Below are 59,907 nucleotides of genomic sequence, written 5' to 3'. Positions count from 1 at the left end.
AGGCAATTCATCGTCTTTCTAAATTTTAACGCGTCTTAGGGCCGTAGTGCGGTAGTGACACTTTTCCGGACATGGGTCCCTATACTCAAATGTTTTCTACTGTTGCACTGAATAACCCCTAGAAGTTTGATCCCATAGTTCTGAAACACCCTGTATTTATGCAGCATTGTTTTCAATCGCTTCGATTATTTCGTTTGCTTAATGTAAAAAGATACGGAACGATGCTAAATAGGGAAATGAGTCCAATCTTTCGACTTGGATTCCAAGCCTTCAACCAGGTAACAAAAGTCGCGGCAATCTTGTAATGAATAGAATGAAGAAGGAAACCTAAAAAAAGTATAATACTCACAAAGAAGAACCGGTTTGGAAGAAAAGGAACTAAATGTGTGGGTATATTGAAAAACATTTTCCCGAAAATGCGAAAAGACTCGAAATAATGGATATTTTGTATGATTCCTGACCAACGAGAGCTAAGGGATAGAGCGAGAGAGAGTGAGTTGTACGACGCGAAGGGACGACAGAAGAGGGGAGAGCGACAACGCGGAGAAACCGAAGAATGAAAGAGAGAGAGAGGGAGAAAGAGGGGAAGAGAAAGAGTGAGAAAGATTGAGAGTGGGGAAGGAGAAGAGAGGGTGGTTCGCATATGAGTGAGAGGGCGAAGAAGGAGAAATAGAGAGGGAGGAATACGGGTTAACTGGCGTGCGAGCGAGCGCCTTGCGAATAGTGAGCGCACCGAACTGCTTGTGGAATGGACGGGGGAGGGGGTGGTATGTGAGGTTTAAGGAGCGAGAGGGGCGGGAATCTCAGGAGGGGCGCTTAACGTCACACGGCGCATTCACTCACCGGCCGTTGCCGACGCCGCTCTGTTTTGCACACGCAAGGTACACCAACGATACACTGGTCAGTCCTCTCTCGACCACCCTCTGACGCGTTTCTACCTGTTCTTCCGGCGCGACAACGTTGCGTTTGCCGTTATCACCATCATACAATTTTCTTAGGTGTCGTACGAAAGCGACTTTGTGAAACTTGGTACAGCCCCAGTGTTTACCCGCGCGAAACTTCAGCCGGTGATATACACGCGACAAGAAGTTAGCGCCGGAATCTCGTTCGCAACAGTGTTCTCAACAGGTTTCTTGATTGTTTAGTGTAGTGTCCCGCGTTACTGTTACGTACGTGCCAAAACTGTATTGCTGGAAAAATAATACACGCACGGCCGCGTGTCAGCTGCCATTCCCGCCGGTCCGGCCGCGCTGCTTGTGCGTTTTGTGTTCGCTCGCGAATAAGTGACAGGAAACAGCTGATCGTTTAAAAGGCGCAACGCGCCTTTTTGAAACATCGTGTATTTTATTCTCTTTTATTTAAAAAAAAAAAAATCGCGCTGTCTCTACGGAGTTTTAAATTTGTAACGTCTCGCATCTGATTCTGACATTTGGCAATTTACGTTCTTTTTTGCTAATTAAGTTGCAACGTTCGGTTTTCGTTCGATTATCTTTTTCCTGTAGATTGCTAAATTTTTCAGCGAGGTGTGTGTGTGTCAAAGCGCGTGATAAAGTACTTTTTTTTTTTCAATCGTTTTTCTTGTTCAATTCTTGCAGGACAGTGTCCTCTCGTGTTTCGTTTTTTTCTTCACCTTTCACTTTTTTTTTCCCCAGTGTCCGAACGCGGTTAAGAATATTTCTCGTTCGCACGTCAACAACAGTTTTCCCGCGCAAAATTTTCGCGCGTCATTAGTCGGCGTTTCGGAGTGTGTGACACGTAACAACGTCGAGAAAAAACTCTTGATATTTCGCAAATACACAATCGTAAGGTGAAGAGAATTATGTTATTAGGACCGATCCTCTTCGTCGAGAGTGATTATCCGTGCTTCAGATTGTCACCACTGACGTGAGTGCGACGTATGTTGAAAAATGCGGTAAGAACTCTGTGCTCCCACGTGCTTTTCTATTTTAAAATTGCGATCGACAGCGGGATTTTTATTTGTGAGAGACGCTAACATTTCGCACACGAGATCAGTTACTCTCGACGAAAACGCTTCTCGCGAGATCGCTTATAAATTCGCGACATTATGACGAAAACGAGACGACACAGGCGGTCACTTTTGACATAGAAATCAGAGAATTTGAAATTGGAAACTTCGATTGCCGCAAAAATGAGAAGAATTCACGCTCCGTAGAACACAATAGAACTCGTAAGGTCTAATCGCAAGAATCTTTGTAAGAATTCAGGCTATTCAAGCGGGACCGGTGCTTTAACCTTCAAGTAGCAGCATCCATTGTTCTGAACTGTGCGGATGACCATGTCCGAACACACATCGGGTATTTATGACTAACAATTCACGACACTGCTTTCGAGATTTAACCTTAAATCTCTGTCATACACACACACACACACACACACACACACACACACACACGAGCATGTAAAGAAAACATTTAGTTTACGGTGACTGTGAAATTTCTGACGTCACGAAAAAAAAACAAAAACTGCATTTTGTTTTTCATATGAAAGACGTACGGAAATGTGTGACCATATGTCTTAGGACTATTTCTGAATGCGAGAGAAGACTTATACGAGAAAAACACATTTGTTATGCATAATAAATGTTTACATTACAATAGGCAAGTAGTTGCAACTTTTCGTAGTTTTTAGCGCCAAGCACGTGACGCACAGATCTGTTTCTCGGGTACTTCCCGGGAGATTTTTCGTACTCGAACATTAATTTTCTCCAAAAACGACATATACGTAATGAATAACAAAAATCTTATGATCGTAATAAATGTAACTAATTCGCCTGTTTATTTGTATCTCCTCTCGCCGAAGTTGCGAGAGAGTTAAAGGTCGTGGAGTTCGAGAACTCGACTCGCGATCGATCGATCAAAACAAGAAGACGTCCCGCATATGATCTCGAAATGAGAATTTTCAAATCTCAATTCGCGCGCCAAACATATCACAAGTTGCATGTAAAAACATTTGCGTTTTGTTAGAATTCGAGAGATCGATACGTTTCCCGACTTCCCGTCTTTCCACTTGTTACACAATAATAATTGTATTTGTAATAAGTTTGCGAGAGCGCAATCAAAATCCTCCCGTGCAAAGAGTCTCCTCGGAGACTCATCGAAATTATCGAGTTCGCGGATGTAGAAATGAAAAAGAAAAACACAAAGCGCGCAAACAGACAAAAAAAAAACCGAGGATTTTTGCCGATAAAAAGTACCGCTCGACGTAAATCCGCGCTTTTTCCGTACACGTGCGAGTTTGACAACAAACTTGTAGGAGAGTTATCGACGGCGCACAGTGGTGTATCCCGATCCGGCGGTTCCCCGGGAAATGAATCGGATCGGGACCGAGAGTCAAAGAGACACGAGTACGTTTTTTGTCACGTGACTTCTCGTGTCAAAGAACGACTGACGCGTGTGCGCGTTCGAAAAAGTCGCGGCTTTTAAACGTAAAGGATAGGCAAGTCGAGAGAAAAGCGAGTTTGCGATCGTTTGATTTTGTCGCGCGAACATATCAGAAATCACCGTTCTCGTTAGGTAGTTCGTTACTACACTTTGCACGTCGTGTTCGTGCGCCTATCGCGGTTCCTCACAAGAGGAATTGTTTACAAAGCTAGCTGTCAGCTAGCAATTAATTACATAATGCTGATGGATGCCGGTTTTATTAATTGTTTGTTCAGCGCCGAGATATAACGCGACGCTAAAGATTGTTATACAATTCGAGCGTGAGTAAAATCTCTTTACATTGCACACGCGATATCGATTCTATTTTCGAGGTTTTTGTTTTTAGAGAACTATGGTGTGTGTGTGTGTGTCGGAGAATATCACGTCAGAAAATTGGGTAAAACTTCTGTTCCCGCTTTTGCCGCTACAACTTTCGTTCTGCTTTTACAACAAGTGTTACGTGCGATTATTGATAATTGCGATTATTGATGTTCGCTCGCGAGGAACGTAATGTTCATCGATCGCGCGGTAGCTGATTTTTATTTTTTTTTTATTTTTTTTTCGCAATTTAGAACGATTAGACAGTTTTGCGAGTGACGTGATGTCGAAGAAGAACACGCCTCGTCCGAAGTCACTTGCGAATATATGCATTATATACGCACGTTGCTGTTCTCGTATTATACATAATTATATATTTTAATTAAAAATGAAAATAAACGCGCGCCCGGAGACGTGTGCGAATGCTGCATGTCATTCGTTTCGATGGAGAGATAACTCGTGTGTTGCACGCAGGACACGTAGAGCAACAACATACAGAATTTCGAGGGTCATTCGTTTTGCGATAGAAATTGCGTGTGAAACATGTCCATCTATCTGTTGTATGTTAAATGGCACATTTCATTGATACAAAGAGGAGGGAAATAAAAAAATAAAAGTCGAATTAATTAAACGTGTTGTATTCGCAACACTTTGTCAAGTGTACTTTATCGAGAGAGTAATGGACTACCGCAACCTATTTTCAAGTCGCCATATTTATATGAAAGAATTGCATACGTACACACACACGTACGTACGTACGTACGCGCGCGTACGCGCCGCACAAATAAAGAGAACAAACCGAAAACTTGTTCGTAGATGTAACGCGCTTGCTCGACAAGTTTACGAATCGCCGTAATTTAGAAGATGATTGATAGAGACGGGTCACTTTCGGATTGCCAGTAAGTTTTTACGGAGCTAGATGAGCGCAGTCAGGTTTGTAGCTATAAAAACCTGATGGGAGATATACAGTTTGAGTAATCACATTTGAGAACATCGCGCGAAGTTTATTCCTCGTCGTTTTTGTTTGTTTCGCCCGTGTATAACACGGGTGTCTCGAATCGATTGATATTAAAACTTTCGAATCTTGCCGTGTATCGATATCACAAAGCGTTAACGTGCGGTTTTACGCATCGGATTCGGCGGGGAGGGGAGGAAGGAGGAGGAAAATGTCTCTCACGACGCTGAATATTAGGCGAAGAAAGCGTGAAAATTGACCGTGACCATTAGCCGATTTCCTTTTTCCGTCTAGTTTTACCAGGCGCGAGAACTTGTTCACATCTCCACTCGATCGGCATCGAAACGTGAGTCGTGTCGACGCTCTCGTCTCGATGCTCTCGAGAGCGAATCGCCCCAAACTGCGAGATTCAATAGTTATTGCGGATTCAGTCCGGTGAATAATTAACGGCGTGAATCCTGAAATATCCCGCGTCCTCTCGCGTTTACACGACGATTATCGTCTGAGTGACGTCTCCGCAAAATTATTTTCAACCAATGCGGTGACTTTTGTTCGAAAGGGCCATTTGTGTTTTACAGTTCCCTTTCGCTACGAAACTTTGATGCGCTCGACAAAGTTTAAAGATTTTTTTTTTTGTATCCGAGCGTGAAACAAATATTTTAACTTACTTTTAAGTTGTGATATTTTTCATTATAAAATATATACGCGTGACAATTTGTCTTAAAGATATGTAAGACACCGCGACGAAAGAGGCGTTTGCTCATGTACTAGTAGTTAAACTCACAAACGCAGTAAAAACCTTCAGAATTCTAGTCTCGCTCGCGAGTCCTCCTCGCTGTGTGGAATCTGTCGGACGGATGAAGAAGTTTAATGCAAATAGAAAGTGTAGTCTAACGTGGAAATTGCCGTGGCAATCATAATATTCGCACGAAAACACGTGACTTTAATATTTACCGTATCTCGAACACCGGTATTGTAAAAACTTTCTAATAGCCCGGCTTGATATCGGGCGTACGCCGAGCGCGAACACCGAGTCGTACTATAACTCCACCTTCGAAACTCTTCGCGAAACGCTCCGAGAAAAGTCGAGGATCGTCACTTCGAAAGTATCCTTCGCTTTCCTACGACCTTCGAGAAACCGCGTCGTCGTCTTCGTCGCGTTTTCTCTCCGTCGCGCATCCCAATTTCTGTTCTGTTTCCGCGTATAAACCCGTTACGGGTGACGATCGCGCTATTTTAAAATCGATCACCGATCAATCTTCGAATTTCAGGAGAACACCACGGTGCAAAATAGCGACGCGAGACGGTAGAGAAGGAGATTAGAAAAGGTTTTGGTACCTTTTGACGTATACCGTGGGTCGCCACGTGTGCGTGGCCGCGTGTGTGCGTGTATGGAAAAGGAAGGACCACGCAGGACCACGGCAGGCACGAGGAGGCACGAGGAGGACCGGGACGGGACAAAGTGGCGGCTCTGCTAAGTCACCAGTTTTCGGCGCCAGCGGCGGAGAAGTAATGTCGAGCGTCGGGGACAGCCCCGACATAATGCAATCACACGAACACTACTCCCTACGTTGGAACAACCATCAGAATCACATACTGCAGACCTTCGAGGAGCTGCTAGAAGAGGAGAGCTATGTCGACGTGACCTTGATCTGCGCCGAGACTAGCTTGAAGGCGCACAAAGTCGTCCTCGGTGCTTGCAGGTGAATCTCAGAACTTCGGTCCAACCAAGTTCTATGTTTTGTTTATTTATTTTCAACGTCAATTTCTTTCACACCCAAATCCGATACAAAACCCAATTTATCTTAACGCCTTCGCAATTTAGCGAATATTTTGCATATCACGTTTTTGACAAAATTTTATTCGAATTGATTAGAAAGACCGGTGAAACACGCGCCTGAAATGCCTCTCCGATGTGTCCATTTTAAAAACATATTCGCTACTTAGTGACGGCGAAGATTTCAACTTGCGACTTTCTAACTTCGCTTTTGTCTGTTGTATTATATCTCTTGACAAAATAACTTGCCATAAATTATTTGCTCTTCTCAGCGGTTCCTCACTTCGATCGAGAAAAACGTCTCGATCAAGTTTTGCCGATCTCCGCGAACTAACGGAAGTGTAACGCGCGCGCGCGATACATATCGAAAAGAAATGTCACGTACTAAAAATTGAAAGGCGAATTTCTTTTTGTCGGCGAAAAATTTCTTTTATTGCACGTTGCCCGTCGTGGTTTACCAGACTCCGCGTTGCCACGTCACAAAGTTACCGCAACAACAACGCTCTTCTCACTTCGCGCGAGACGTGTGACGTAAAGTTGACAACAAGCGAAAGTCTTGTACCATCTGATTGATTCGCTGTCGCTCGATTGGAGAAGGAGCGCGCTAATCCTTGCGGTGGCTTTTTGCCCGCGGTTTCTGGCCACCATTCTGTCTTACCGAGCGAATACATGCAACGTTTTCCCACTAAAATGCATGTAACATTAGGGTACAAGTAACTCGATGCAGAAGTTTGTCACGCGATTGTACCATAACGTAATTAGCGTAAATCAATCTCTTGTGCGCAACGAAATCGTGCAGAAAACGTTTTCTCTTTGCGAGCGATTCTTTAAATTAACTGAATTTCTAAGTAGAAGAAGATTTTATTTATTATTCCGTACACGGGGCTCTCTCTCTCTCTCTCTCTCTCGCGCTTTTATACAAACGTGCATTCCTCGGATAAATTTTCAGCGTCCTCAATACGCAGGAATTCTGTGTTGCAGTCCTTTTTTTCGGAGGATATTCGCGGAACATCCGTGCAAACATCCTTTGATCGTGTTGAAGGACTTCACGGGAGCCGAGATCAATGCGCTGATCATTTTTATGTATCGCGGCGAGGTGAAGGTCGCCCAGGAAGAGCTACCGGGATTGATGAAAGCTGCGGAATGCCTGCAAGTACGCGGTCTGGCAGCATCGGAACCTAGACCGGTGTCAGCGGAGCCTAGGCAGTCGCCCTTGTGCACGATGCACGATCTGCTTTCCGAGTCGCTTACGCCGGAAGTCGCGCGACCGGTCACCCCCGAGGAGGATGAAAATGCGATAGAGACCTCGAGGGAAATGCCGCCCATGCTGTTTCAACCAACGAGGGACCAGGCCAAGGTGCCGCTCATCAGCAACATGAGTTTCGGCATTCGTGATAGCTGCGGCTCGCCGTTGCCGCGTCGGAAACAGGCGCGTCCGCGCCGTCGATCGGGAGAACTGCCGCAAGATCTGAGCAGACGGTCAAGTCCGTTAACCAGCTCGAGTCCGTGTCCGAACGTTCTTAATCTCAGCGGTAGTAATTCTCAATATCAGGTACAACAACATCAACAATCGCAGCATCAACAGCTGCACCAGCAACAACAACAGCATCATCAACAATCTCTCAATAACACACAAAGTCAGCAACAGCACCAGCAACAGCAGCACCAGCACCAGCAGGAGGATGTGGCAGAGAATCTCTCGGTGAAAAAACCCGCATCGCCAAGCGATTTGGATCAGCATCACGTGAAAACAGAGAGCAGCGAGGCTACGAGCAGTCCACGCGGCTCACCGCTCACGGGCACAAGTTTACTTCATTCCGACGGTCCTGTTCAAGATATTTCGAACGCAGCGGCGGCGGTAGCAGCGGCAGTCGCAACGGTGATACCGACGAAGATACCAACGATGTCGACATTGTCACTGCCGCAGTCACATCCTTCTGAGTACCTGAATCTCGGACTGGCTAGACAGTGGCCCGGACATCCGCAGAGTCAACTACCACCCCCGCCGCTCCAGGCTCATCATCCGCGAGAGGACAGTCCGCACGGACCCGGAAATCCGAGCTCCCATCCGTATCAGCAGCAACAACGAGACTCGCCGATGCACATGCGACGTAGTTCCCTCGCGGCGATGTTCAATCCAACTTCCTTGGACACCCTGAGCAGTGGGATCTTTTCACATGTCACGTACGACAGAGGAAACCTCATCACGGACACCTTGCTTCAAGAGAATTTCAAGTCCGAAACGATACAGAATCTCTTCAGTACCTCGAATTTCAATCCGACTAAGAAAACGAAAAAGCATCGAAACGACGCCGACGCACCGCGCAGATGGAACGATCACACCCGCTCGCTTGGCAACAGGCCTAAGGGGCAACACAGCGCGCCGCGGGGAGGACCGCCTAGATCGTGGACAAATAACGAGCTCACAATGGCTCTGCAACACGTTTGGGAAAAAAAACTAACCACGTCGCAGGCTAGTCGTATGTTCGGCATTCCGTACAACAGTCTTCTGATGTACGTGCGCGGGAAGTACGGAAAGAGTTTGAAGCTCGAGCAGCTGCGGAGGGATTGTATCGGTGCTAATAATCCCGAAATTATGAACAATAACAATGTCAAATCCATCCAGCAGTCCGCTCAGATGAGCCACGCGCTCACGACTGGCCTGCCGCTGCAACATCCCGGGGATAACGCAGGTTTCGGACCGCATTCCCTGCTTGGTGGCAACCTGCCGCAGCCGCAGGGTTTCTACCCCGCCGATTTTGCCACTGCGTCCTTTCCTATGCCAGTGAATATGGTGCATCTGTTACCTCCGAGCGAGCAGAAGAGCTTCGAACCTACTGTGAACTCGAGCGGGGACAGTGGCGGTAGTGGAGGTGTAGGTGGAAGTGCAGCCGGAGGCGGAGACGGGAACAGCGGTAATGGCGGCGACCTAACGAACTCGCAGACTAGCGAAACACCATCGCCCATCGTCGATCATCATCTTCATCATCACGAATCGTCGATGCAGCCACAACCGCCGCAGTCGATGCCCGCCTTGCTGCAGCAGAATGGATCTGACTAGGATTGGCTCGACGTTTTTGTACGTTAATATTAAAACAATGATTCATTTGTTATCTTCCTCGTTCGCGAGGACAAGCGATTCGTATACTTTTGGCTGCGAATATACAAAGTGTTACATTTCGCGTCAAATCGCACATATATCGGAGTTTCACAATCGCTGAATCATAAATTGCGCGTATTAACAAATAATTTGCATAAAGATAACGTCGAGTGAAGAAAGATCTGATATATTTTATACGTTTAACGATGAAGAGAAAGTCAATTTAGTTTCGGTGAGTGTGCGTTTCGCGTTTTGCTCGCGTTACAAGTAGTAGTAGTGTCATAAAAAAAAAAAAATAATCTAGGAATATGCAATATATATTTAACTTTTATAATTTACTCAAAATTTTATTACTTTAGATAAAAGATCGATTTATAGAAATTATGACAAATTGTTAATTGGCAAGATCTCTAATTATGTTGTTCTCTAAATTTTTTTGTTTTTGTTTTAAAGTTTACAACGATGTTAAGATTTTCCTACGTTCACTTATATATGTACTTGTAACAATAATAATTTCAAGCGCGACGCACACTCAAATCACACGATAAAAACTGATTTTCTCTTCATTCATTTTTATTATTTTTATTAGTACAAAAGTAATAAAAAATAAAAAACAACCGATCATTATCTTTCTTATATGTTCACTTTGACGCAATATTAATTGCGCTAAATTAAAAAAATAAAGTGAAAAATATTTATTTTGCTTTCATGTTGATGCAAATACGATTGTTTTTGTCTGCAAAAATTGTTTACGTCGCGTTGTGTAAAACTTACCGATATATCGACTTAACGCGGATGCGTGACAAACTAGTTAGACATTTTCACCCGTGCAAACATTTCGAAAAAAAAAAAGAGAGTTTTACGTTCTGCAGCCAAAGAATAATTAATTATACAATAATAATTAATTAAGCTAATTCTCTTCGCTGATCCTCATCGCAGGCTCGCGCGCGATTCTCCACGAGATATAAAGCGGCGCTCGTACTAGCAAATCGAATCTCGAACCCGTCTCCCGATCCAGACTTTGTAATGATTAGCTATCAACAAAGTACGACTTGAGATTCAGTTCGCTAATGTGGGATCTGCTTTATCCTTCATAAGACTGAACTTTTACCAACTGACTCGCACCTCTCCCAAGGTACACTCATGATGAACATTCGAGCTTTGCTCAATCCCCACTTAAGCACCATTGACTGTTCTCTGCTCGTTTCCATGCTTGCTACATGAATTTCATTCGTTGGTCTTCCGTCGATAGTTGAGCTGGATGTATAACGCGTGAGATCTCTATCGTTCGTTAAAACGGTTCCTGATTCCAAAAAAACAAAAACTCTTCGGCGGACGCATTAGCTTGAAAATACGGCTTTTGATAAATATCATTCGTTCATTTGTCACAATTAGGATTTTTTTTTTTTTTTTTGCATATTTTCAAATAGAACGTCTCGACTATCCCCCGATTATAAGAAGTGAACAATATCTCGTCAAGAGTTTCGCTCTCTTGTTAGGAAAATTTTTACTATGTTCTGTTGTTTACGAATAGATATGTAATATATTTTTGCCCCTCCTCTCATCTCCTCAATATGTTCACATAAACTCATTGGCGATATTGAAGACTGCGTCTTGTCTTTTGTTTTCTAATAACAAGCGCACTTCTCTCGCTTGATTTGCACACATTAAACATTTTATTTTATTTTTTTTTTATGTGTGGGGAGGATGATGTCAAGAATTATAAAACTATTTTTAATCAAATCTTTCTTTCGGATCTTTCCGTTTTGCAAGCATTCACAAACCAAACGAAAAAATATTGCCGTCACGATCGAGAAAAGTCTCGAACCACTCACTGTTACGAAATAGTTCCTGCTGCAAAAGCGATCGCATACACCAAATAATATTGCAAACAAACAGTTTAACAGAATGTGAAATGTACTAGATAAAAAAGAAAAACAAACAAACATTCGTTCGGAAACACTCGCAGAGCTCGATATCAGCGGCATCTCGAATAGAAAGTGGCGATTTGCATTATCACACGTGTTGAGATAACAAGAGACACAGGGATAGAATGACATAAAATGTAAATTTTTAAGTGGCGAATGAGAGAGAAAGATATGTAACGGTTTAATTAACGATTGATAGTCTCTCGATGTACGTCTTGATTGGGCAACTCTTTTTTTGGAAATTTGTAAGGAACAAAACATTGAAAAATATTAATTTAACGTAACGAGAACACTTTTGTCAGATGTGATTACGTAAAAAGTTACAAATGATCGACAAACAAATTTGACAACGTTATGGGAGTCCTGATTGATCCAAGGTGCGAATATATTTATAAATAGTGGGACATGCAAGAATTCAAATAATTGATAAATTATGAAATTTTATTAGTTAACGTATTATATATAAAGTGACCACAGTTTAGTATTGTGCGTATGTGTGTGTGATACGTTTGAGCTAAGATGTCCGATTGCGCTCGAGTAAAGTGACGAAAGAAGTGTTATTAGAAATCAGTGGCATCAGATAATCGAAAATCGGTCGTCACTTTAACGCGAGTCTATCTGCGATCTATTTTTTTTTTTTTTTTCGATAAAAACAAAAGATTTGCGAGACGGCCGTGAGTAAAAGCGCGCTTGCCAAGATTTCCTGTTTGCCAATCCCCGAGAACCTGACTTGCCGTCAGTACGGTTGCTCCAAAAGTGTCCATAAATTTTTCAATTACTATAAAACATCCGCGCGAGAGAGAGAAAAAAAAGAGACATGTCATCCGTCAATATTATATTTTAAATTGTCGATTGTTTTATTTATTCTGATCGCTGTCACTTATTTTATTTATTTATTTATTTTTTTTTTTTTTATCGCGTTGTACGCAGATTTTTTAAACAATCCGAACAGAATGAAGAATCGCGCGATCTGTCGAGATGCGAATGATTATCTGACGAAGAGCGAGACAAGAGCGCGCGCGCGTGATTGCCGATCTTGGCGAGTACACACACGAAATGCTTTTTAAAGGAAAAAAATTAAGAAGTAATTTCAGAGAGAGTTTAATTTTTTCAGTGACATGAATACCATGAAGAAAAGATACGTTCGCGCGTGTGTACGTGTCGTTGAAAAAACAAAAAACTGCTCGACAAAAAAATCATACTGATTTAAGTGTTTACAAACGAGAAAAATAAGAAGAAGAAGAAAAAAAATGAAACAAACGATGAACATTAAACTTTTAATGGTAGACCACAATTTCACAATATTCGACAACCAGACGGAAGCGCAGGGTAACTAACACATCAGGGATAGCCACAGACAAATCTACGATAGATAAAAAAAAAATACTACATATTAAACTGTGTAAAGGTAATTACATAAAGTTATAATAACGATACGATATTATTTCGTTAAAAGAAAAGAAAAGATTAGAAGAAAAAAAAGAGGGATACGAGTAAAAGAGTGACATGAAGTTGCGAGAAACGACCGATATGATAGAGTCCGTTATGTCACACCCTGTTACTTCTATAGGAGAATCACAGGAGATAAGATATATTATAAAAGTATAATAATAATAATTAAAATACTAATAATAGCAACTTAAGTAGAACATAAATAATGAAGAACGCATGGGTGCGATATGGGGTTTTGAAATAAATGTTAGAAAGAGAGAAATCACAGGCTTTCAGTCCCCATTCCCAAAACAGCCTGTACAATACAAACTGATATTATTATTGATTATTAATACTAACATATATTATATATACACACAGGGTGTTTCAAAAGAGTTTATAACTACCACCAACGGGCTGTACGGATCGGTATCCGTCGCATTTGAATTTATTCGTGTTTAAAAATCTTCGTACGCGTATTTATTAATTCCTTAAATTTACATCTTATATGGAAATTATTTTTATTATTATATTTGTATTTTGCCATTTTATTACATTAGAATTTATTATTATATTAGAATTGATTATTTTATTATATTAGAAATTTTATTCGAAATTTTATTATATTATATTAGAATTGATTATTTTATTAGTATATTAGAAATTATTACAAATTAACTTTTGTATATTTCTAATTAAATTATTTATAATTTGTGGAAATTATATCTGGGCCAACTTTAATATTATTTTTCTATATATTATTTTTAATTATTGAATCAATTTTTCTGTAGTATAATTTTATAATGTAGTTACACATATATTTACATGTGCGTATATATGTATATAACTAAACACACATAAAGGCTCAGTAATTAGAGAGAGGCCGATTCTTTTTAATGATTTTGTATTTATACATTCTCAAGTAGCAAAGTACATCACTTGACATAAAATAATGACGTAAAATAATGTTACGTTACTATCTAGATATCTTATTATTCGGGTTATCACATGTATTTCGATAACAATTACTAATACAGTAATTTAAAAAAGTAGAATACTTCAAAACTTTTAAGATTTTTATACACATAATTGTACTAATACTCTCATAATTTTGACTTGCTCTATTAATTACAGAAGAGTGCGTTTTTTAAAGTTAATTAAGATCTGTTGAAGTAATAACTGCTATCGAGATACTTGTGATGACATATAAGGTCAATTTTACGAAATAACAGATAACAAATATTATCAATTTTCTTCAAAACTAAACTTTGTACGAAAAACTTTTATTTTACGTTTCCGATTTATTTTTTTCCAAAGATTCAACTTCTGTCCAGTTGTTCTACGATCACTGGACCATTCTTATATACATTCAACAAAGCTAGTTTATTGATTTATTTATTTTTTTTATTTCTATTATTGCTATGCTTATTGCAAATATTGAGAAGAGATCGCGCGTTTGTTTTAATCGTGAATAAAAAAGAATGCGATACCTATCAAAACGGACGATGGTACAGCTTCGTTGGTTCGAAAAACTTTTTATTCACTCCGTTGATTAAATTAAATATCAACAGAGTCTTAACTGTATCGAATCGCGCAGACAATGACTGTTGAGTGTGCATGCGAAAGTGTGTGCATGTGTATGTCTGTCCTCTGTGTGTATGTTCAACACGTATGCCCGCGCGCGCGCGCGCGCGCGTATTTGTACGTTACAAGTCTGAGTGCATGTATATTTATGGTGCGTGCATTTGTGGTGGGCACGTGCGCACGTGCGAGAAGTACATATATGTACATTATATATAGACATATGTGATAGGCACCATGTGCAGACTTCAGTATTATGTTACAGCTAATGGGAAAAAGAAACGATCAGTTTCTTCGTTAGTTAGATACCTGAAATCTCGCGCCTGTTTCGTTGTTCGTAGACACCCCTTTAGAGAAGTAAAAGAAACAATGAAAGAGAATTTTCGCCCCCTCCGATCGCGATGTTTATCATCTCTCGCCTTTCTTGCGAGAGATTGACGCGCGAAGCTTTAAAGAAAGAGAAAAGATAAAGGAAAGGAGGAAAAGTCACCGTTTCATTGTGTGTGGGTTAGGTCACGAGTATCTTTTTACGTATGCGCGTGTGTATGTGTGTATGTACGCGCGTGACTGCGTGCATGTATGTGCGTGTGAAAAGATAGCGGGAAGAAAAAACGTCAGAGAAAAGAAGGAAAGAGGAGAAAAAAAATAAAATGCATTGGCATACAGAAAGGAAGAAACATTATTGCAGAGGGTGAATAAACACGTGACTGACTGGTTACTTTGAAGATACCACGAAAATGAGATTATTTTGTCGTGCAAAAGTGTAAAAAAACACGTTGAATTTAACTCATTAATGTTGTCGCGCAGAATTGTTACTGCAAATTGTTAACGCGCATGTTTTATTTTGCAAAATATATCCCCTAGTGAGAGAAATGTAGAATCGCGAAAAACGGGCATAAAACTTGATCTTATAAACGCGATATTTTTTATTGTGTGTTGTGTTTTTTCGTTAGGTCCGAACTTCCGAAAACCACTTGCACTTTCGACGCGTATACATTACAACATTTAATGAAAATACTCTTTACGTCTAAACTGACGTATAAACTGAATATCCTTGAGAGGATTTTTGTCGATGAAAAATATTTAACGGAGAAACAAAAAACGTTCGCGCAACGTTAACTATAGGATTTCGATGTTTTCATATTTCGTTTGACGTTACACGTTAGTTTTGCAACGTAGTTTTGCAAAAATCGTATTTTGAGTACTTTCATAAAATTTTTTCCAACACAATCCGGCGCGGATGGTTTTCGGAAGTTTATCCTTTGTTAGTTTTTTAAAATAAAATATTGTCGTTATTATTATATAATTATATAATACTACTATTATTATTATTATTGTGTTGCTACACACACTCGACAGCGTTAATCCTCTTTGCCTCACATTCGTGCGTCGATCATCGGGTTCATTTTCACGTGTCGATAACACTCGAACTAATTTTCGAAACTTTCTGCTGTTTGTACAGATTTCCAGCTCTCTGTGACTTGTGTACATCGGCAATAATCTTATCGCAGTCTTACATACGTACGTCGTATTGTGTTACGCTATATTACGTTGCGAATTTTATTCGCATATATCAGATACCGCATACCCGACTATCACATAGGCAGCACAATACAACTGACAAATATGGCGAAATATATATATTTCATTTTTCTGGGATGCTCTAATTAATCATGTTAATCAGAGTCACCAATTTTAAGTTCCTATTATACGAAGACGACTGTAATACAGTTTTTAATGATTAACTGAAAAAAAAAAACGGAGGTATATAGGATTAATTTTACTTGTTGCCTATAAAAGAAAGTGGTAGAAAAAAGAGAGAGAAAGCAAAAGAGAGAGAGAGAGAGAGAGAGAGAGAGAGAGAGAGAGTAAGAATAATGGAATGAAAAGAATAGAGAGAATGAGAGAAGTAAAGAAGAGAGAGAGAGAAAGAAAGATAATGAAAAAACATAAGGAGTTGCGCCCCTCCGCGAGATATTTTTAATTTTGTGTAATCTACAATTGTAAATAAGATCAGAGATAAACGCGCTGTCGATTATTTATGCGTAATATATATATAGATATATATATACATACTTATATATATTATACATATACGTATATTTATCGATAATTGTGCGTCGCGCGAGGATTGTTCTTTGGACTCTAACCTCTGATCTGAGTAAGCATAAGAAAAGGCGAGAATAAAAAAAAAAAAAAAAAACGTCAAACGAGACGAAGTAGGCGAAATATGTCAGAACGTGCGATTTCTGTATGTCGCGATTGCGATTATATATGTATACGTTGTCTTATCATCAACATCCGACGCTAAAGCTGAAATCGAGTTTAGTCAGAAATTGTGCATTATATGCGACTTTTGACTGAACTCGGATTCAATTCTGATGATCGCGCGGAGATGTTCCCGCCGAATGTAACTTGAACGAGAATTCCAGCGTTTATGGTGCGCGCAGTTGTCGAAAGATGGCGGTGAAACGTATAGTCCCGGGGAATCCCTTGGATTCTTTATCAACCGACGGTACTTGTTACCGATAGCTCGTACGAGAATTTGATTGCGGCCTTTAGCGCGTACTTTTGGTGATTTTACTGGCTAGCGGGCACTTGGAAAGTTTCACACACGCGAAGTTTAATCTCTTTTCGATACGGACAAGTAAACGTTTACATTTTTAAGTGAAATTCAAATCAGAATTCGATTGATTTTTGATCATTATTGGTTTATGTGACTCTATGCCATTTTTTGCGCCAAAAATCGCCAACATTTTCAAATCGGCACTGTGCTCAGCACCGCGCGGTTTCAATCATCCGACGGGAACTGGCGTTTTGATGCAGCGAGATCGCGTCGACGCCTTCCGCAGTTACCGAAGAGGAAATGAGATGAGATTTTTTTCCTCTCGCGTTAATTATGCTTTTTTATTATGCGTTGGATATATCATTACTGATGTCGTCGCCGACGCAGAAATCGACGTTCCAACTTTCATCAAGAATTTTCATTATATTGTAATATAAAAAAAAAAACAAACAAAAACCGAAAACGAAACAGATGAAATAGTTACTTGCATCGGTTGTGCTGTCACGTAGTTCCTAAATCGCCCTAGCCTCGCCTCGAGCGCATGATAAAATACCGTACGAACAAGTGAGAATGAATGAACGTACGATGAGAGAGAAAGAGAGAAAAAGAGAGAGATAGAGAGAGAGAGAGAGGGAGGGAGAAAGAAGTTGTGTTATTTCGGGATACGGTAAAGTACACCATCAGTGTTCTCTTACACTCGCGCAATTGTTTATCGACGTTCTGATTATTCTCGTCCTGACTTTTCCATCAGTTGCGTGGTTAACAAGTTCTCTGAAATCGATTATAACAAGTTTAAGTTCAATTTTCTTCTGTATACATATATATTTTTAAACTGGATTTAATTAGTATGTTTATAGAGAAAGAATTTTGTGTGAACACTTTTCTTGCAGTTTTTATTTATTGCAATCATTTCTATACCGATCTGTTTTTGCGCGTAATTTCAGAATTTGTCGAGCGTTCGTCACGCATCTTTTACGTGCGAATTCGTAAGAAATTCGTTTTTTCATTAATAAACGCGTTGCGATTGTGTGATATAATTTTGATAATTCCACAATTTCCGAGACGCGTTTGAGACGAGGGAGAACGGATAAGAAAGAACAAAGAACGTATTCTTATCTCGCTTTTAAAGCTTTTGCTTAAGTAAAAGCGTCTGTCATACGCGAATTAACGCGTCGAGAGCACGCTTTTAGCTAAAGCCGTCTCCCGAAAAGCGTGGTATAACCGACGTAAAGAGCGACGCACTTGTACTCACAACTATACTCGTGTATATATATATATATATATATATATATATATATATATATATATATATGTATGTATGTATATATATATATATATGTATATCGTTTTACATATATATATATCTCGTAAGAAGTGGAATATGTAGATACCGATGGACGTATTTTACCGTACGACGAAGTAGAAGTAAGCGAAAAAAAGACTGAGAGACTGGGAGAGAGAGAAAGAGAGTGTGTGTGTGCGCGCGAAAGAGAGAGAGAGAGAAAGAAAGAAAGAAAGAGAGACAGGAAAGTGTAATGGGAAATTGTGTGGAAAAGAGAAAGAATAGAATAGCGTGATAAAACTATAACTGAAGCTGTGTAACGATAACGCATGTGTGAGAAAAAAATGGGAGGAGAGAAACAGGGAAAGGGGGAGGGGGGGGAGGAGAGATCTCAGTTATAGAGCGAAAGCGCAGCAAGCAAATTATAATATATAACGATATATTTATACTAATTACAACTGTACCATAAACAATTATAATAACTACTTATTATATTATACAGAGCCGTCGCCACTCAGTATATTTTTTACAGGTTTACATATTGTATTACAGTTTATAAAGTTTGATATACAATAAAAAAAAAAAAGAGAGAACGAGATTACCTAAGCGCAGAGCGCGCTTGCGGTGGTAGCCGGCGCGTCCTATCTATTTATAGGGTGGGAATAGCGAAACGATTAAGACGCCGCGACGCGCACTGCGTCACGCTATAAACTACAATACTTCCGAGTGTTGGAGGCTCGACGATGTGTAAATCGCAATATCACACGACTGTGTTAGATCGGCGTTATCTCTCACACAATCGACGGGACGGTTTGTTGATATTTCACTACCGGTTTTGAACAGCGCGCGTCGTCGCTTTTGTACGCGCGTCAAGACGTTTTCTCTTTCTCCTACAGAGCGAGAAGATTTTTTGCTATATAATTGATTAACGACTTTGTTCATTTTAGAAAGTTAATTTCAGAAGTACAGTCGAACCTCGATAACTCGCATCTCAAGGGAAGAGCTAAAATCGTCGTTCTATAGAGCTAAAATTTTCGTTCTATAGAGGTTTTCGAGTTATAGAGATTCGAGTTATCGAGGTTTGACTGTATAAATCGCGTTTATAATTATAGAAAATAAACGGGTAAACCGAGAGAACAAGAGGAAAAAAATAAGGAAGCTTGACCTCGCGATCAAGCCGTTACGAGAGGATTCTCTTCTCGTAAAACAAAAAGAAAGAATTGAGAAAGAACGAAGTAGTATCTCGATATAGACGCGGAACGCATTGACATTTAACATATATATATATATAAATGCCGTATTTTCTCGCGCCTCCAACACCCGTTGCCGATAATGAATAAATGGATGCTACAGAACTTGTGATACGTTTTACCGCTGGTTACTACAGAGACTTCCTAGCCGGACCTACGACAGGTTCCGGCACCACTAGTTCACTCACGCACACAACTCAACGTTTATACGGATTTATTATTACAGATTTATTGATTAATCGAATTATTGCGTAATTAAATTAGGTGAGAATATTTAACGGAGAGACTACAAAGCAAAACACACAAAAAAAAACCATGATTTTATGTGAATAATTATTGTGGTGTGAATGCGCAACACGAGGCTAGGACGAGGCTAGCTACCTAAACCCCACGTTCATTCTTCGGACTAACATTGTACACGCGAATTACTCACACAAACACACACACACACACACACACACAGATACACCCGTATGGAAAAAAAAACACAATCCAATCATATTCACTCTAAAACCCTAATAAAAATCTGTACATACAATTGCAACGCTCGTCTTATTTTCTTTTCTCAAACCCCCCGTACATTCTGCGATACGTGCGCTAAAAACTTTGGTGTCTCGTTGTTTTTTGTCGTTAATTTAAATAGACACTATCTGGGAGAGTGACCTCAGTCAGTCTCTTCGTTGTAGCGCTCGAGAAAACTATCGTATTGTAATTAATTGTTTGTGTTTTTTTAACTAAACGTTACGTCCATGCGCTTAAATTAATCCTAGTTTCACGATAAGTAGCGAAAAACATGCGTTAAAAAAGATCAATTTCTTTTCAGTCTGAAGAAAACATTTTACATTTTATTTTTGGTGGGAGAGTCTCACAGACCCCAGTGTGTCTGGGGTTGAATACGTGTGTCATCATTATTTTTAAATATCATTTAATTAACTTTGAAATACTCGATCCGTGACGATCCTAACTGGATTGCTAATTGAATCTCCGGTAAATGCGCGGAGGTAAACCCGAAACTGCTTCGTTCACTCGCCGCCCCCGGAACCCCGCTCGGTCGATGAGTCGCTAAGTGGCCCGATGCCTACGCATAGCCGCGGGTAACCAGCTGTCACTCAAATTGATGAGCAGTCGAAGCAGTTTCGTAGCAAATTATTGTTATTCTGATTATATAATAAGCTGAAGGGCAAAGGCACAGAGAAGAGGAGGGGAGGGGAAAAAGAGGAGAGTTTGACGACGCGATAGAAACGAGAGCGCCTCTGGACGCGCTTCGAGGGAGGAGAGCCGAAAAGCAGGAAGAACGGGAGAAGAGGGTGCATAAGAAGGACGAAGGAAAGGCACGAAATAGAGGAGATGAGAGGGAGGAAGAGAGAAAATAGGATTAAAAGAGATAAGCGAGAGAGATGAGGAATGAGGGAGAAAGAGAAAAAGAAAGAGAGAGAGAGAGAGAGAGACCGAAGCTGGGGAGACTGAATCTGAAGGAGTGGAAGCATAATTCCGAAGGGGCTTTAGCCCAGGAAGGCCGGTTCCGCGAATTCGCGTAATCGATTCTGTCATGTCGCGGACCACCCGGGTACGGTCCTAATAAATAAGTAATACGTCGGTTGTGAACCGAAAGATCGGTATTCCGGGAGGGAGAGACGCGCGGGCTCCGGTATGCATTGTGTGTTGACAGTGTTACATGCATACATGCCCTTTCTCCTTTCTCTCTCTGTTTCTCTCTCTTGCTCTCTCTTTTTCTGTCTTTTTCCATTCTCTCCTCTGACCCGCTTCTGAATGATACATTGCTCGAAACTGTGAGCGAGCACTTTACGCGCTCTCTCGCGGGAACAATATTGGCAATAACGAAAAATAGTAAACACAATAAATAACGCAAATTGTGTACGATTGATATTTCATCAGTGACAATTAGAGATGGAGAAAAGAAAAACGTTAATTGAGTAGTCGCGAGAAAATTGTTGTTGACCGCCAGAAACGGAGGAGGATGTACTTGAACATCGTTGCAAGAGGAGGACGAAACGCACAAGGGAACGATGTGACATATCACGCGCGCGTGTATATTCGCTTGAATTTCTACGGTCTTTGCAACACTTTGGCTCTCGAACTATTTTGAAGATACCTATAAATACATGTGCATGCCGCGCGCGATATACGACAAGTAAACTCCCACAGACGGCAAATATGCCGTATCTGGTCTGAGAAAGAAGGTGTCGGCGTACTCAGCTTTGTTGTTTTCTTTATGGTTTTTTTTTTTTTTGTTGGTTTCCTTTCTTTACGTCGTTATTTAACTTTTTACTTAGCGTCTGTAAATTGCAACTTGTGACACGCGTGTTTACACGCTTGACAGATGAAAATTGAATATATATTTTTTTTGGAAATGTTTTATATATTTTATTTACAAAACATCGCTGCATTTTCAAACTTCGCACGTACACGTGTATATATATATATATATATCGCATAATTCGCTATACGCGTAATACAAACGAACGTGTAAACAAGATCTAAAGTTGCCCGTGCGACACCTGATACCTTGGAACACGTGTAACACTTGGAAGGTGTCGGCAGGTCCTTCGCATCAATAGAGTCGGTATTATGAAGGTGGTGAATACCTAAAGCGGAATAGGTCTTCACGCTGCACAGAACAGAAGGGATGGAAGAAGACGGGGAGAGCTATTCGAGCAAGTTAGACGATACACAGGTGGATCATCGAAGCCGACCTTCGAGGCTCCTCTAATCGAGCGATGAGGCGAAAAATACATACGTGTATTCCTCGGAGTTATGCGCGTGTGTGAATAAAGCTGAGAGAAAAATGTAGGCGCGATAATATCTTTATGGAGGAACAATAGCACCGATTAAATGACGCAACTCCCGCGTTTCACAATGAAGACTATAAAATTTCCACATAAATTTGTAAAATTTACATTTTTGTATTCCGCGAACAATAAATTTCGCGGTGATATTTTTATTTCTGCGGAATTGATTTTTTTTTTTTTTTCATCAAGATGCGAACATTGTTCGAATAAAACATTTTATATATATATATTTTTTTTTCAACAAGCTCGATCGATTAATCAATTTTGCCGTTGCTCTCGGAAAGCACGTGTAAGATGTTTCCAGACACTGTTAAATTTAGAAATTTCGCACGACAGCATTAGCCACGATCTTTGTCTCTCGTTTTGCGGTTAGAAGTCTCGTATTTCACTATTTTCTGGCCTACTACGTCAGGTTTGATTTTCTGTAGCTGCGGCGTGAAGAGCGTGTTTTGATCGTGTTGCGATAATCGCATATATATTTTGTTACAATACATATACATATATACATGAAACCTATAGAATAATTATATAATATAAATTTTATAATATAATACTTTTTTTACTTTGTGCAATTTTTTAAGCAAAATATTGCGTGCCGTGTGTCAAAAATATTGATTTTACATTTTGAGAGATGTTTAAAACAATAACGGTCGCGTAAGAACATGCCTGGCGTAATGCCCGACATTTTTGCTCGTAAACATATTTTTTATTTGACACTGACTCGACTAGCGGTCCACTCGTAGTACCATGCATTCGATGGAAATTTATGCAAGGGCCCCGCCCTCTTTCTCTTTCACAGAGGCTGAGAGAATTCGGTCGATGTATACGAGCGTCAGTCTCGCAGGCTCTATCTCCGGGTCCTTTATGAGCGTTCAATTGGCTCTCTTTCGTCCAAGTCAACAACGATGAACAAAATCGCACAGTTAACGGAAAATAGAGTGTATGCAATCTTGACAACTTTCAAAGTACGAAGCCACAATTGGTTTTAATCTTCAAAAAGTTGTAAAAATTCTGGTTAACGATGTCATTGAAGATGAATTGACAATAAAAGAGAAAGAAAATATCTTGTAGAGTAACATTCTAAGGACAACAATGTGCATATCAAGGGAACGTTTGTGAAAGAGAAAGAGAGAGAAAAAGAGAAAGAGAGAAAGAGACGAGAGAAAACGTTTTATTAACTCGAGGTGACAGGTACCGATTGCCTATTGACCCTTGGCTCTACAAGAGAAATAAGAGAAAATCTTTCTTCTCTCTCGTCTATTTTTTTTTTCTCTCTCTCTCTTTTTAACATCGATAAGCAACGCCGTTTTTGGAAGCGAGTCGTTTGTGTATGAAGCGAGGCATCGCACGCCTCCTCGGCGAAGCGCGCGGCGTCCCGCGGTCCCGGGTTCCGAGCCCCGACAAAAATGACTGCCAAAAAAGGCCCAACTTCATGAAGTCGGACCGTCACTCATCGCGGCGAATTGGCTTCCACAACGCAACAATATAACGCGATGTATGCATAACGATGCTTCGCCGCACACACGTACACACGGCCCCGCGCGCGCAACCATGTGTACTTCATCTGAAGATCGAACGAGAGACGAGCACGTGGTACACGCGCGCGCGCGCGCGCGCGTCCCACGCGTATACGTGCGTATACAGTGTGCGTATATCGGCACATGGACCACACAACCCCGCGCGATCGGAGCCCGCACGGGAGTAAAGGTTTTACCGATGGCGTACGCCCATACGCACGTAGCATGCACGTAGGCAGAGGTTCCCACACCGCAGGCCATGATTTATTGGCCTGCCACTCGCCAGACCTGCTGTCATCATCGTCCCATGGTTGGTCCATGATACAGCGCGCCGTATATAACTTCCCTCTATGCAAGATCTCTTCGCGTCTCATATCGGCTCCTTCTTTCCTCGCGCCCCGTTGATACAGGAAGGCCGTTCGCACACACCGCGCCACACCGCGCCGCATCACCGGGGGTCCCCCTCTAGTTCGTCCACCTTGTTTTACCTTAACCAGCCGATACCCACCGCCATACAGAGCCGACAATCGCCTTCTTTCTCATCGGAAGAAGATCGTTGTCCGTGTGGCGTGGGTGGAAAGTGCGAATTTCGCAAACTCGATCCAGATAGCGATTATCGCGCGTCTCTCTCTCTCTCTCTCTCTCTCTCTTTCTCTCTCTCTTGTTTGATTTTACCCTTCGGAAGCCATAGAGCGTCCGCGAACAACGGGACAAAGATTCGAATAATCGCGAACATTAAGACTACACTTAACGAGAACGAATATTGATGTCATCAAGTTCACATGTGAGTTTTCCGAGATTGGGGAGGGTGGCACGCAATCGCAGAGGAGCGCGGAGAGGCGGAAACCACCTCGAGCGCACATATTATGTAAACCGTAAAATGGCGAAAGGGTAACAAGTCCTCGTTTTACGAGGTCGGATGGAACAAGACGAGGGAACGCGGTGCGGATAAAAGGAGCGGATAGAGAGACGAGAGAAAATGCGCGAGCGAGAGGAAGAGCGCGCGAATGAGAGATAGAAAGAGAGAGAGAGAGAGAGAGAGAAAGAGAGAGAGAGAGCGAGAAGGAGGGTTTCTCCCAAAATACGGGGGACGAACGCGAAGTCATCCGATTAGAGAAAACGAGAGGGGTTACTTCGTCGGCGTGGTTTCCCAAGCGGCGACGGGCGGGCGATGGCGGCAGCGGTGGCGGTGGCGGCAGTTCGCTCGTTCGCTCGTTCGGCACACAGTCGAACTCCTTCGCCACTGGACGACGGACGTCGCTGTCACCGTCGTCGTCGCCGTCGTCGTCGCCGGGCGTCATCCGCGGAGAAAACCGAGAGGTACCATTGCAGCACCGATCATGTCGCGCGTCACGATCATCATCCTGATGGCGATACTCGCGTCGATTGTGCGTGGCCGCGCCGCTTGTCCGTTCTGCGACAGACAACAACAATTGGAGCAGTTGCAACAGTTGCAGCTGCAGTCGCCGCATCATCATCATCAGCAGCAGCAGCAGCAGCAACCGTATCAGACGATAGGCAGTCCGTTCGGCACCGACAGACCGACCCGCGTCCAGGAATTTAACCGGACCGGCGTGTTGCATCCCGAGTACCAGATACCGGCGACCATCAGACCCGGTAACGTGTCTCAGTGAGTATTTACTAGAATGTTATTGCATTACGTTGTTGTTATATGTCCTAAGATTCTTTCATCAACGCGACGCGATATAATAGAAATCAAACCGGTGGATAACAAAAGAGACCGGATACACACCGCCCTATGATTTGCCTGTGGCGGCGGCGGTGTCGATTCCTCGTGCTTTTGCCGCGTTTAATTATCCGAGAAAATAACTCGGCAGGTTTAGTCCGGATAATTAACGTTTTTAATTTTTTTCTCGCGCGTTGCACGCTCTTCTAAATATAACTAACTGTTCGGCACATTTCTCCGACTTTTTTTGCGTATCTCATTTGCGCGTAATAATTTGCAGACTCGTACATAGTTTTTTTTTTTTTTTTTTTTTTTTTTTTTGTCTATTTTCTCAACTCTTTGTGACAATTAGAACTTACTTGTTAAATGCTGCTGCGCTCTTGCGAAAATATTTTATACACAACAACCAACGGTTGTTTAAAATCTAATAATCCGCGTCTTGCTTTTCGATAAATTTCATCCGGCAAAATTAGCACGCGCAATTATAGCCACGCAAGCTGCGTGTGCGTATTCCTTTCTCTCTCTTTCTCTCTCTCTCTCTTTTTCTCTCTCTGTCTTTAGCCGGAGCGAAATATTTAAACAACTATTTTTGAGTGCGTAAATTGTTTGCTCGCTACACACGACGGGAGAACCACGAAGTTTACAGCAACGTCACGCACACCCCGTTTGCCGCGTTTCGTCAACCACAGCGTGTACGCTTGTGTACGTAATTCGATGCACATTTTGTGTACGCGTGCGATTCGATACATTCGACCAATATCACGTGGCGGTATAAAGGGTTACAGCCGATGCTTTTGTTCACTCGCAATGAATACAGCGAGATAAACATTGTCGACGCCACACCGTATAGGAAATGCCAGACGAGAGAAGGCCGTTGCGACAATTTATACGTGAAAAAGCTGTCGCAAGTTGCTCATTTCTTTGACATTTTTTACAGCTCCAGAAACAAATCGTTTTTTAATTATCGTTTTATAACAATTTTCTTACATTTTTTTTATTTACTCCGATAATTGTTTCGATTGTCGAGGAAAAGAAAAATTATTTAGCTTCGCGTTTACGTGTGTAAACATTGCAAATAATTAAATATTGTTGAGGAGATAAATTGTGTTGATTGTGCAAAGAGAGGACAAAAGTTGCGCGTTATCGATTGTTGAACGCACGATCGAGAGAAATGATAAAATTTGGCCGCTTCGCGTTATTGTCTTCATGCTCCTTTGCACCCTTACAATATATACACCCGGCGTCTAATGGCCCGTCGCGACGCGACGCTACGCGTCATAAAGTTCTCCTATCAGATGGTTTCCACGAAAGTCTGGCTAAAGTCTAGAAACACACAGAATTACATGTGTAATTTTCGGTTTTACAAATTTTGATATTTATCGCGACCGGATGCGAATCTTCTGCGAGACAATATCTCTTTCGCGCGTACACACACGCACATATTTAAGTTTAATATAATTCATATATGCATACGGTGGTGCGTGCGCACAGCGAATACTCTTTCAACAATGTGAGATTACGTTTGCCAAATTTCGAGGGCAACAATCGTGAATAAACGTTTCTCACTTCCTCGATTCTCATACTTTGAATACCTTTGCACACATGCAAATGCGCGAAGACCGTGACACTTCCTATATCGTTGACATCACACGTGGCGCGAATTTTCTTGTTACATTGTATGTGTTAAAAAAAAAAAAACAGACTATAATTTTTGAGTCAATATTATTTTATCGCATCCCAATGTTATTACGAGAAATACTTTTTCTCGTTCTACAACACACGTTAATGTTCTGTAACAAAAAATATATAAATAGAAATTTTATAATATTTAACAAAAATTAGTTTCAAGCCGTACGCGTTAAAATATTNAAGCCGTACGCGTTAAAATATTATTATTATTATTTTTTTTTTTTTTTTTTTGGAGTCGAGTCGCACCTTCCGCAGAGTTGCTCTCCTTGCTCTTGTCTTCGGGCCTCAGGAGGAAGAAGGATGAGCAACGCCACGCGCCGCAAAGCGCCCCTACCCTATCTCGGTCGCGACTTTCCACGAAACTTGCGGCAGACTCGTGACACGAGAAAAAGTGAGGAAAAAGAAAACGAAGTAGAGAGAACAGACGTACCAACAGGATCAATTCGGGGCTCTTCCCGCCTCTCCCTCTTTTTCTCTTTCACGTTCAGGACGACTCTCCGCGCGCGATGCCGGATTTAGATCACGGGGGTCGCGGCTACGCGACCCCAGACGCCGCGACGCCGGCATTGTGCTGTGACGCTAATTTTACAATAGCTGTCTCACCGCCAGACGCGAACGAGAGGTGCACGTGTGGCGACTGCAGGCTGTACGACGACGACGACGACGACGACGACGAACGTCTCGACGTTCCTCGAGAACGACGACACGACGATGGCGGCGACGCTCGGAAGCTAACGGGTTGAACCGCGCGCGTTGTCGAAAAGAAAAGAAAAAAAGCACGCCTCCAACAGAGGGTACAACGGAGAACGGAGCCGGTACAGGATGAGCAATCTTGTTGAGGCGTAAAGTTAACCGGTGTAATCTTCGGAGAGTGAGAAAGAGAAAAAGGAAAGAGATAGATACAGAGACAGAGAGAAAGAGAGAGAGAAAGGAAAGGGGTGGAAGAGAAAAACAAATTGTATCAGTTTGATCAAACATTGTGACTAAATATAACGGCGCGCTCAATTCGATACACGTGCGCTTGCATGTATATGTGTTGCGTGACTTCGAGACTGTTGCAACTACAAGGCAATTATGTCGATTATGATATGCCGCATCCGCCGCATGATGCGGTGTTCCTCGTCGGATTAACGTTGCCGATCGATGGCGATTATGATAACGAGAGGCTTGCGCGAGCGTATCGGGTTAAAACGATAAATCGGCGCTTAATTGGAGTTTTATGACGGACGCGGTTTTTTTCCAACATTCCGTTGAGAAATGCAACGTGTCGGAAGTGATACAAAATCGTTATCGCGCAAAAACTTACACACTCTCGACTCCGTGTTAAAAAAAAAAAAAAAAAAAAAAAAAAAAACGCAATTATTAAAAATTAAAAACGATCGAAATTACATTTTTATACCGTTATATTCCAATTTGATGAGTTTTGCATACGTTCAACGTGCTGCGAACATCAATACCAAACTGGATGCAGATGAAATTCTTACAGGTTCTATTATTTGAGTCCACGGGAAGGACCACCTCTCACGTTACTCGTTAGCCCGTGTAGCGGTCCGATATCTTGGACGGTCAGTTACGTGGCGCCGCCCGAAAACGATCAGGAAGTCGACGGGATAAAGTGTACGTGAAAAATTCTCGTTATTTCTCTATGATGTTCGGAGAGATTAACATGTTTTTACCATTTCATAGAATATGTTCATTAGCGTTTTTTATATATATTTTTTTTAATATACAAACACGATTTCTTTGCACGGTCAAACCTCGCTAACTCGAATCTCAAAATTCGGAAACGAAAAATTAATTCGAATTGAAGAGGTTTCCGGTTTATGTTTCGAGATTTGTTTGGAGGTTTTCGCGTCGCGAAACGAGGTTCGAGTTAACGAGGTGTGTCCTCCGAGTGCTTTTATTTATTCACGTCGTGTTAAATGAAATGATTAGCGCAAACAACACGATGGCCTGTGAAGACTCTGAAACCGGGTTCTCCTCTGTTCTCGTACGAGGGCGCGGAGGACCAAAATTTCACGATACCAAAGACGCGAGCCGGTCTCTACTGGTTCGAGATCAAGTCGTTGGAGCTGACGACGAGCAACGACGATTCGGCGGAACGTCCGCCCGGCACGGTGCTTCTTTACGCGACGTCTAGCGCTCTGGACCACGTGCCGGCTATGTACGCGAACGAGGAGTATAGGTACCGTTCGCTGAGGTTTCAGCAGCGACGAAGCAAGCGGCGACTGACGATATCCTGGAGCAAAAGGTACATAATTCTCTTGGCCGCGCGCGTTTCTCGATTATAAGATAAATTCAAAGAACTCTGTCTTTAGCGACGAACAACAATAGGAGAATTTGAGATTTTCTCGCGCGTAACGTTTTTTTATAAATTTAATGCGCATCTCGAAGAGAAGGGAAAAACGTTGATTTTTCCAGCCCGGTGGATCCACATCTCTCGAACTACTGTTTGGCCGTCACCTCGGGCTCGCAGCCGCATCCGTCGACGCTCTGCGCCGCTCGAAACGTGCTGAAAGCTCATCCGCGTCTGACGAGAACCGGCTCCTCCTCGTCGAAGGAACATCATCATCGCAGTATTCCAGAAGGGTTACATTGCGTGCGGCAGACCAAGCTGACGCTTCACAGAATGAGATACGACACTACGTACAACTTCACTCTATATGTGGTCGGTGTTTTCTTTATCTCACGTCACGTTTAATTAAAATCGAACGTTTGTAAAACCGCACGAAGTCGATCCAAGATCGACCACTTATGTTCTCTGCAGTGAAATATTTATTTACACTTGCTATGGTACAATCGCAATCGTTTCATTTATTTCGCCAAGTCTGTATAAATAAGAGAAACATCGTGTGCTGATCCGACAGGTAAACACACGGAACAACGTTTCGAATCGGGTTGCCACCGACGCTATCAGGTTCAGAAAAACCCCAGAGCTGATACTGCGAACCGGTCGCTACACCGTAGCCAATCTACGGAAGACAGACGGCTTCGTCAATTTTCGTTATCGTCCGCCGGACAATACTACGAGCACCTTTCACGTACTTCCCTGTGGCGGAGGTATCGTGAAGGCGAAATTAAGCGGACCAGGAGTAACGCGGGTAAACAGAAGTCGGCAAAAAATAATTAAATGTAAACTTATTACAATTATTCTTGTGGATAAACAAGTTTCGCTGAAACAGCGAGAAGATTAGTTTTTACGTGATCAGCAAGAAAAATTCTGCAGGCTTAGTAAATGTATTTTATTATTTTTTTTTTTTTTTGCTAAGCCGTGTAATAAGCAAACATTTGTTTTCCGTGTTTTGCCGCGTTTGTTCTTAAATTATTTAATAAATTACATGTGATTTATTCAATTTATTACGTATATAATTTGTTCAAACGTTGTTGAGCAAATAGTCTCAGTTATTAAAAATTCACGAAGACACGATTATAAAATGGAGAAATGGTTTTACAACGATATACAATATAGATAGCGTATATATATGAGCGTTTCGTATGATCGGCAGGAAAAAGAGGTGGTAGGATATGCCTCATTGCGTGTGCCCCCTCTACCTTCCGGCAAAATGTACACGTTGCGTATATCGACCACACCGCAGGAGCTGGTTCGAGTATCCACCATAAAAGTGCTAGCGACGCAAGAATCATCCACGATTTACCCGCAAGTATGTAACCAAAGTGATCTTTCCTGTGTACAAACGAGCATCGGGAGAAATTCTATACTTCATTTTATGTTACACGCGCTGTCACAGATACCGTCGAGAAGTACACCGCGGGAGTACCGATCTCTGAGGACCTGCCACGAGGTAACGATAGGCGTGGAGCCGGCAGGGGCCGCCAAGTATTGCATCCTCGTAAAGGAGCTTCGGAGTTCGTCGTCCCTGGCAAGCGTCACGACCGTTCCGGATCAGTGCGGTCTCCATCGGCGCAGACGGTCCGAGTACACGTTCGAGGTCTGCGAGGAGAAGCGAAGTCCGCCGAAAGACAGAGCGCTTCCCTTCACCTTGAGGAGGCTGCAGCCCGGCAAGGCTTATCTCTTGCAGGTCACGGCTCAGCTGAAGGGCCAGTCGTTGTCTTATCCTCTTCTGGGTGTACGCACGCGACGTTTTTGTCTAACATGATCCATAGAATTCAATTCCTTATTAAGAGAACTTTGTTTTCAAAAGCGTTGCGACGATTCTCAAAAAACTCCATCCACACGAAAAAAAAAAAAAAAAAAAAGATAAGTACAAATACGATCGTACGATGATACATATATAATATATTTATGATCAGCTTGTGTATTATCTCGTTGTATCTCAACGCCTTGGGGCGAAAAGTTGCTCTTTCGGATTTCAAGATTTTATCATTTTCAGTCGCATTTCGAGGCGCAGTCATCTAGTCTAGATTTTTATCGTATGTGTACAACACAATTAGTAACGTAAATATGGAACAACCACACATCAACGTATATATTTTGATAATTCGTATAACATGTGTATGTACATTTTATATAATATATAATTTTAAGTCTTTTGTATGTGTATAGTTTTTATTCTAAATAGATATATATCGAATTTTTATTTTACAATTTTCACCAACTGTCTATATCTGAACAGTTACACTCGAAATTAGAAGAAAATTAAACAACAAATACATATTTATACAAACTACCAAGCAATTGTGGACGCGCAGACGTGGAAAACAAAAAAAAATATTTTGCATATTTGTAATAAAAGTGAGAAAAAAACGAACCCCTGTTTGCTTCTGTATTTAAAAATACGCGACTGTGTTCTCGCCAAAACTTTCGTGATCAGAGTTCCACCTGGATGAGTCTGAGGAGCTTTTCACCGGGTGAATTCGCCGGTTCCGCCTGCAGTAACGAAGCTGCTCTCGAGAGATGAACCCGTCTGTCCTCGCCGGGACACGACGCGAGTTCTCGCAACGTGACCGCCGTGTAAAGCACCAAGCGCGCACCATACGGATCCAATCGGGTTACCGTATCGAGAATGCGTTTGCACAGATCCGACTTCGTCGGATCGCTCGGCGCGAGCAGTTGTATCAGAGAGTGGGCGACGGATATGCAGTGTTGATGACCAGGATGCAGCAGCACCGTCAACCTAAATGAACAATTCGTCGTTCAAAAGTGTTTATTTTGCACAATAATTTTATCAACTCTACAGGAAATATAATATTCGCAAATTAAACAGAGAAAGTGTTTACCGCGAAAGAAGATCGGACAAAACGTGCTCGTTCGCTTGTTCCATGACTTTCGTGACCTCTTCCTCCAACTTGTCCGTCAACTCGGCGACCTCCGAGGACGTGACTATTCCCGGACACACATTGCAGGACCAGTCGGTGTTCGGATTCAGAGGATCGTTCGGTAACATGAGTCCTTTTTTACAGGGACACTGCAGAGTGCCCAAATGCGTGCCCAGTTCCGTCGGATCGGCGCAACGCTCGCATCGGCAGGTAAAGTACTTTGTGTTGAGGAGATGCTCCCGTCTGGCTCTGGTGCACCAAAGCGCGTGTGTGTACATGGTGCTCAGATGCTCTCCTCTAAAAATATTTAATCGCGACGTGTTTAACGACAACAAATCTTATATGAGGTAGAAGAGTTGAACAATGATTCTTTAATTGTTACATGAATTATTGCAATATCTAATCACTGATCAATTATTAATTATTTATTAACAATTATATTGATCAAAGCGATCGAAACGTCTGTCATTTGTTAATCAAGTCAATTAGAACATACGATTTACGTAACAACCAGGTCTGGTTGTTCCTAGTGGCAATCATTGTTCAATCTACTTCGTATTAGACTTAAATTATCGGAGCTGTTATATACTATGCACATTTTTATTTTTGTTTATACTAAATCTTGTACATACGCACCTAGAAAATCTAATCTTTTAATGAATAGACAAACAAATAGAACGTGTATGTACTTTTTAATCGACGTGACTGCGTACACGGTGATACGTGGCCTGCCCTTATCGTCGATGTGAAAGCTGTGTCGTGTATTCGCCACACAAGAGTGTTCCAGAAGGGACGCGTTTTCGTAAATCGCCACGGAGCCTTCAGGCGGCATGGTTTCCAGCGCGTTTACATCGATCAGACCGCAGATCTTTGGCAGAACGTTCTCGCAGTTGGACGCCATCGCCAAGAGCGGACGGAGATGCTGAATTATGCTCATCACTTCGTTGTGAGCCTCCGTGCCGGGTCCTCGTGAATCCTCGTGACTCTGCAGATTGATCAAGGACGTCCAGCGCTTCGATTTCGTGTGCCACAGTATCAGCATACGAATCACCAGAAGAAGTTCGCATCTACAAACATATATATATATATACGCACATAAATGTCTCAATAACCGAATATTTATTAAATAAATATTATTGTTAGAGATACGTAAATATTAAAACATAACAATTCTCAACGTTTTAAGTATTTTTTAAGATATATTTTTAAAAAAGATCTCATCGATTTGATGTCGCAATGAGTAAAAAAACTTTCATCTGAATCAATAGAAAACTGGCATCTGACAACTCAGCCCGTCCTTTTAAACTTATTTTGGTAAAACAATCTATTTCGAGTGGCCCAATTATATTTTGTCACATATGACAATAAATAAAAAAAGAAATAAAAAATTACTTTAATAAACGTCCGGTCATTGGCACACTTATCTTGATAAAAACGCGAAGTTAACGACAACAAAGTCTGTCCGATTGAAGAAATATCCGCTTTTTTCGAAACCGTTCAAACTGAGCGTTTGAAGTTTTACAAATATCGCACGATGTGATCTCTCAGTCACGATTAGATACGCTCCTTTATTAAACATTCTGCTCTAATTGAGCTTCAAAGTAAACAGAGTCGATGTCGTCTCGTCTTATCTTGCGTATTGGAATACCTGGGAATGATTCTAGCTCGTGCAAGAAGAGCGCACTCCAACTTGTGCTTCTTTTTGTCGAACAATCCCTCGCAATTGGATTTGCATACCGGCCAGCGACACTTGTCGCATCTCACATCGATGTCTTCGCATCGTTTGCCGCATCCGACGCACAGCCGCTGACCCGAGTTGTGAATCGACGGTCCCCAGACCAGAGGCGTCTCCGAGAGGACCACGTCTCCCGGCGCGAGGTCTCTGGTCGCCAGCAAGTGTCGTCCGAGATCGGAGCTGTGACTTATCTGCCAGGCGTTGCACACGGATTTGTGACGCGGCCAGTCCTGAGACTGATGCGACTTGTCGCAATAAAACTCGCGCCTGCAGTTGCCGCACTTCAACGTCGCGTTCTTACCGCACACCGGGCATACTCCTCGACTCGAAGTAGCTTCCATTGTCAATTAATTCCTCAGAGATCGAGAACCGATTAAATTTCAGCGGTTTAAAAGAAAAAAAACAAAGTTCTGCAACCTCACGTTTAAGAATTATCTTTTTGAAGTTTCGTTTTTACATTCGCTTTCTTTCAAAAAAGATGAACCATGAATTATTCATAAACGTAATAAAATTTGTGATGCGCGGCTTAACTAAGGAGTACGTTAAAAAAAAAAAAATTGAAAAATTACACGTCTGATCAAAACTTTCACTTTTTTTTTTAAATTATCTCTCTCATTGAATTCTCTCGGAGACTCAAAATTGCTGGAATAGTTGTCCACGGAAGTATGGCCGCGCACCGGCCGCTACCTTAGCGTACTGAACCTGCATTTGGTGGCCGCACTGGCCAAGTTTAATTATAGGATGAACGGTCGCGTACGTACGTGCTATACTATTTTCGGAAGACGAAAGGTCTCGCATAGATGGAAGATTTATGTATTCTCCTCTCTCACACACACACACGTGAGAGTGTGTAATCGCTAACACTTCACAAAACTCTCCCCCCCCCCCTCCCCAATGGGGAGAATAAACAAACAATCTCTTGATAATATTTCGATTTATTATTAAACGTGCCTACATGATACAAATCAGGGAACAACACAATCTTCATTATCACTTAATGACATAGTAAATATTTTTTCTCTTTTGCGCGTGTACGTGTGTGATGAGACTCTAATAATTACATCTTAACTATTAAGGAGATGGGGAAGGGGGGAGGGGAGGGATTAATATTTATAACGATGTTTTCATGAGATTCAGTACACACACACAGGCTATCACAAAGTTGATTGCTGGTTCGGGTCCGTACACATGGGTGTTTCTAAAATGATCACAGCCGCGAGCTAAACGACATAAAAGTTTTTAACGCGTATCCAAAAAGCATCCTTTTCTTTTTTTCTCGTCACTTTACACATTCCGATTTTTAAATACAGATTGTTCCGCAGAAATATTTTCCTTTCAAGGAAAAACCGTCGCGTTCGCAATCCCCGTGATATGAAATGTAATTTATCATTCTCGTCGCGATATTTCTCATCCCTTTATATATCCTCTTCCCGCCGTTTACATATCTCTTTCTCTCTCTCGTTTCGTACAGTAATTGTAATTTCATTTCGCAAAATCGATCCAGAGACTCGGATTGGAAAACTCTTTTCCTCGATCAAAAAATAAAATATGCCTTTGTGCGATTAAACGCTTGACGCGCAAGTCCAGAATTTAAACACGGTATATGAAACACTTCCCGAATTTGGCGCGCACACATACTGTAATATAAAAATTATTCGGAATCCTTTTTTTTTTTTTTTTTTTTACGAGAGATTGATATACATATACACCGCTTGTTCCAATCTCACATCGAGATAAACATGCGAACACGCAATTAATACGCTTGTATGCAATTTAGAATTCACCCGGTACGTAGCATCATTTATGAAGTCTCTCGCTCAATGACCACATGAGAAAAATGACACCATTCTGTTTTATTTTTTTTTCTTTTTTTTTTTTTGTTTTCTTTACACCTTATTTATACAAATACAACGAGACACCTGTTAATTCTTATATATTTTCTTCACATATTAAGAATATATTTCCTAGGTACTCTGCGATGACGTGCAATCATCCGCAAAGTGACCCGTCGGCTTTTATCATACGAGAGACGGCAACGCGCGGCGTGTTTCCAAAAACGGCGTGCTCTTCTTCTTCTTTTTTTTTTTTTTTTTACAAGGATCGTCACGACAGAGACAATCCACGAACGAATATTTACGTTCATCGCACGTCATCGTCGTATCTCGATCTCGGTATATCACTTTCTAACTGCGCTATGTATATATATATATATATATTTATATATTTATATATTTATATTGAATGCGTTTTACGCGCGAATAACTCTCGCCAAGCGCGCGGCTTGGCAGCCACGTGCTGCAGAGACACTGAGAAGCACATGCAAAACTACTCAAATGTAACGCAACATATTTTTTCATCTGTTTTTTTTTTCCCTCTCTCACTCTCTTTTTTCTTTCTCTTCCATAAATAGAATAAATTATCCCTCTTTTTTTTTTATGTACAAGTGGTACTTCGCTCAAGAATGTTATGTAGGCCCGCATTCTCTCATCGCGCGTTTAGCATTAAAACGATCGAATCGTATCAGCAACACTCTTTTCGGAGAATTTCACTTTGCTCAATTAAAAAAAAAAAAAAAAAATACACAAAAGCGATTTTAACAAATCGGTGCTGATATTACTTCTAATAAAAAGAGAGACGAGTGTGTAGCGCCAAACGCGCGTATGAGTTATTATTTCTTAAATGTACAATCTTATCCATTTTCCTAGCTTGTGCGGATCTTTCACGACAATTTGTATGATAGAAACGGCGACGATCGAACTCTTTGCCACATCTTCTCTCCACATCGTATCAAAATATATCAAAATCACGAGATTCTTGCAGATCTTTTTTTTGTTTGTTTTTTTTTTTTTTTAAGATTAATATCGTCGATTTTTTGTTTCTGTTACATGTGCACAGTAGTTAAAAGTAAACCATGCGTGTATCAGATATATATATATATATATATTACACGTATCCAAGTTTGTTTGTTTGTTTGTTTTTTTTTTTTTTTTTTAACAAATTAAATATTCATTACTGCCTTGACAAACACAGCACGCAGTTTTACGCCGCGAAACGGAAACACGTCTTAACGCCTTAAACTCGGTGTGTGACTATGTAAAATATGTAAAATAGATTATTTTATATGTTTGCTTATGTTTTTTTTTTTTTGCGTAAGAACGCTTATTACATGTTACATTATATGGCGTGCGAATGTGCGGGTCACGCCGTTCGTGCGGGCGACTCGCCATTCGTCGTTATTTTCACATTGAATGGTGAGATCTCGTCGTGTATACGACATCGTACCGGCATATTATTCTCATCTAGCTGTTTTCAAAACGTCATCCTCTCGCGCGAATACAACACTTGTGCTTTTAATACAAAAAAAATATGAGTATATATTTTCTAGCCTTCGATATATATATATATATATACACACATATATATATATATATATATATCAATTACGTCTGTTTAAAAAAACTGCGCATACGATCTCATGAAACTATTATGTTGTGTGCGTGTGTACGATTTGAGAGTTAATGAGATGAAATTTCTTTTTCAGTTTAGTTTTTTTTCTTTTTTTTTCCTAATATATCATCAGCACTCTCAGGATACGTTTCATTTTTCTCAATTACCTGAAGCATACTTTGATAAATATATACATATACATATTTGTTTATTTAAATATGTATATATATATATATATATAGTTCGTCTTATATTTAGTGAACTCTTTTATCCTTTATCTTTATAACCGAAGGCCACACTCAATAAGGATCTACTGCAAATATAATCACAAGAACTCTCGAATAAAGAATAAAATTCTTCGAACGTTCCTCTCGACGAATTAAAAACGTTTGCATTAAGTCGTTAATCAATCAACAGATATTACACATACGTTGTTTACATATTACATCACAAGTCACATATCGTCGGAGAATCGATTCTCGATAATAACAAACATTTACTGAATCTTGAGCGGCGATTAATGTAGTCTGATTGTTTGGACGTACATATTTCCGTCAATTACATGTTACGCATTGTGTAATGGATCGCATTGTTCAAACAGAATATTTCCCAAAAAACTATATATTCTCAGTTTAAACTCTTAAAAACTAGTCGCTGACACCTTTAGGCCTGGCAAAAAACAATTCGGCCTGCTCTAATCTGAGATCGACGAGGAGAACGAGCAGCTCCCCGCTGTTTTTCTCTATGGGAGACAATAATTGCATACAAGTGAAACTGTGTGAGATTTGCGATATGAAAAAATGTTCACGGCTATAATTCATCAATCTAACACAAAGTTGTTTTCACTTTGAAAAAACTTCAATGTAGAAAACTATATATAAATGTATGTAGAGAAAGCACCACAAACAAGTTTTTTTTGTTTTTATTCGACATAATTGTAAGACATGTTGCGCGAGTTCAAGTGTTGTTTAAAATATTATGTGGATTTTCTCGTTGTTCGCGAGCACGCGCGCGACAATGAAATTGAAACATCGGGTTTTTTACATAAAAACTTACCATTATATATACAAGATATACATATGCGATATTCGACTCAACAGACAAAAACAAGAAAATTTTACACACACATCCTTTATATATAATCTTATATATAAATACTTATATATAATTTTATATTATGTATATAAATACTTTATATATAATTTTATATATATAATATATATATATATAATTGTAATTATATATGTATAAAAAGACAAAAATTGATGACAACCCGCTGACTGCCACGCTTGCGCATGTATCTTACAACGTATTTCGAAACACAAAAACACAAATGGTACAAGGAATGTCGTTTTGATGAGATTCCAATTTCTGTTCTCAACTAACCAATCTCTAAGCAACCGTGTAACATAGGCAAAAATAGGCTATATACATTGCATAGAATGGCAGTGAACGCGTCAAAATATTAACTTTCAAGAGAGATCTTTGGTTCCGTAGCCGTGCGCTACCGTTGTTTTTTTTTTGTTTTTGTTTTTTGTTTAGCACAAAGCTCCCCATCCGGTGTCAAGATGGAGAGAAACAACAATGCCTAGATAGAGATAAACCCGATAAACAATCAATGCCATAATCGGAACGTGAAAATCCTCGTTAAGATTTCAACTTGTTGTTTTCCACATGTGGATGCATATGTCAAATATATAATAAACCTAAGGTAATACAAGTTGTTTTTCAAACACGGGTTTCTTCAAACACGGCCTTACACGTATATAGAAATAGGATCGACATGTAAACATTGTTTTTTTCTTTTTTTTTTCTTTTTTTCTTGTTAAAATCGGAAATGATCCGATTTGTAAATCGTGTGCTACACTCTACGCAATTCCAAAGACAATGTGTAAGGTGTTTTTTTACACATCCTTAAATCTTTCCTAGTGGTTTTTATTTTATTTTATATTACATTATTGTGTGTATAATATTTAAGTTTTTGTCATTCCTTAAGATGCTTAAATGTTAAGTTGAGAAAATAATTTTTTTTTGTTTATATTTAACAAGCAAACCGTTCAACTTGATTTTTCATAAATATTCAATTTCCCGTAAGTCTTTACAACTCAATGGTTCCAGCAGAAACACTTAATTTGCACATAAGTTTTATCTTATCTTTCTTGTTTTATTTTTTGTTGTTGTTGTTTTTGTATTTTTAAATAAGTTCATGCTTTCTCTCGTCAAACGCGCACGAAACGCATAACTCACTCTATGTGTGCTCGAAAAAAAGTACTTTTTTTTTTTCAAGACTTTTTATAACACTGGGGTCCAGAACCATTGTACATTTAATTGTTGCTTATTGTATATTACGTCGAATGCTGAGCATATTGCGCTAAGTGCATTCGTCCTAGAGCATCGTCAGCTAGAAAGCACAAACAGTATTTTTAACCGTCTCCAGAATATCGTATGAAACGTTTTCTAGCTTGCTTTGGTTTTTTGTCAGTCAATTTCTCGATGTCGCGAACACGAGAATTGTTTTTTTTTTGTTTTTTTTTTTTAACTACAATCGGCAACACATCTCCCAAATAATGTTCAGTCTTTATTCGTTCCATATTTTATTTTTTCACGTTATCAAACGAGGACTGTGCAAACCTTCCACCTGAGTATCGATTTGAGGACAATGTTGTGTATCAGGCGGCCCCCAATCATGCAAATTTCCACTATTAGCTAGTCTGTGCGTGAGTCGATGTGCTATTGAGAAACCTCCGCTACCTTCCAATTGCGTTAGAACTATGATGACTTGTCTGAAAGCGAAATAGCATAAAGCATAAAAAAAAACTATACAAATAATATCGGTATCGATGTTATTTTACCTGTGAAGAGGGGGAACACTATCGGCAGTTCTGAGTTGTCCTCTCGTGGACACAACGTTATAGCTCTCATGGCAGTCGCATTTTACGTGAATCCATTTATTCACGTGACGATTTTCGACCATTACCACTAAACCGGCCCATCCTTTAGTTAAATAATAGGCAGTCATACCTTCTCTGCCCTGTAAGTTGTTTGCGTTAATGTAAATTTCAAGAGAGTAAAATTGCTTTATGTATATTATATTTAAAAAAACGCTCACTTCGTGTCTTTGTCCTTTAGCCAATGTTAAACTTATAATAGCATCAGCTAAGACAAAAGCAGGTGGTGATATCTGCTCGACTAGAAGTCTCTTTGAACTATGAATAGCAAGAACATATTCGGGATAACTGGACGTATCTTCCATTCCGGTGTGCCAGTGATTGAAAGCTAAACACACGACGATATACAAATCCCTTTCCAACATCTTGTGACAGCCTACGAAACCGCGCACTTGTCGCTTACTGTGTTCCACCAGTCTACCGACTTCTGGAGCGGCTGGTGATCTCGTACGAAAGACCACCACGCACAAGTCCAATTGAGAGCGTTGTGATTTTTCCGAGTTTCTGTCAAATTATTGTTTGTTAATATACGTGTGTGTGACAGAAAGAAACGGTTTAATCGTCTCACCTTTGACCTTCTTGAAACAGCGTAAACTCCGTTTCAGTAGGTTCTAGTACTGTCAAAAGAACACACGACAAGTGTCTAAGAGACGACAACGGAGGAAGAGTGCCGCGTAATCTCACTTCACTCCATCCAACTCGCGTCTTACAGATATCGATGCAATCGAAGTATTTCAAAACGTCGTCAAAAGATATCCAAAAAACACCATCCGAAGCACCATGTGGCATGAGCATCTCTCGTAATTGCGGCGTCCATATAGGACTATCGTCCGACCAGTCTCCTTTCCAACTGTAGTGACCCCAAGGATTGCGCAGTCGTAATAACCGTATTCCCTGTGTGATAATTATTTCTTTTTATCAGCGAAATACTTGAACATTTTGTTTTAAGATAAGTGGCAGAATCGAATCTGATACAGATTAATGTAAACACACATCAAACATTTGTGAAACATACCTGTACATCACGTACATCGAGGACAGAATATGCATGTCTGAAAAACATTTTTAATTAAAAACAAATTGACACAAAGAGATTAAATTCCGAAAATCAAACTTTTGATAAAAAAACTACAAAAAAAAAAAAAACTAGTAACTTCTTAAGAAATTCACCTCGGTCTTAAACCTTTGCGTTGATATTCCTCCTCGTCAACCTTCATATTACCACCTCCGCAGCTAGCACCCATTAAAAACATAGCCTGCCTCGAGGACAAGAGTTGTGCCCATATTAGGTCCCTGTCGAGTTCATCTTCGCTTGGCAATGCTGAAGGTTGTAAAGGCACGCTCTCACACGGTGCACCAGTTAACGTTGCTAGACCTTCTATAGCACGGCCGGATACTAAAGCTTCGTAACAGCCATGTATTTTAGCAACTGCTTTTTCAATTAGCGGCACCCAAAGTTGTTTTCTTTTTGCCTTCAATATAAAAATAATATATAACTGTATATATTGCGACATCATAAAAATAATCTAAAAATAATATGAATAAATGTGTCTCATAAATGTGTTAAAATGTATTACACGTACATATATGACACAAACCTGAGAATATACTAGGTGACCTCTTTTATCACAGGGTAATAAATCATCAACAAGAACTGTTGTCCATTTTCCATCTTTACAAAGTCTAACGTGATAAGCACCTTCGGGGCACGTCTCTTTCATGACCAAAACTCTTCTCACTAGCTCGTCACTCTCGGCCAGAACAGCCAGTGCTGACAATAACCAGCAATTTCCTAACACACCTTGCGAGATATCAGAAGGTAGGGGCGTCCTAAAGACAGCCCAAGGCAGTTTAGAATCGACACTTGAATCGACATTAATTTGATGCGGCCTTCTCCATTGGACAACATGATTATCCTTTGTTTCCGCGGGATTATAGTACAAAGATTTTGGAGCAGGTGGAAACGAATCATCGACGAACGGCTCGTTTGTCTACAAAATAAAATTTGAAGAACATTTTGTGCGATTCGCAATTCAATCGCATCAGATGCACGTCATGCAATAGACTATTTATTACCTCCTTGCAGTATCGTACAATGCGCTCCCATTTTTCTAACGCTTCTCTCTCCTCCAGCTGTCTGAGATTTTCCATCACAACGCTCTCTTGTCGTTGTATTCTAAGAGTGCTGGTACCCGATTCGAGAAGTCTCGATATTCCTCTATCTCCTGATATTTGCGACAGCAACTTCGAGCTTTGGCACATTTCACAAACTGCAGTTGTACTCTTGTTTTCGTATGTGCACAATTTGCATTGCCACTAGACAAGCAAAAAAATTATAGACTATAAATAAAGAGATAAATTAACAACTAAAACAAAACAAGAACAGAATAAAAAATAAAAACTTATCAAAAAGAACAAGGTTATTGTATTTAACTAAATTAAAAAAACCAAATTAAAAAAACTTATATATATACTTTGAAAAATGTAATCAAATCACAGAAATACCAACTTGAGCGTTTGAAGAGTCTCTGGTTTTTGAATGCCTTTTGTCATTTGCCGAAGAGCCATTTTTTCTTACGGAATTTCTGTGTCTTGGTGTAACTGCTTTGGAATTTGCCGGGGTTGAGCAGAGTCTCGGACTTGGACTTCGTTGACCCAGAGCTCTATTGTCTTTCGGAACTTCTAAAAAGTCCGCTAACGTTTTGCAGGCATTACAGTTCTGCGTCGACAGGGGATTCCTTAACGTACACGACGGACAAACCCAACTTTCTCCCTTTCGTAACGTGGCGTCCTCCAGATGCATGATGCTCTTCAATTTCGAACCGCAGCAAGCTTCGCATGTTGTTCTCGACGCGGCATTCAGCAGAGTGCATTTTTTGCACGTCCATACTGGCGACGGCGGATCGACCTGATCGTCCAGATCGGATTCCGCCGTGGCCAGAGTGGCCGATTTCGGTGGTATGTATCTGACACTATCTCTCGACACTACGATCGGAGATTGTGCGTGCGTCGGATAGCTACTTGTATCTTTTGTAACTGTTATTAGGCTAGGTTGCGTTAATGAAGGAGGCGATCTGGATGAGCCGCAGATATCACAACCGCTAGACCACAGCGGATTGTATGCGTAAGAACACTTTCGGCAGGTCCACATGCGTTTGAGCGGACTCGATATATCGCCCACGGGACTGGTCGCCTCGCTGTGCGCCTTCGTCGGTACCAACTTACTAGTCTGCTTCTTTGGCAATGGCGGCGGTATATCAGGATCCGTGATCCCTATGTAGGAATACTTCGGTCTTGTGTTGAAGCCAATTGAATGTGGTGGCACTGCAGGCGGTTCTTCATCATTTAGACTCCTACGATTGACAGTCTTCTTCTGCGTCATATTCGCAACCGAATCGGCATCTGAGAAAGATCTTCTGTACGACAAGGGTCCCGCGGACGATAACGCGCGTGGCACCCAAGCAGGCACACTGATAACCACTCCACTACAAGGCGCAGGACTCCGGGGAGCGTCACATGCCTCGCACTGTTCCAAACCAGGTGCATTGTCCAACGTGCAATTATCGCAGCTCCACAAGCCGTCATCCTGACGTGTTTCCGGCACCATTAGGCTCGTGGGTCTCTGAACCACGTGTTCCGACAATTTCTGAACAACGGAACCGTTTGATAAAGAACGGCTGACTTTAGACTTGACTCGCTCATACATGGAGGGACTGTGCCGTTTTGGAGAACGTTGAGTGGTATCGCTATTATCTGTGAACGGAAGCGTGGTAGACTCCATCATTCCTAGTGACGGTAAAATCCAATCTTTGCGGTCCACTCTTTCGCCTTCGTTTCGACTTATGCTTGTCAACTGTGCCATGCCTGAAAACACGTTTAAAAACATAATTGTCAATTATTTAGAACACGTTTTAAATTTCGCATTCACAATCAACTCACCTGTACTATTACTTTTATCATCGTTACTGGAACTAGCGCCACTGTCTAAGATATTAGCCAAAAATCCAGACGTGACTTTGAGACGATTTTCTTTGTGTAAATTAATTTTTTTACTCTTTCGTGCGCCAATCTGCCTCCCGTCAATTCGAGCTATCGATGCACTGGCGTCACAAGCCGCGCAAATCAATGAGCTGCAATTATTGTCCAATAGACATCGAATACAAGTCCACTGTGTGACTAAAGAAGGTAAAGAGGAAAAACGTTTTAGCGGTTTTCCTCTTTCGGACGAATCACCACTCCATGAACCACGATGTGAAGTCTTGTTGCTGGATGCCAATTGATATCTCTCAAAACTGCAAGTTTACAGAAATGTGTGTCCTAAGAAAATGTCACATTTATTTCCAATTTGTGTCAAAATCAAGACAGAAAAGTAACAAACCGTATATTCTCGAAAAAATTTATATTCTTTTGAGAGGATAAGCAACAAAACAATTGCAACGCACAGATGGTAGAAAACAAACAAATAAACGACATTACATGATATTTAATTTATTCAATGATTCAAAAATTTATATATTGACATTTTTATTTTTGTCAAGTGTAAATACATTTAACATAAAATAACAATCGTTCAGAAATATACACTAAGAGTGGCACAGAGACTTTTAAAAGCAGATTTTAGATAATGAAATAATATCAACACATGTATAAATATATGACATATAAACAGAAACTATAAGACACATATATACATATAGTCAATACAAAGCTGTATGCATGTAGTAAAGGTACCACGAACCACATCAATCCAAATAACTCATAGGTACCAACTCGAGTTTTTATTCATAAATTATGCAACACACAGTGTATACAAAACAGAGTGAGAAAAGGATGATGAAAAAAAAAAAAAAAAAAAATGTGATCCAAGATCTATCCTCACCAAGAAGAAGCGACGGGACGTCGAGACTCGACGCGCCGATCGACGGACAGAGATGTTTCCGTCGAGTTGCGCGCCAACAACTTGTCCGTCCTCGGCGGCGGTGTCGGCGGCGTCGATTCTCCGGAGGACGATTCCCCGCGCGGACAATCCTCGTCCTCGTGCCGTCTCGTCGATCGCCGCTCGTTTCCTCCTCCCGTTACTTGTTTCCCGCTCCTCTCCTGGTGCGCGCTACACTCCGCAGCGATGAACGAGACGGACGAGGTACGATCGAGCCTGCCGAGGCTGGCCCTCTCGTCGCTCCTGAACCGCGTTAGCCCGCACCTGGCGCATCTCGCACTCTCCGTCGGATTTATCAGGGCGCATTCCGAGCAATGCCACTGCAGCACCGACGCGATCGAGCCCATTCTCCACGCGTAGTCATGGCTCCCCCGCTGCGCCGCGCTATATCACCGCTGTCGCGAGACACGGCGTCGGCTGCGATCGCACACACGGAGCGGCAAGTGTCTTTGACTTGTTGGTCCTCGACTGCGACCTCGACCAGCCTCGACTCGCGATGACTCGCAGCACAGCTGCCCGATAACACACACACATATATATACACGCGCGCACACACCGCACCGCACCGCACACACACACGCGCACACACACACACTCCGCGCGAATTCACCTTTCCCTGTCACTTCTCCGCGTTCTCTCGTCGCACCCGGGAAAAACGCCGCGACGACGCGGCCGCCGGCAGGCGCGGCAGGCGACGGATTCACGACGGCGATTAGCGGTGTCGGGATGAGCTACGTCCTCCCCGTCGTCGTCGTCGTCGTCGTGTGGATGTCGCCGCCGTCGATGGTGACAGGAGCCCGCCGTTCTTTGTCATATGTTCCACGACGGCCATCTTTCCCGTCGAATCCCTCCTCCTCGGTGTGGAACCCTCGCGCGCAGGAATGACACAAGATTCGCTAGTCGCCCTGGTCGAAACAAATCGCGCGTTACCAGATTAATACTCAGATGATTTGATTATTTCTCACGCGTGTGTGACAAATCTCACGTGCGTAACGTGCGTTTGATAACGTAAAATCATTTCGACGAACAACCGTTTTACTTTTTTATCAATTTCGAAATGCCTTGCCAATTCATTTGAGTTTGTGCATCTCTCGTATCAATGTCGCTCATGCTGGCGACATCTGTTAAAAACACGTTGAAGACACGGCCATTCTATTATACTAATCGACGCGCTGAATCTGTCGAATGTCCCTGTGGCGCAGAGGATAGCGCGTTGGACTTCTAATCCAAAGGTCGTGGGTTCGATCCCCACCAGGGATGTGATTGTTCACAATGGTCTTAGTTCACCATTTTTGCATTTTTTTTTTTTTTTTTACATGTGTATTTGAACACAATGGTATTAAATTTATTTAAGTTGAAATTTAAGAATTAATACATTTATATTTGAGATAAAAATTACAAATTGATATTTGATTACCTACTCGATTGCCTAATTGTTTTAACTGCCAAAGATAAATTCCGAGAAATTTGAGACGTCCCGTAATGTTTTTTTAAGTCTCAATCAATCAGTAATTTAATAAGTTCGATTGAACATCTTGTTGTTGTTTTTTTTTTTTTTTTTTAAGTCTCAAATTTGCTTTACAGTAAATTTGAAGAGTATTATTCGAGTAAAAATTAAAAATTTATTTTTATCGTTTGTATGTAAAGCAAAATTGTTTGAAATCGAATTTTTAGAGCGTACATTTTGTACATCGTTCGCAAAGACTCTGGTGCTACAGTAGAGAGATGATGACACACGAAACTTTCCGCGCTTTCTATGCTTACCAAATTTGTTCCTCCGAAAAGCGCGCTTAGGTGCCCATCCTCTTGGTCACCAAGCAGCCCTCCAGTCAGTTTATTTACGGAAACGTCTCTTCTTTGGTTCTCTTACTGAGAAGCGCCTTACTTTGACTGTGCTAACTCTTAGCAGCGTTTTTAGTTTTGTTTGATTTCCTCAGGCGAAAATAATACTGGGGGATGAAAGCAAGTATAAAAGAGAGAGCAAGAGAGTACGAGAATATATAAAACAGAGAAAGATGTTAGGTGAATAAACCGTAAAATCTTGAATTTTCAAGAAGAGATTGGCCGAAGACGATCAGAATAAATCACCGAAACGTCTCTTACATTGACTGAGTATGTTTTTTCAATTTTATCGACCCTACGCGCGCGCGCGTTCAGCAATGAACTATAGCTTCTAGGTATATATTTTAATTTAAAATTTTAAAAAACTTCCTCTCTCTTTTTCTATTTATCTTTACTATAGAAAAGTGTTTTTTTGTTCATTAATCACCAGTAATAAAAAAAATTGCAGTGAGTTACGTTTTGCATAACAAAAAGTGTTATTTGTTTATCGAAATCTATTTTTGACAATATATTAAGTAAGCAGATTAAGGAAAAAACAACATTTTATTTTCGTATATGTTGAATAATATTAACATGTTTATTAAAATTCACGTGAATAAAAGTTTCCACTATAGCACAACAATCTCTCTCTCTTTCTCTCTCTCTCTCTCTCTCTCTGCCAATTTAACATTCTGAATTTTCCACTTAAACGTGTATCAAGATTTCCTTGCCAAGTGTGCTGTAGTAAAATGTTATAAACTTTCCATTTTGACACCAACCTAACTACGTGTTCGCGTTTCGCCGAGCGCGGTGTGACGCGAGTACAAAGTAGTCGCCGAGCGACAACAACGTGTTCCTAATTTTTCATCTCGTCCGAAATGATTTCGTGGAAACTTTCGAATCGCAGACACACAATCGACCTCGTTTGTTTCCGCCATGCTCTTTGGAACGGAGCCAGTTGAGATTTATACCATCCAGACAGCTAGTCGCCGCGTTCGAGCGATTCCGCTTCGAAAATCTCGAACGAGAACGCGAGACTGCACAAAACGAAATTGCATTCGTTTCTCCGCTTTCGTTTTTTTTTTTTTTTTTTTTTTTTTTAACAATTACGGGCGATAGTGTTTTTGTAATTGCAATCGCTTTACACGCTTAATGCGTAAACCACACGCGCGTTCTCTTTCGACGCGGAATATCAAACACCGTTATGTAATTGGCAATTTATCGCGTTAAAAAGAACGCGCATCAAGACGCATCGCATAATCTACAGTTAAATTACGACGACACAGACCGGGTCGCGTGGCAAACAAGACCCCCTGCTGCCTTTGGAAAATTCTTAAATCCTGGCAATTGACACTACTTTAGACTCGTTTACTCAGCGAGTCACTTGACCGTTCAGCAATACGAGAGAGAGGGTCTTTGTAATCTTTGCGGCTGGAAAATTTTCCGTGAGACGATATATGCTTATAAATAAATGCGTTGCGCACTTGCGTTTCCTCGCTTTTGTATCGTACCCATGAGAGTCCGCGTTGACCGGTTAGTGACGTGAAAAAAAAAAAAAAAAAAATACATTATACATTTAAAAAGCGACGTCTTTTACATTTTCAACAACAGACGCGGTCTATTTCAATCATTGATATCCCCGTCAGAGTCTATTTAATATTTATCTCCAATTGTATTTGTATTTATCTCCAATTGTATTTGTAAACTAAAATAGATAATGGCGCGATGATAAACTGCGCAATGAATATCTTTTAAGAATATACTCGACATGCCGCTTGCTTGTATCGGACGCATCTCAGGCGTGAAAATTACGTTCATCGAATACGATACCCATGTTACACGTTACGTCATTGATTTTCTAATAACCGATGCGTGTCTAATCGCGCGGTTATAATTCTATGACGCAGCTCTTTCACGCTGCGATAAATTTTTTCACTTTGAAATATAAAAAACACCTAGCTCGCCAAGTGCGAAGAAAATTCTTAATGTCGCGCGCGATTATTTATAAACAAACTTTCTTCTGAAATCGATAAAACGCGAACGTGCGAGAACGAGTCGTGTCCTTTGCACATTGTCGCGCAGGTGCTTTTTATTTTTTAGTTTAAAGAGAGACGTATACGAATATAAATACATATGTATGTACGTGCGTATTGTATCTCTTGCATATGTTCTTTCTTACGTTATCTTATTTTTACGGTCAATATTTACTTGCTATCTCATCGCACGTCTACGCAAGAGCACATCATCTTATCGGCGCAACTCTTGACCTCTTGTTGCATTAGACTGCGGATAAAAATGTTCGAAAATTATGTCGGCGCGACGGGGTTATCAGACACCTCGCGGTTTTCGCGAGCCACGGAGAGATTGCACGTAAAATCGATATCACGTATCGGCCCGGTCAATGGCATTGAAGCCGGTTGACGACAAGATGTATATTTCTGCGCTATATATGTCTTATTTGCAACGAGAAAATTTACAGAAACGAGAAGAAAAATTATCTGTTTAATTTAAATGCACACAATTCTCGTATTTTTCGTACACGCAATGGTTTTCAAAATGGTTGTGAAAATACACAAATGAGTTGATTAAAAACTGCGTTAAATGTCATTTGTTTTTAGTCCCGCAAAAAAACGCAACAAAAAATGACGATAACACGTGCGCGCTAATTCGGGATATCATCGTGTAATAATTACAATCGCATTACATATTATACGGCACACAGAAATTAAATGTAAATCGAACACATGTTGTTTCCTCGCTATATTTAAAGCGTACAGGCGGCATTTTATCGACTCGTGTGGCTGGGGACGTCTGTGTGATAAGAGCGCTCCTTTTTACCAAACAGTTCAAGTGTATCAAACTGCACAACACGCGAGTATTAGGTAATCACGTGTAAAACGTGTTTCCCGGAAGTCGCATCGCGTGAAACAATAGCGAATGCGTCATTTTTGCCTGACAAATGGATGAAAAACATACATCACGCCTCACAGCGTCTATTAGCGATAACGCGAATCGTCTTGCGATAGTCTTGTTCCAATTTATAGCGCGGTTACAATAGCGTCGTTTACTCGCGCCGTGTACTCGAGCCACGGCTCGAAATCATTGTGTGATTTTTATTTTCTCCGCGATAAAGATATATTTATTGTTTGTCTCCAAGATATATATATTTTATTGTTTGCAACTGACTTTAACAGATTACACGTTCCGCAAGATACTGCACTGTCTAGATTACCGAACAATGACGCTGTAAGCTCTTTTTCCTAGTTTATGCCGTACGAGTAACTGCTCTCCTGCTAGATCGAGTGGAAAGGCGATTGTCGAAAGGTCAGCGCGCAACGACTCACCTTATCGAACGCAATTTTCTACGAAGTGAAATTTTTGAGAAACTGAATAGAACTTCGCGCGCGCGCACACAACAAAAGTTGTCACATTGTATTTTATTTTTTTATACAAATGATTGTGAAAACTCGAGCTTTTGCGAATGCCAGATATGTAGTTCAAACTCATAAATTTTTACGGTATGCTAATTGTTTTCTGAGTCATTTCAAGATAAGCGGATGAATACATATATATATATATATAATACTTATCGCATGAATTTTATGTTGTTTATGCATAATCGAGATTGTATAACGACTAGATACGCGTGTGTGTCATCGCGTGATACGCGCACATTGTGTAGCTTTGTACAAAATGTATCAACGTCGTAAACAACTCTTATCACAACTGTGTGCGTTAATTATCACATGTCGCACGTTAGTTACTTGGAGATTTTCAATGTAAGAGCGTTTCCGTAATTGCAAAACAAAAGCAAAACATTTGCCTAAACGATTTATATTGCGGTACCGGCCACCGTGTACGTACATTTGCATTTTACGTTGTGACGTAAATGTAAATGAACGTAATGGTTGCCAAGACCGTTAGCACCGGTGGCTGTGCGGGTAGCGCTCGAGTTTGGTGATTCTGAGTCACGAGTTCGCGTCGCGCCGCCCCGAGACTTCCTCCGGTCTCTCTTCGTGAGAGGAGAAATAAAAAGAGAGAGATCTCGCTTTTTTCTTTCCCCCAAGTCTCAAAGTGTTAGCCGCGTGTTTCATTATTTAATGCGCGGTCGTCAAGTGAGACTGATAGTAACTTTAATCAAACCGAGAATTTGTTCAGTGTGTTTCTTTGTCTCTCTTCGTGGCATTGAATATCGAATAAGCAATCGGTTACAAAAATTCTTTTTTTTTTTTTTTTTTTTTTCAAATTACATATTCACTTGGAAAGTCTTGTTTGTGCGCAAAAATGATTCGTTTACATCTTTCTATCGCGATGTCTTGAAACAAATACGTAAAACAAAATTATCAATCGCGCAATATACAAAGTAAAAGAAAAAGAAAAGATAAGCATCGCAAGAGCAAAGTGTACGTCGTACTTTCCGCAATTCCGACGAAATTGCGTCTCGCATGGCAATTTTGTCTCCTCTCTCCTAGCGTGTCGTTTTCCCTTAAACGAATCACGTTAAAGCCGCCACCTACGTACGTCGTTAATTTGATAATCGATCGTCCTCCATACGTCACGGTCATTACCGAGGCGACCACGCTGTTAAAACTTGATTATCAAGGGGCACACGGGGGACCGGGCTCCGGTCTTTCTAAAGATAGATAGGGGAAGAAGCAAGGCGTAACGTTAAGGTGCAAAAGGAACAATCGAAGTGGTTGTTGAAATGCGATCGTGCATCCGATACGAGAACGCTCTCTTGCGTCTTTTTGCAAGATTGAACATTTTCCGGAGCGCAAGCAAATTATTTCCCGCTGACATTAAACGAACGTGTGTCGCACCATTTTTTGTTTTTTGTCTCGCTTTTCTAAATTTTCCAAGTAGGTCACGTAACAGACTCCCACACGCGGGACAACATTCGATACAATCATCATGCGCATCCGTCAGATGTTCGTTAGACGTCACACGGAATTACGTCCGATAAGACGACTCTGTGTGTAATAACGAAACGCGTCGCGTCCGCTTTGGGAATATTATTCGCACACAAAATAGTTCAAATTTTTGTTTAAGCAGGTCGTGTCAATAAATAATTTGATTTGTTTGTCGTACGAATTTCACATAGTTGGCACGCTAATCGTTTTGTTGACCGGTCCAAAGTGTTCTAACGTATATATATATATATATATATATACACTAGAACGAATGTCGAAGCACGTGAGAATCCGCAAGTGTGTTATGTGATTACATCGCATTAACAACGATTGTAATCGCACGTGTTAAACACAATATTGAAATCACGTGCGAGTAGCAAGCACGAGCCTCATGAATGATGGTTTCGTGCGCGTACACGAGTTAACTCCTGTCGTCATTTCACTCGATATATGCGTAAACACAAAGTGCCGTCGCATCACGGGACTGATTAGCGAGTGTGGATGTGTGCTAATAAATTAGATCCTCTAATTTCGCGAAATTCAACACTCACTTGTACGCGCAACGTCACGTTAGACAATTTGTTTTGTCTCAACGATCCAATTGTCGGTTGTGTCAGACCGATAAATTTTTAATATAAACGTTTTTTTTTCTTTTTAACTACGGGCTAATGAAGTAAAATAACAAAATTCGTGCAACAGCTATGAGCGATCGATTATTTTCTTATTTTCTATTCTGCAAATCGCTTATTGTTTCGAATCAAGATCCATGAAACGGTTTCAATCAGATTTCAACGACTCGAAAACACCATGCTTGTGTGTCACACACACGTTTTTAATTGTTATTAATGAAATCCGGATTGTTCCGGTCACTTCTCGTAACTAGCTTCGCTCGTAGGGAACTACGTATACGTGTGACGAGTCAAATTAATTAATCCTAATACGCGCCGACAAAGAAACGCGCGCGTTTCAATCATCGGATACACACACATTCGACAATACACACTCGTGTAACAAATTTAAAAATATACGGGAAACTCGTGAAACTAGAACGAAAGAAATATAGCGAGAATACGTTACGTAACCCGCCACCGTGTTCGGAGAGAGATCGGAATATCCCGATGAAACCGTCCGCCCACTGATCACGTTGTGACATCGCCAGAATAACCGATCTCCGGGAACGAAACAGGCCAAACGAGTACCACGAAACTCGAAGCTCGTTTTTGAACATGAGTCACGACTTCATTATCCCTGAGTAACTCGCAATGAGGAAAAATCAATGATGCGCGCGGTACAGTTGTTGTTTTTTATTATTATTTAGAAGACGTTTTCTCCGCAAACAAACAACGGGACATAGTCCTCTTTTTTGTTTGCGCCGTTCTTACATCAGTTCCTAAAATAAATCAATGACTTATTTTTGTGAAAATTATTATGCTTGCATCGATCAACACGTCTCAACACAATTGAGTGTCCTCCCATTGTTTGTCGTCTTGTCTTTTTTTGTAGGCGAGCGTTGTGAACTCTCACCTTTTCGATTTGTATGTATTCGCACACATGTGCATAATATTTTTATCGGACTGCGCGTTGCACCTTTCTGTAATATTTTATACAGTATTTTTAAAAACTTTTTTCTCCGCAATCAATACACGTAACTATACGAGGCTTTGTGCTTCTCTTTGATACTTCCCTCGTTTTAACATTTTTACAAATTTATCTTTTCTGTTTTTTTTTTTTCTATGGAATTGACAACTATCTAGATGCATGTATTTTTTTTACAGATACACATTTAAGTCAAGCAAAATATAATTCAGCTTAATCGTAAAATCTCGTATCTATCGGTTCGCGGAACGTTTTACACACGTGTGTGCCTTCGTGAAACAAGACAGATGTTACGCAGATTTAACGATTTGTTTCGTAAACAAATTTGTATTATATCTATTGGCACAATTGTACGATTTCGTCTTTTCTAACTTACGACCCACGCGCAGTTTACATCTGAGATATATTTCGTGGAAGAAAGCTGTGTCGCGCGTTTGAGGTACGTTTTCCATATACCCACACTCCGCCGATTATTCTCTTCTTACTTGTTGCGAAGTCATTGTGCGTCATGTAGATTCCCATGATTATACAATTCTTTCTTCGCACGAAACACTTTTCTAAATGGCTGAAGGAGAGCATCATATATATACTTGAGAATCTTGCGCTCTGTGATATAATTGTTAGAAGATACATACACGGACTTATCTTCAATTAAAAAGTGTGTTAAAAAATAAAAAATAAAAAAAAAGACCATATCTTCTTTCGCTACTTTCGCACTGCTGTTTATTTCAGCGTGTTGAGATAAGAGAGGCCAAAGTAACATGGAAACCCGCGCTATCTCTTTTTTATCTCTTTTTTTTTTCAATTATTTGCGCCTGTTTGCTAAATGCATATCGAAAAAAACGTGACGACGTTACCACGTCGATTTCAGAACAGAAAAATGACAACGATAACCGAAACATTTTTTTTTTTTTTTTTTTGACAGGAGGCGCGCAAGCAAATAAAGACGCAATGTAAAGAGACACATCAATTACATTTATTTTCACGAGTCATTTTATATACAAAGATGTAATATATATTTTTGTGTATAAGATGCAGTATTGTTGCGTGTGTGTAAGATTGTACACACATACGCGCGCGCACACGCACACTTATGTGTGTGTGTGTATGTAATATGTTATCTGTTGCGTTATACTTCGCTTACATTAATATTAGGAATCCTCTCTCTAAACCAGAAAGTCACAAGCTAAAAAAACGGAACGAGGATCTGAAGTAGTTCGCAATGTGTGATCGCGTTTATATATATATGTGTGTGTATATATGTATATATATATTCTTATCAAAAAGTTTTCAAAAACCTATTTAGGATAGGTTATAACGTGTAATTAGAAAAGTATAACGACGAAGATGACGTATCTCTGACGCTCGCGATACTCCCAATCACTCTGTCATTGGTTCACTATTTACAAGAGTTTACTTCACATTGTACGCGATATTTTTCTTATTGCACTTTTGACCTTCGAGTGACAATCAGTTCTGCGGGAACATGTTTTTGTGCGTAGGATGTCGAATCGAGAGTCACAAATTGACGAACAAAAAAGAAAATTGAACGTAACGAAGAGATGGTTTTTCAGACTTCTATCGATCTGATCCTCCTAGACTGTTTTACAATTGTATATATATATATATATATATATATATATGTATGTATATTATTTTCTAAGGTAGTTGCGCACGTAATTGTAAAGGAATCTTCAAATTCATACATATTTTTGTGTGTTTCCATACGGGTTATCGCTATTCTAAGTTTTCAGAGGATATCTCGGTGCCTATCGCAACGACAGTGTTGTGTTATCGTCTACGTAATATCACAGATAATCTTAAAAGTTTACCACAAGATGATGAGAGTACTTATTACAATAAAGGCTATATCGATTTTTTTACGAACGTGTTTGTTGCTACTTTTGTATTTTACGAACGATACACGGGGGTATGTCTGCACTTGGGTAAATTTGGTTAGAAAAAATTATCGTAAAAAATTAACCGTTCCGAAGTAAAATTTGTTCCGCTCGTTCAATGTTACACACACGAAGTAAAAAACAAGTGCGATTGTAAAGATTGTTCGGTTGATTGTCAGAAATTACGTAACGAACCAGGAGACAGGTGTTGCATAATTTTTCGGAATTGATTTTCCGATCGGAGATTTTTTCTTTTTTATATTTGACGCTTTCGCGGCTGGTCAAAGGAACTTTTGAACTGTTGCGATTTTCGTCTTTTCTCAGTTGTCGCAACGGAGCAATAAAAAAAAAAAAAAAAGCGAAATTGCCGCGATCGGAATCGATTCCAAAAAATTGCATAACTACCATTCTGACATATTTTTCATCAAATACGTACATAAATCATTTGCGCAAACTTTTTTTTTCTGTAAAATCCATTGGTAACAAAAATACTCATATGAAAAAAAAAAAAAACAAACATTGCATTAAAAAAATTTGTGCCGATCGAATTAATCCTACTGGGATGCGCGTGTGCTTCGTAAGAACTAATGATACATTCGTTGCTATATATAAACTACGCCGGTAATGATACTTAATGACGCCGCCTTTCCCATCGCGCGGATCTCCGGAAGAACCTTCCGACGAAGGGAAAAAGGAACAACCGCCGATCCACAGGGTCGCGCTGAGCAGTCACGGGAAGGAAGCGTTGCTCATTAAATATTCAACGAGATCAGGCTCACGTCTTTCGATCCGGTTGCGGATAATAATTGGGCTTGCCGAGGCCTCCCCGTCAAGGTGCTCGGGGCAAGCCAAGCGCGAATGAAAGGAAACGAAGGCGCGCTCCTCCCTCCGGTCTCTGACACCGCATCCCGAGAAAGGTCGTCTCTTCTGGCCGGGAACGGGTCGGGAAACGTGTGGCGGTTGCTAGGTCGAAGTTAACGGTTGTTTTCCGCATAGAAAGGGGCGTCGAGCGTGTGCGACGACGGTTGTCGACGCGCGTAGGCAGTCCCAAAGGAAAAAAATGCCTCCTGTCGAGCACCATCTCTTCTTCCCTACTTTTCTGCTCGTTGCTTTCTCGGTCCTTCTATCTTCCTTCTCTTATTCTCCCGCATCTTTCTAGTAGTCGCTCCGACTCCGGTTAGAAGGTACGCCGCGATTGGTCACAGCTGGCCGGGATCGATGATGCTGGCTGCTAGGGTTTAATGCCAACATGGCCTCGTCACGACACGACCGCCGCCACCGAATCCGGCAACGTGCGCGACTTAATACGCAGGGAACGAATTCGTGAGATCTCGTTCAAATCTCATTTGATTGTTCCTTGCCGACACCTTGCGTGTCTGACCGGTTCGATCGGATCGGACGTTCAAAGACTTCTTTCCAAGGACCCGCGATTTCGCCGATGTGTCAAATGCACTTCGAAAAATCTGGAAGAGCTTTTTTCCACGAGAAAGAGGAAATTGCGCTGACACATCTGTATGTTTTAAAATAAATCTGCTGGAATTAACACGCGGCCATCTCTTCCTCTTCCTTCTATAGATAACGTAAATTACGTACGAGAATGTGCTCTCGTCCGGAAAATTTCGGAAACATTCGGAAGGCTTTCGCGACGTCCTCGTGTGTGTCGAACGAAGAACCGATCTTCCGTTTGACTTGCGGCTTTCGGCCGATTCGCGTCGTGTCGATTCAGCTTGACACGGCACGCGTCACTCGTGGAACAACGCGAGATCTCTTTAGATCTCTTCCTCCTCGACGATCGGCAGACTGCTCTGATGCACCGGCGGGCTGTGTCGAGCGGTGAACGCGAGTATCCAGTAGTCCAGCTCCTTCTTGTTTTCCATGAGAAAAGTCAGAGCGAACGGCGAATCGAATCCCTTCTGTCTCACCAGGAAACCCTCGTCGCCGTAACGCTCGATGGTCGTGTTCCTCAGATTCAGAACACCGAGCGGCCGACAGACCTTCTTCTGCGGATAGATCACGGCGAAGTGCTCCACGCTGGTACGGTAGACCTTCACCTGAACGCCCTGTCGATGACCGTTCGGTCCGATCAGCGTCATGTAACCGCTCATGTTCTCGGTGTTCCAGCAGGAATTCACGTTCGAGTCCTTCAGACCGGACTGATTGAATTGCAGGAAGTTGGTGTGCATCGCTACGTCGGCCGGCATCCTCTTCTCGGTCTGTGTGCGATTTCTTATCTTCTCGCTCGCCTTGACGATGTGTGCGCACTCGTCGACGACCGTAGACGCAAGGTCTCTCTCAAACGGAGCACGTGCGGATCCCTTGTAGAACGTGCAAACAAGATCTCAAAACGTCAAAAGCTCGAATTGTGGCTCGCTGAAATCAGAGATGAATTTTTCAGCGAAGACGCGACGTGAAACTGAGAATTCAAAAATTATGCACGTCTCGCTCGCGCGGCTCTGTGTTATGCGAAACGAAAACCCTCGTCTACTCGCATTAACTGTGCGCAAGATACTAACCGCGGTAACTTTCACCACCACTATTTATAGCAAGTGCGCGCGAAACAACGCGACGCGCGTGCGCGGCGCCGACGGGCTTGTGCGCGCAAGAGATGTCAGCGGCTCTCTTCTTCTCGCATCTGTGCGTAATGCGCGCTACACACACGTCGTAAATCACAACCGTGGCTAAGTCGCTAATCGAAAGCACCGCGCGGTTATATTTTTTTTTTTTTCTCGGAGTTTCTTCCGAGAAGAAACGACGCCGTTCATTTATTACGTTTCGGAAAGACATGTATGTAATAATTTCCATTTCGGAAGAAAGGCGACGATTAAACCAATTATTTATCAAATCTAATTGTATTTGTTGTAATAATAAGTTCGACGAATATCGAAAAATTGTCTTAAAAATTGACGCGAGACATGTACAAACGTTGCGACAAATGGCACGATGGAATGATAATGCGTGCAGTTGGTTGCGGCGTCGCGAGCCTATGTATTTGCGTGGGACACGTTACGTCGCCGGCGCGACGCGTAACAAATAAAAGAGCGACAATTTTGCGTGGCAATAATTTCGCCGTTGCCGCCAGGCGAACATGTGAGCGACGTCGCGACCCGATTCCTCGAGCGTTGCACTTCGAGCATTTTCTACACACAGCTATTGTTGACTGAGAATTTCTTATTTCTAACAACACGACGCGTATGTAACGACAGGGATCATTTGGAGAAAGTTTTGGCGAACACACACGGCGAATAAAACCTAGGAAATAAAAATGATCTTTTCAACGAAAATAGATCGGTGTTACGGAACGGGGCGCTCTTTTATCGTTATTCCAGAAAACAATCTCCGCAGATTGTATACGTATGTACGTAAGATCGGTTTACGTACTAAGTCACGTAATCTGTTTTTCAGGTAGTGCATTCAATTAACGACTATTTATGGAGGCACGTTGCACACGCGTGCAACGTGCGTCTCGTCGCCGCAAATAAAGCGAGAGATCAAATTTGTTTTTTTTTTTTCGCTTTTCTTCACTCAAACTTCCTGAATTAAAAAAAAAAAAAGAACAAAAAAACATGGAGTTTGCCCGTTCAGAAAAGGTGGTTGGTCTTCGAGCAAGATAAAAAGTTTATTAAAAACAAAAAATTTTCCCTTATATTATATAATAGAAAATTAAATTTTATATAATAGAAAATTAATCGATACCTTCCCCCTCGTCTCTGAAACTTGACCGTGTTGGTCATTAAGTTTCCATTATAAAAAAGCTTAAAGAGATAATAGAGGCAACTATACATGAGTCTTTTCTCCGCGGTGTTCAATTATGTTAACGCGTGTGACGTGTTAAAACATGTATCGATCCTTGGCTCCGCGATTAGAACCAGTTTTATTAAGCTACACGCTTCCAGTTTTATCACTTCATTGATCATCCTGTGGACCCACCGTGACGGGAATCCACTGAATGGGAGTTGGGCGATTGATTGGCTTTCGTTTACGTCACGCGCGTCAACCGTCACTTTCGAAGAAGAGAGCGTGATCGACAAAAACAAATTAAAACGAAGC

The 59,907-nt window shown here is 41.0% G+C and overlaps 4 protein-coding genes and 1 non-coding gene across 5 annotated transcripts; 3 read left to right on the top strand and 2 right to left on the bottom strand.

Annotated features, from left to right (window-relative positions):
• The first annotated feature begins 5,997 nt into the window (after positions 1–5,997).
• Positions 5,998–9,879, top strand: LOC109854716 (protein jim lovell). The gene is made up of 2 exons (XM_020428124.1): positions 5,998–6,416; positions 7,472–9,879. Exons 1-2 carry the CDS (start codon positions 6,226–6,228, stop codon positions 9,549–9,551), a joined length of 2,271 nt encoding a protein of 756 aa, XP_020283713.1. The 5' UTR covers positions 5,998–6,225; the 3' UTR covers positions 9,552–9,879.
• Positions 9,880–25,210: 15,331 nt separating this feature from the next.
• Positions 25,211–31,549, top strand: LOC109854731 (protein NDNF). The gene is made up of 7 exons (XM_020428144.1): positions 25,211–25,585; positions 28,818–28,948; positions 29,267–29,582; positions 29,753–29,999; positions 30,199–30,432; positions 30,838–30,993; positions 31,081–31,549. Exons 1-7 carry the CDS (start codon positions 25,296–25,298, stop codon positions 31,447–31,449), a joined length of 1,743 nt encoding a protein of 580 aa, XP_020283733.1. The 5' UTR covers positions 25,211–25,295; the 3' UTR covers positions 31,450–31,549.
• A 95-nt stretch (positions 31,550–31,644) lies between these two features.
• LOC109854732 (protein msta-like) lies at positions 31,645–35,137 on the bottom strand. Its single transcript, XM_020428145.1, has 4 exons — positions 34,218–35,137; positions 33,259–33,636; positions 32,531–32,866; positions 31,645–32,427 (listed from the first exon to the last, which is right to left on the bottom strand). Exons 1-4 carry the CDS (start codon positions 34,643–34,645, stop codon positions 32,121–32,123), a joined length of 1,449 nt encoding a protein of 482 aa, XP_020283734.1. The 5' UTR covers positions 34,646–35,137; the 3' UTR covers positions 31,645–32,120.
• A 4,127-nt stretch (positions 35,138–39,264) lies between these two features.
• LOC109854730 (calpain-D-like) lies at positions 39,265–46,295 on the bottom strand. Its single transcript, XM_020428142.1, has 11 exons — positions 45,579–46,295; positions 44,639–44,991; positions 43,209–44,563; positions 42,776–43,015; positions 42,298–42,690; positions 41,870–42,171; positions 41,715–41,751; positions 41,268–41,593; positions 40,861–41,203; positions 40,604–40,782; positions 39,265–40,534 (listed from the first exon to the last, which is right to left on the bottom strand). The coding sequence occupies exons 1-11, from the start codon at positions 45,980–45,982 to the stop codon at positions 40,354–40,356; spliced, it is 4,113 nt and encodes a 1,370-aa protein (XP_020283731.1). The 5' UTR covers positions 45,983–46,295; the 3' UTR covers positions 39,265–40,353.
• A 527-nt stretch (positions 46,296–46,822) lies between these two features.
• On the top strand, positions 46,823–46,895 carry Trnar-ucu. The gene has a single exon. It is a non-coding gene; the product is annotated as a tRNA-Arg (tRNA).
• Positions 46,896–59,907: the final 13,012 nt, after the last annotated feature.

The sequence above is a fragment of the Pseudomyrmex gracilis genome, unplaced genomic scaffold, assembly GCF_002006095.1.
Source record: "Pseudomyrmex gracilis isolate BER0280 unplaced genomic scaffold, ASM200609v1 scaffold_72, whole genome shotgun sequence".
Taxonomy (NCBI): domain Eukaryota; kingdom Metazoa; phylum Arthropoda; class Insecta; order Hymenoptera; family Formicidae; genus Pseudomyrmex; species Pseudomyrmex gracilis.
Note: the sequence above shows the minus strand (reverse complement) of the source record. Positions and strands in the feature narration are given on the sequence as shown.

Coding starts and splice junctions, on each gene's coding strand:
- LOC109854731 (XM_020428144.1), top strand. CDS start 25,296: ATGTCGCGCGTCACGATCATCATCCTGATGGCGATACTCGCGTCGATT. Junction 29,583..29,752: donor ACGATATCCTGGAGCAAAAG/GTACATAATTCT, acceptor TGATTTTTCCAG/CCCGGTGGATCCACATCTCT. Junction 30,994..31,080: donor CATCCACGATTTACCCGCAA/GTATGTAACCAA, acceptor GCGCTGTCACAG/ATACCGTCGAGAAGTACACC.
- LOC109854716 (XM_020428124.1), top strand. CDS start 6,226: ATGTCGAGCGTCGGGGACAGCCCCGACATAATGCAATCACACGAACAC. Junction 6,417..7,471: donor GTCGTCCTCGGTGCTTGCAG/GTGAATCTCAGA, acceptor TCTGTGTTGCAG/TCCTTTTTTTCGGAGGATAT.
- LOC109854732 (XM_020428145.1), bottom strand. CDS start 34,645: ATGGAAGCTACTTCGAGTCGAGGAGTATGCCCGGTGTGCGGTAAGAAC. Junction 33,637..34,217: donor CGAGCTAGAATCATTCCCAG/GTATTCCAATAC, acceptor ATATGTTTGTAG/ATGCGAACTTCTTCTGGTGA. Junction 32,428..32,530: donor TTGTCCGATCTTCTTTCGCG/GTAAACACTTTC, acceptor TTGTTCATTTAG/GTTGACGGTGCTGCTGCATC.
- LOC109854730 (XM_020428142.1), bottom strand. CDS start 45,982: ATGGGCTCGATCGCGTCGGTGCTGCAGTGGCATTGCTCGGAATGCGCC. Junction 44,564..44,638: donor TGATAAAAGTAATAGTACAG/GTGAGTTGATTG, acceptor ACGTGTTTTCAG/GCATGGCACAGTTGACAAGC. Junction 41,752..41,869: donor CGCAAAGGTTTAAGACCGAG/GTGAATTTCTTA, acceptor AATGTTTTTCAG/ACATGCATATTCTGTCCTCG.